Raw genomic sequence first — 72,089 nt, forward strand, 5'->3', positions numbered from 1 at the left:
ATTTGGTATCACCAAAAGGTCTATTGGTTTATGTAGAATACTAGATTTATCAGTTTTAATCTAGGTGAATTCTTAGAATCGCTTATCAGGTTTTTAATCAATCCTTTTAAATGTATGCAAAGTGAAGTATGTGCATTCGTTTTAATTGTGCTATGAATATGAGATATACAAATTTACATAAAACACTAAAATGAACACTTAAATTATAAGCCTTCACTTTGCTTTTTTTTTTTATATTTTGGACTTCTTGATTGATTTCTTCGTGAAATTTTTCATGCTTATTGATTTGATCTTTGTATAAAACCTGTTTAATATTTATTCTCAACCAAACATATTATTAGTCTGATTTTTATTTTATTGTTATCATAAAAATATATAAAAACATAAATGTGTGGCTTAAAGGTCAACAAATCTTACTAAGATAAAACAAATAAATTTATATGATTTTCATAGAACCCAACAAAATTTGGAACCTTTCCACAATAAATTCTATTTTTTACCATTTTGTTAATATTTTTTATTTAAGAAAAAATAAAAAATGCTTCTTAATCTAAAAAAAATTTGAATGTAAATTGAAATTTTGATAGCATATATTAATTAGCTCAAAATATTAAAAATTGATTTTTTTTCTAAAGAAGGTTTCATCAAATAACATGTTAGATAATTTGTGGTGTCTCCTGGAGGTTATACTATTATTAATTAATTTAATCAGTTTTATTCTTGAATCATTATATTTTAGATAATTGTTATTTGGTTTTGACCATTAAAATTAATAATAAAAAAACTCTTTTAACATAATTCATATTTTGGTATTTGTCATTGAAATCTTTTATAAATATTAATGAAAATTCAATCCATTGTCATAAATAATTTGAATTTTTTTGAAGTTGAAAAATATAAATTAAAAAAAAAACAATTTAACAAATTATGAAAATAGAAAACAAGCCAAATTATCTCAAATTGTTCTTGAGTCCCAATGATTTCATATGAATTTATACAAGTAATTTCAGTGTGATTTTCAAAACTTTGAAGTTTAAATAATTAACCTATTTTTCAAATGTTTGCAAATATTTTAATTTGGACCCTAATAAAATTTGGGACAATTCCAAAATATCTTAATATTTTTTTTAAATTTTGTTATTAAAAAAAAAACTTAAAAAGCTTCTTAATCTCAATTTTTTTTAAAGTAAATTGATTTTTTTTAGCATATATAAAAAATGTGAGCTCAAAATTGATTTTTTTTTTTAAAAAAGAAGGTTTAATCAAAGGACAACGGAAGGACAATATTTACCCAAAACATACGACAACCCAGGCAAAAATTGGCATTAAACCGAGTACTATTTGGTTCAACTTGCTTCTCTCTTCACAACTTCAAGACACAATTGCCTAAAGTTCTAACCAAAAAGTGTGGAAAAGATGATAAAATTTGCAGCCAACTGTGACATTGCAATTTGACAAAACTTTGTTGCCATCGCTAAATTACCAAAAATCCCTACAAGAACACTGGCCATCTCTAAAACAATGGAAACGGTTTCTGTCACGTACAATTATCTCTCGACTGACAATACCTGATATGATTTTCAAGGCAGCATGGCAGTCCTCACAAACACGGAGATTTTTCATAATCCTGATGGGTGTTCCCTCTGGCGTGGTCATTAACCCAAAAACCACAGCTAATTTCTCACTGTGACGATACAAAAACTTCTCCTTCTCTTTCTCTTCCATGTCCAACAGAACTACAGATGTCTTAGGTGCATATCCTCTACGCTTCATTTTGACCAGTAGTTTGTCCCATATCTTGCATATATCCTCAGCCTGAGGGTGTGTCTGATCTCCAGCAACAAACTCATGAACCACTCCATTAACAGTGATTGAACTCCACCCACTTGTCTTCTTCACCCCTCGATCTTTCATCAACTTCCTCACCCTTGCTGCGTCTTCCCATCGTTCTGCTTCTGCATAAATGTTTGATATAACCACATAGTACCCATCATTAAGAGGATCCAATTCAGAAAGGTGTTTTATTGCTTCCTCAGCCAAATCAATGTTTTTGTGAACTTTGCACCCACCAAGGAGAGCCCCCCACACCACTCCATTTGGCTTAATAGGCATGCTCAAGATAAACTCGTGAGCCTCTTCAAGAAGCCCTGCCCTACTAAAAAGGTCAACCACGCAACCATAATGCTCAATCTGTGGAATTACACCATAATCCGCAGTCATGCTAGCAAAAAACCTACGACCCTCATCAATCAATCCCATGTGGCTACATGCATGCAAGAGCCCAATAAAAGTAACCCCATTAGGCTTCACACCTAGTTTGATCATCTCAGAGAAAAGACACAGAGCTTCCTCTGCTTGTCCATGCATTGCAAGCCCAGCAATCATTGCTGACCATGACACCACAGTCCGTTCTTCCATTTCATAAAAAACTCTTCTGGCATTCTCCAAGCATCCACATTTGACATACATATCAATCAAGGTATTACAAACATGAACATTTCTCTTAAACCCACTTTTTGTCGAGTATTCATGAACAATCCTCCCAAGATCTAGATCACCTAGATCAGCACAAGCTGCAAGAACAGAAACAACAGTCACCTCATTCGGCCTCACCGCTTCATCTTCCAACTTCATAAACAAATCAATAGCCTCATTAGGTTTGCCACACTGAACAAAACCCGAAATCATCGAAGTCCATGACCTAACATTCTTGTTAGGCATCCGCAAGAAAAAGCCATAAGCACCATCAATATCTCCCCTCTTGGCCAACTGGGCTATCACTATATTCCAAGTAACAGCATCTCGTTGCGGCATTTTCTCAAACAACAACATAGCATCACCCATCTCCCCACACAGACCATACAAATTCAAGATCATATTTTGCAAGAACAAATTTGAGCCAAACCCAAGCTTCTGAAAAAGCCCATGAATGGTTTTACCATTCACAACATCAGATAGTTTCAGACACGCTTTTAGGACAAAAGAACAAGTGAAAGTATCAGGCAAGACATCAAACAAACGCATTTGATAAAACAACAAAAGGGCATTAGAAGGGCAATCACCCTCAGCAAAACGTATTAAACAAGAATTCCAAATGGAAGTTTGAGGTATTTCAAGGAGATGAGAAAAGATTTGGTGGGCATAAGAGAAGGAAGGGGAGAGAGCACAAACAAAAGCAACTTTGGTTAAAGGGAGGATAGAGAGAGGAGTGTTGGTTTTGATAAGGCGGGCATGGAGTTGTTTTAGCTCAAGTGGAGTGTTGAAATTGTGGATCAGGCGATCATTATTTTTGAGGTTTTGGAAAGTAGGGGAAGGTGGTGGGAAACAGTGAAGGGAAGAAGATAGAGAGGAAGAGGACATCATTTCCTTTTCCACTTTCAGTTAATATTTACATGTTATTCTTCTTGAAACCTTCCTTTGGTCTGTGAGGGTGCTTTATATATATTTTTTTCTCTCTCATGTTAAGATTAAAAAATTCCTTAAAAACAAGAAGAACAAAATACTTAGTAATGTTTTATTTTTTATAAATTATCAATTCAAGTTTTAAAAATTTTAAAGTTATTAAATATTTATATAATTATTAACTTTAAAATATTTATATAATTATTAATTTTAAGACTCGTGAAATATATTATATTCCACCATTAATTAAAAAAAAAATTAAGCCTCCCAACTCTTAATTTGATTGATTGTGTTCCACATCAGGCAATACTATCTCCTATTCATTCTCCATTACCAACTGTTGAAATGATTTCGTCAAAGCTGTCCACAGCAAGGCTTTGGCAATAGCCACGTCAAATAGTATTTCCTGAGGCTTGCCTTTCTCAAGTTAAAGGTTGTTAAAAATGTTCCTTTTACGGGATATGAAATATATAATATAAATTTAAATTACAAAATTATAAGTAAAATATTTTAATTAATTATATATTAACAATTTTAATCAGATAATAATTAACAATATAACACAATAAAAATAAAATAAACAATAAAAAAATCCAAATACCTTTATTTTATTCACTGATTCCTCTACTTCCAAAAAAAACATATAATTGAGATGAGGTGGTGGGAGACACTACCCCACATCGACTACTAGCATACTAAATGGCCCTTTTTCTAGCCTTACCTCTCCAATACAAGTATTCCTTTTGAATTAAATTGTATGAAGGCTAATGCTTTGCCCTCAAGATCGCACAACGAGCTTCAATTAAAAGAACAGATCGCATGATATAGCATCAATACAAGAACTCTAAGGGAAACACCTAGCAAACTACATATCCAGTCTATTTGACGAGGAAAATTAGAGATTAAACAGATAGTAGTGATGTATTTATGGAGAGCGGCTGCCATTCCACTTTTAAAACTCTGAACTTCAACACAGTAATACTTCTCAGAAGAAAATATCATGTTCCTTATCTGGGAAACTTCACAATTTAACACAGATATATCACTGCAAAATTTTCTTATTAATGGCAACCACGAGCCCAATGCTCATCCAAATCCTTAACATTTAAATTTCGTCTGGTCTACATGCACGGCTGGGGCCAACCTTACTTGAAGAGTTCTGGATTCAGCCAGTCCCTGCAAATACAAAAACAAATTGCTGATATGATTTCTATGAATAAATAAGGTGCAAAGCAGTGCCTGATGCTAAACTTGTCGGCACGTATATGAAAACAGAAGACACCATTCACTCACACTCACACTCACACTCACACTCACACTCACACATGCATATGATGCTTACTTCGTAATGTCATCAAGGTGGTCATCAAAGTCTACCACATCCTCCCACTTCTTGGATGAAATATAATCCAATAGAACAGCATTTGCAGCTGGTTCCTTAGTTGTCAATCGGCAGCCTACATCTGATCCAGCTAGCTTCCAGTTCTTGGATGCATCCCTTGTATAAAGCTAGTACAAGAAGGGAACAAATGTACTTAGACGCTTGACTGAAAATTCATTAAATGGGGGGTAAATTGGGCAATTAGCAAAGTAAACATAAAAAATTGACGGAATGACACCATTTGAAAATGTTATGGCGAAACAACGTACTTTCACCTTGTCGCGTTTCAAAAGCGCGGCATTTACTTTTACTAAATGTGTCTATTCTTAAGCGTGACAAGATAGTTGTCAAGCTTCCAAATAACAACATTTAGTAAATGTAGCGCTTTTGAAGCACGACAAGGTGAAAACCGATCAACCAGTTCGTAATAGTCAGTAAAACCGATCGACTAATTCCGAAAATAATAAGAAAAATCTCAAAATTGCCAAAAACAGGAGGCCTCAGCGAGATTTTTTATATCTAGAGATATAGCGACACAATGATTGCTATAGAGAAAACAACTTCTCGAAACTCCTATAAAAATTTGAGTGCAATCCAATGGTCGAATCAAATGCTATGGTTTTTTTGAGCCGTTATTCTGGTCTAACGCGACCAGACCTCCTCTTGGGCCTAGAACTGTCCCACTGATCATAAATGCATCTGCTAGGTCATCCACGTAATCTGATTGAGGCAGATCCTCATTTAGTTATGACAAACCCACACTTGACTGCTTAGAATCACCCGTTATCACAAGCTCGACTACATCATTGACATTGAAAAATAAAGGAGAACTACTGTATGAATAATAACTTTCTGTTATTTTAGTTGGAGTCTATTTTTTAGTTTACAAGACAAAGATGTATATTTTGACTCAAAAAACATATTTGAAAAAAAAAGTTCATTAAATAATGGTTTTTATGTGGAAAGGTCGACCTGTTAATACAACTAGATCCAACGGGGCGACCGGTTGAGTCAAATGATTGGACTTTTACCTTGTCACACTTTAGAAGCGCGACAAGGTGAAAGTGTGTTATTTCACCAAATCCTTTTCAAATAGTGTCATTCTGCCAATATTTAACATTTATTGTGCTAATTTGACAAAAAACCTTAAATGGGACCATCATACTAGGGTTCATCTATCAATTAGTGAGTGGTATGAGTTAATGGTTGGCGCTATGGCAGGGGAGCGAGATTGTTTAATTTTTTAACACAGCAGTGAACTATTACAGAATAATCACAAAAGTAACTGTCGGAATGCTAACAAAGGAGAAACCAAGAAATTAATGAAATCTCAAAAGAAAAGTTCATACAGATAACTACACCAAAAACATGTCATGTTGCTGATGGCATGAAAAAGACCTTAGATCAGTAAACACAGACAAGTTACTTGTTGCATATCTGTAAAAGGTAACTTAACAGATGATCATTGATATTTCAACATATATATAAATCACTAAATATGGATAAACAATTAATTCTGGCATGTAAGTAGAGTTATAGTTATTATCAATAGAGCCATTAACTTCCTATCAGACCATAGAGCAGCAATGGAGAGATCACATGAGAGTTTAAAAGATAGTTGAAGAGAAGTATCGATGCCCCCAACACAAGGTAATTTCAAGCTTCACACAGATGCTGCTATCTGCTCTGATGCTCAGAAAACAGGAATGGTGCGCAATTCATGAGCACAGGGAAATTCTTAAGCTAGTCACAACCAGAGGAGCGCAAGCAAGATGATTCCAGAAATAGGAGAAGCAATGGCAATTGCATTTTGGAATCCATACAGTAAGAAATGCAGATTACACAAGCCTCCTGGTGGGAAATGATTTTGTAATAGTTGATGCACAACAAGGAATAACTGTCAATTGAATTCACTCTATTGATAGAGTACATCGTGTGTTGCCTGCCTCCCTGGAACTTTTACAGGATTCTAATTGCAAATGGGAAGCCAATGGAGTGGCTCATGACTTTTTTGAGAATCAGCATGCACACCATTGAGATTCAGACAACACATTGTTTTTGTACCTCATGTAATGAAAGGTCTACTTTCCTGAAAAGAGTATATAAAAGTCACAAATGCTTAGGCACACAAGTTTATTTTGTTGACAGTTTTGGACCTAATTTTCCCACATGGATCTTTTTCGAACTGTTATTCACCAGAATTAAATGGAATCGGTTTTTTATTGCTCCTTGTCCTGGCAACAAGTAGTTCCTGTCAAAACCCATTAGAGGTATAACTCCCTCCCTATCAAACACAGGTGCGTGCAGCCACATTGAGAACTCAATATACCTCTATTGGACAGGAACTCTCCACTAAATCAAGTCCCAACTCCATACAGTTTCTGAAAACAAGTCGGAGACCTCACAAATCAAAGATCAGATTCTCAGCTGCTTTAGATGAACAAGGATTGATGCATGCAGCTATATGGTGGGTTAGCACTGCATTACAAAATGATGATTAAATTCTCAAATGTAGGTGATACAAGAACTAAGATGTTATGAATCATGACATCCTGCTACTGCAACTGACTAAGCAACATTATTCATGCTCATCTCTTGACATGCCTGCTCTTTCGCACCAAGTATCATGTTTATATTACTCAAACTTCACTATGATTACATATACAGCCCTCTAGCCATTTCCCCAGTACTTCTTTCCCTAAACCATCACGTTCTCCTTTCCCTCTTTATGACTGATCTGTCTAGCTGATAATAAACAATATGTTCCTTCAATTCCTATTCTTGGCATGTATTCTATCAAGCACATCAAAGCCAGTGTAACAACCATTTCCCTTCTTACCAGAACAATCCAGCACAGTCCCTTCTCACAGATGTTGCTTCCTTAATCTAACTAACTATCCCCATAGGATCTTCTTTCATGCAATTAACTACACTCAATTCTGCCAACAATTCAAATGCAATTGCCTACTACAGTTCCCAATTTGTTTAACTCTAACCAGACCATTTCTAAGCTCATTAGTGAATTAACACCCCAATTGTTATTGGACCAAATTTTCCTTAGATCCTTTTGTGATTACAAACTAGTAAAATTAGATACAAATGCAAACTGAGAGCTTCATATTCAAGTAATAGCTAATACTAGAAACAATGTCCAAATACTAACATATCAAGGACCCAAGTTGTCCATAAACCATAACACAGAACAAATTCTCACACAGCACAACCCTCTCTTTTATCTTGATGGTTGTGTAGTGATGCCAAGTCAAGCGGCTCATGAATGTGTTAGACTAGGCTTTAGCTCTCAGGATAAGAAACTGTTCTTAGAGACTATGCCTGGGGTTATCAACACTGATGTAAATCATTTGAATTTGAAATGGAAGCCTATGTTTCTATTTGAGATTGAGAGAGAGAGAGAGAGAGTTCTTGGGGAAAATTAAATTCAGGCAAGGTTATGTATACATTGAAATTGGAGAGCAAAAAGCATCAGACATCAAGTATAGTAGACTGGTAGGCTTACAGAAAACTTCACGTTGATTTGCATTTCTTTCATTGTCACAATGTGCAACAGCATTTTTAGACACCCCTCAGTGCTCTTCAATTAGTCTTACAGCAACCATCAAAATCAAATATTTTTTGAGACTCATAAAGACTAATAAATTATTATTCCCCTAGAGTTCATGCCACTAGATGTCCTGTCAACTCGAAGATGTTTGAACCTACATTGCCAGATGAGTAACATTGTACAACCAATTCCATGCTAGATTTGTTTCTTCCCCCTCTTTCCCTCCCAAACAGCCCAAATCAGTAGATAAAACACCATGAAAAACAACATAAATTGGATTAATTCATTCGTTGCAGAATAAATCATAGGCATGCCATTGACCCTTGGCAAAGTGGCCATAAACTATAGTCCTATCTGTGGATATATCAAAAGCAGTGGTTCTAAAGCCACTCAAAAGGTTTTAGTAGAATAATGTAATATTTGGTGCATAATTTATCTTCTCAGTCACTGCATAGCCAACCAAAGGCTCTTTTATGATGGAACCACCACTTGCTAAATGTTCCCAGCAAACATTAGATGTTTCAGTTCATAAATGTCTTCCAAATAACACAACCGGGATAAGACAAAGCTACTAACCTGCATAACAGGGAGCCCATCTTTCCCCTTTGGCAAAGCTTCAAGCTTTTTGTTATCTAACTGCATAGAAAAGGTTCAAAATGAAAGCCAGCAAGAAACAACAGACAAGAGCATCATCATCTACAACAGAAAGAATACATACCAAAAGAATGGCAGCTTGGGGAAAGTAGCGATAGATGTGATCGCCAATATTCTTTGCAACATTACCAAGCTCCACATCATCAGACCTCTCATTTGCGTGAAAGTAACCCACTATACCCAAACCTCGAGCGCTATAATACTCCTCTATCTATTCACAAACAATTCAAGAAACCCATTTTTTTTTTAGAAAAAAAAATTCAACATTGTCATCTCATAAGTATAAATCAATCCCTGAACTTTTGAAATTATATCTAATAAGTATATGTTAATTACATTGAATTAACAAAGGATCTTACTTTTATTAACCAAAAGTGAAAAAGAAAATATTGATTACTAGTTGTTTACCATGATGAGAGAGATCTCGAGAGGAGGAAGGAGACCTAGGTGGTTGTGGAACAGAGGGACAGAGTCGATGATCTGGACACCATCGTCACAGGAACTGCCAACGAAAACCCCGTTGACGGCGGAGGTTTTGTGCTTGAGAGAGTGGAGTACTAGTTTTATGTAGGCGTTTTGTGAAATCTCGTATCTCAATTCACCACCACTACCACCCATCGTATTTTTTCCTTCTCAATTCGAGAAAATTGCCTCGTATCTTGGCTGGGTTTGTCTGTCTATCGCTCAGTCTCAATTCTCCAACTCTTTAGCATTCCGTAATCAGTCTTGGCTTAATTCTTCGTAATAGGTGTTTTTTCACAACATGTAGCAACTATATATTTCTTTATTTTTTATTTTTTTAACTTTAAAATATATATTTTTATATGATTTTAATGATCTAATATCCATAAAAAAAATAAAAAAAATATTATTTTAAAGAATAAAAAATAAATTTGAAAAGCAAAACCTCCTACCTCCTTAAATAAATACATAATATCTCCTTAAACTATACAATTTGGATCGAGATCAAAACCCAATACCTTGAATTTATTCCTGATCCAAATCCCAACATTAGTCCCAACCTAAACCATACCCTACACCAAACTTAGCCCGAACTTCAAACGTCTCAAATCAACTTTCATATATATCTTGATGTAGATCATAAATCTCGAGCATCCTTGACTTGAACATGGTGCATCTCAAACCCTAATAATGGCCTAGCTATAACTAGAAGCACCTCAGACTTTGTCTTACACCAACTCGAACCCTAATTGTTATAAACCTGACCCTTACCCAACTTTTGAGCGCTTTAGACTAGGTCCCAAAGAAACCTTGATTGCTCAAGTTGACTCTTTAACCTCCTAAACCAAACCTTGATTTCTATGACAAACTCTTAAGCATCCTGGTTCGGGGTCCCAACTTGAATCCTAAGCACTCTGGTTTGGGTCTTAACCTGAACTTTATGCACCCCAAACAAGGTCTTGGCCTAAATCTCGATTGCTCTGAACCTAGTTCGAACCAACTTTTGGTCACCCCGAACCAAGTGTCAGTCTAGATCCTGGACACCTTAGACATGGTTTAGAACCAAATCTTAAGCCTTCTAACCCAATTCTTGACCCAAACCCAAAACTTGGTCCTAACTAAATCTCGAGACCCCAAACCTAGTAATAGCCTAAATGCTTGAGCGCACTGAACATGCTCTTGAATTGAACCCGAGGCACCCTGCACCAAGTCTTAGCCATAACTCGAGATATAATCCACTAAAAATTTTAAAACCATTTTTTTTTAAAATTTCATATTTTCTTTCCAAATATTTGAAAAATAAAAACAAAAAAAAATACCAAATATCTTCATTTTTAATACTAGATTCTCTTGAAAGTCTAAAATAACACCTAAGAGAGGGTGAATTAGGTTTTAATTGAATATTTGATACTTTAAGAAATTTAATCATTTTAAACCTTCAAATTTTTGGTAACAAATATCAAATATGAAATGCACAAATAAAATGAGATAAAGATCAAGGGAGACCTACCAAGTTTATAATGGTTTGGACAATCACCTACTCTACTCGTTGAATCATCATTCAAATATTCACTATTAACTTATGATTTTCTTAACAGGTGTGACCTTACCAATACACTACTTTTTTTTATGGGAACAAGATTAGAAAACCTTTCACTCATAATCTTTTTTCAAGATCAAGATCTTAACTTTTCAATGGCTCACAACCAAATATTTTTTTAAATGGTTTAAGTGCTACTTACACTTTCACAATAAATTTTCACTCTTAAAGATTTTTCACACCTTACAATAAAAGGAAATAAATATAATAGATTGAACTCAGGTCTTTATGGAATGTAATCTATCTCAAGAATGTGGAAGGGATGATTGATGCAAATAAAGTTTAAAATTTTGAGAGAATTATGAAAATAATAAAAGCTTTTAGATTAAAGAGTTTATAAGCATAAAGTGTTGTAAGGTAATTTACACGAGGTGAACAAGTGGTATTTTTAGGTGAAAATCATCGCATAGCCATTACTCTCACTAAGAAAGATGGAGTAAAATATTTTGAATTTTTAATGTATTCTTCCATCTATTAAAAAAGACTATAACACATTTTTTAGAGAAAATGAGTTTTCACAAGAGCTTTTGAGTGTAAAACAAATTAACTCTTGAGAGTAAAATAAATTAAGTATAACTCTTTTAAATTATAAGTTTACCACTTAGTTAAAAATAAAACAGTGTGATCAAAGTGTAAGAGATCATTTATTAAGTTTATGTAATCTATTTAAAAATAATTTGAGTGATAACATCAAAATATATGATAAAAGATTTTTTTCATGAGGTATTTTTCACAATGTATTGATTTCGATAATGATAAAATTTTTGGATAATAAACTTGGCAATGAAACTATATTTTGTGATGTCAAATTAAATTATATAAAGACTTGATTACATGAATTTAAGTTTAAACATCTTCAAATCAAGATTGCGTTCAAGGAGTTCATTTTGATTCTATATGATAAGGAGAAATTCCTATAACATTAAAACTTTTGATACACACACTAGTTAAAATATCATGTATTACTACAAAGAGCAACTTATCAGAAAATATGTGTAAGTGTGAGAAAATGTTTTTTTAATCATAATTACTTGGAATTTTAAAATTCTATGTTTTAATAACAATTTAATTTTATAGAAATGTTTTTTTTATATATAATTCAGCAACAATTATATGAATAAACACAAACATACAAATATAAAATACTCACTTAATGAACAAAATAAAGATTGTTTTGAATTATATATGTTAAAATCCATAACTATATCTAAAAGAACTAACTTTTTATTGAAACATTTGATTAGAAAACACTTTAAATTTTTAAATATCATCTCATGTATTAAAATGATTTTATTGGTAGAGACTAAATATATTATCTTATTTAAGAAAATTACATGAAAAAAATTCTACTCCATATATAGAAATGTTTTTTTTTTTGTGTCTTTGAGAAAAGCTTAACTCCATTTAAGGAAATGATTGATTTATTTAAATGACATAGCCTAACTATGTTTTACATACATATAATACTATTATATTTATAGCTAACTATTTATTATATACATATTTATGTATCTCATAAATCCTTAAATAATATAAAGGGATAATTATTAATAAATAAAAATCAGTTCAATTAAGAAACCCTAGAATTCTCTCTTTCTCCTCTTTATAAACCTCTTTATATATTATTTTTTTGGGCTATCATCAATGACTATTTCATCAAGGACAACCCCTTCCTTTTTTCTCTTATAATTTGTTTTTATTTTTCTAATAATTCCAGATCGAGTTTTTGAATCTAATATTTCCAATAATTATAGATTTAGGTCTATATGATTTAAAATATATGATTTTATTTGGTTTGTTGTTCTTAATATGTGAGGTTTTTGTTGTTGATTTGTGTCAAGTAAAGGTTTGTTCAAATATCTATAATGATTAAGAGCATGAATTTATAGTCTTAGAGCTCATTTGTAGTGTTATAGTTGTTATTTTTTAAAATACTTTTTACTTAGAAATGTATCAAAATAATTTTTTTTTATTTTCAGTTTTGATATCAACATGTTAAAACGATTTAAAAACAACAAAAAAAAAAGTTAATTTGGAGCAAAGAAAAAAATAAAATTTTTAAAGTTTTTTCAAAAACATTTTTAAAATGCAAAAACAAACGAGCTTTTAAGAAGATTTCAAGTGATGTGATTGAATAAGATGTTGATGAAAAGAGGTTTTAATAGCCTATCGTGTTCTTGTTGCATCAATCAAATAAAGCATTGTAGTGTGACTTGTTTCTCATAAGTGGTGGAAGTAGAAAATGAGAACTTGAGGGCTCATTTGAATGTTTGTGAAATACAAAGGATGAGACGTTACTTGGAAGGTCAATGGTTTATACTATAGCGAGAAAGTCTTTTTTCACTTGATTATAATCGATTACCATGCTTGCAATCTCTATGTGAGTCTTGGGGAAATTATAATTTCTATGTTCTATTTTCAATATTAATAAAAATATTTTTTACAAAAAGAAATTATAAATAAAACCCGGACCTATGAAATTTTTCACAAGTTAATCCCCGACTTTTGAAATTTTGCAACAAGTAGTACATCATATTACAATTATATATTGACATTGTTTAAATATGAAGAATTATATATATAAAAGAAACAATTGAGGAAAATATTGATGTAAATAGGGATGAAAATCCATTTTAAGAGAGGATAAATCATAAAATATTATTATTACCTAGTGTATTTACAACAAGCATTTAAGCATCTCTAGTAGTGCAGCGGGTGTGTATATATATGCCTTGTTAAAATTGCATTTAAGTGTGTTTGGCTTGAAAAAATATTAAATTAATTTTTTTAATACTTTCTGATTGTTTTGATGTGTTGATGTAGAAGATCACCCCACACAACTAGTCTTAACAATTCGAACATGGATTCTTGGATTGGCAGTGCATCCTTCTTTCCTTTGTGAATCAATTCTTTCATTATCATTTTAATCAACTATCTATCGGTTCAGTTACAATACAAATTCTTGTTCTTCTTATAGGAAAGTTCATGGTTGCAAAACTTCCAAAGAAACAAATTTCGAACCCGTTTACAAAATGATCATTTTCAATGAATGCAAGGCTTTTTAGTATGGAAGAACATGTATTGATCACCATATTTCCAACTATGGAGCCGGTGGTGTATATACAATGTATATGATTACAATAATTAAAGCCTTCTACCACAAAGGACTTCATCCTGTTGAAAATTAAACTCGATTTCTGGTTTGTTCTGAAGAACAGAGGAACCGGTCAACCGGTTGGATTAAATAAATCGTTCAACCGGTTGAGAAATGGTCAATCGGTTCGGTCGGCATCATACAATTCCTGTTTAAATTATGATTTTCTTATATTAGTTTAATTGTTTAATTATCTATGACTTTATGCTTATAAAAGGCTTGCAATTCAACATTATTAAGCAGCACAAAAGAGAGAGAATAACTAAGAGAGTTTAAAGAGAAACACTTAATAAAAGTATACCTTCCTCTCAATATTCTTTTTGTTCTTAAGTTTTTGACTTTGCATTACTGTTTTTGATCTTATGTCACACTTATCTTTCTTCCAATAAGTGGTATTAGAGCTTGTTTTAGTTGTTTATCATGGCCAATCCAAACTTCCCACTTCAATATCCTTGTTTGATAGAAGATAACTACGAAACTTGGTGTATTAGAGTAAAAGCTTGGCTAGGTTTCTAAGATGTATGGGAAATGGTTGAGAAAGGCTTTAAGGATCCTATAGAAAGAGCAATGTGAACTTTTACTTAAAGGGAAGCTGTGCAAAAGGCACGAAAGAAGGATAAAAAAAGCACTCACAATCATTCGCTAATGTTTGGATGATGCCACTTTTGAGATAAGACAAACACAACCACCGCCAAGCAAGCATAAGAAGTTTTGCAACAATCAAACCCAGGTTTGACAAAACAAAGGTTAAATGCTATATTTTAAAAGGTAAGTCATTATGCTAGGGATTGCTAGAATCCAACTAGAAGAGTTGAGGAGAATGCCAATTTTGTTGTAGAAAAGGAGAAAGAAGTCCCCCTATTACCAGTCCATTATGAACAAATGCAAGCTAATAGAATATGTAGTATCTAAACAATGGTACCATCAATCACATGTATGGAGATAAAGACAAGTTTATGGAGCTTGATGAATCAATTAAAGGTAATGTCACCTTTACAAATCATTTAAAAGTTTTCATCAAAGAAAAAAGTATGATTCTCATAAAATTGAAAAAATAAAAGTCATTAATTTATTGGTGATGTCTATTATATCCCCATTGTAAAGAGAAATATATTGAGTTTGAGACAATTATTGGAGAAGAGTTATGAGATTAAGATGAAAGATTGTATATTGACATTACTTGATACTTATGGAGCTATGATTACAAAGGTAATCATGACAAAAAAAAAAACATAATGTTTTTGCTAAACATAGAGATGGATGTGCCTCATTGCTTAAAGGCATGTGTGAAAGATGAGACTTGGCTTTGACATATGAGACTCAGGCATGTAAACTTTGATATCTTAAAGATGATGGCACAAAAAGAGATGTTGAAGGGTCTACAACCCATTATACATCCAAATCAGTTGTGTGAAGGATGTTTACTAGGCAAACAATTTTGCAAGAGCTTTCCAAATGAGTTTACATCTAGAGCAAGTCAACCTCTACTAGAGATACATGCAGATGTTTGTGGTCTTATCAAACCATGTTTGTTTGGTAAAAATCTGTATTTTCCATTTTTTTATTGATAATTATAGTAGAAAAAGTTTTAAAAGAAAAATCTAATATGTTTAATTGTTTTAAGAAGTTTAAGACATTATAGTTGAAAAAAAAAGTGATTAGTCTATAAAATCACTTAGGACGGATATGGGGTGGATTTCATTCTAATAATTTTAATGAGTCTTGTGAAGATCATGGTATAAAGAGACTCTTAATGATGCCTAGATCCCCACAACAAAATGGTGTGGTGAAGAGAAATAATAGAAGTATCCTTAACATGGTAAGAAACATGCTCAAAACCAAGAAGATGCCTAAAGAATTTTGGGTTAAAGTTATAGATTATGCTATCTATTTGTCAAATAGGTGTCTTACTACAGGTTTGAATGACATAACTCTATAAGAGGCATGAAATGGAAGAAAGCCAAGTGCTACTCACTTGAAAGAATTTGGAAGCATTAACTATATGCATATAGATGATCAAGTAAGGACTAAGCTAGATGACAAGATCAAAAGGATGATGTTTGTGGGCTATAACCAAAAGTCTAAATGATAAAACCTCTACAACCCCAATGAAGGAAAGATGGTGATTAAAGAGATGTTGAGTTTGATGGAGAAAAAACATGAGATTGGAAAGTAGATGATGGTGATAAATATAATTTTCTATCGGTTCTTGATAAAGGAGAAAAGAGATATGAAGATCATTAATAATGAGCTACACCTTTACAATCACCAATGGTGTCATCTTCACCTTTATCTTCTTTTTTTAGCAGAAGTTCAAGTAGTGGTAACCCATCAAGTTCACCAAGAAGGATAAAGATTTTTAATGAGCTATACGAGGTAACTACTTTTATTGATTATGATGTGATACTATATTGTTTCCTTGCTATATATGATCCTATAGTATTTAAAGAAGCAATACAGAATGCAAAATGAAGAATTACTATGAACGAAGAGATTGCATCAATTGAGAAGAATGACACATAAAAATTAGTTCCTAGATCAACTAGAAAGAAGCTAATGGGTGTCAAATAGATCTATAAAGAAAAGAAAAATGCCTAAGGATAAGTGGAGAGGTATAAGGCAAGGTTAGTGGTAAAAAAAACTATAGTCAAAAGCATGAGATTAACTATGTTGAAGTGTTTGCTCTAGTTGCTAGATTGAAGACCATTCAACTAATCATTGTCATAATTGTCTAACATAAATGGAGAATATATCAAATGGATGTAAAATCAGCCTTTCTCAATGGTTTTCTCAATTAATCATTGAGCAACCCATGAGTTATAAAGTGAAGGGATATGAAGACAAGATATTAAAGTTGAACAAAGCCTTATATGGATTGAAGCAAGCCCCAAGAGCTTGGTATAGTCGCATTGATGATTATTTCTTAAAGAAAGGATTTGTAGAATGCACTCATGAACATTCTATCTATATGAAGATAAAAAAAAATGATGATACTCTTATTGTATGTTGTATGTAGATGACTTGATCTTTACAGGAAATAATCTAAAAATGTTTGGAGACTTCAAACAAGCAATGGTCAAGGAGTTTGAGATGACAGACAATGGTCATATGGCATACTACTTAGGGATTGAGATCAAACAATGAGAGGATGAAATTTTTGTAAGCTAAAACAAGTTTGTAAAAGAGATTCTTCATATTCAAGATAGAGGATTGTGGAAAAGTGAATACTCTAATTGAGTGTGGAGTGAAGATGTCAAAGAATGATAAAGGGGAGAAGATAAACTCTACAACATTCAAAAGCCTAGTTAGGAGTTTGAGAAATTTGACATGCACTCGTCCAAATATTCTTTTTGGAGTATAACTTGTGAATAGATTTATGAAGACACCAACCATGACACAATTCAAAGTTTTGAATCGAATTCTTTGATATATCAAAGATCCTATTTATTTTGGCTTATTTTATGAATATTATAATAGATTTGATCTTGTGGGTTATAATGATAGTGATTGGGCTAGAAATATGGATGATAGAAAGAGCACTACTGATTTTGTTTTTTATATGGGAGACACAACATTCACATGGAGTTCCAAAAAAAAAAACAATCTATAATCACTTTATCAACATGTGAAGATGAATATGTAGCTATTACATGATGTGTTTGTCATTCCATATGGCTAAGAAGATTATTGAAAGAATTGTGAATGTCATAAGAGAAGCCTACAAAGATTTATATGGATAACTCATCAGTCATTGCCTTAGTTAAAAATCCAGTTTTTTATGACAAAAGTAAGCACATTGACACAAGGTTTCATTACCTAAGAGATTACATTACAGATAAGGAAGTTGAAGTCAAGTATATGAAGATACAATATCAAATTACAAATATCTTCACAAAGCCACTGAAAAATAAGAGGTATGTTAGGAGTTATAAAAAAATCAAGTTTAAGAGGGGGTGTTGAAAATTAAACTCAATTTCTTGTTTTTCTGAATAACAGAGAAACCAGTGCACCGATTGAATTAAATAAATCAGTCATCCAGTTGAGAAACATTCGATCAGTTCAATCGACAAATAGAATTCCTAAACAATATATATACCTTCCTTTAAATCTTCTTTTCGTTCTTAAGTCTTTGACTTTACATTATTATTTTTAATCTTATACTATTTATTTTTAATCTTATAGCACACCTATCTTTCTTCCAACACATCCTATATCTGCTATGTTGCTAGCACAAAACACTCAGGTATTGTTTCTATGTATATTATAATGTTTCCTGGCACTTGATGCCATTCAGTTGCTTGGTTATGGATGGGCTGGTACGTTCAGAAAAATTCTCGAGGATTCGCCTTACATGTGGTGGCCTGCAACCCTTATCCAATCTCTCTATTCAGGCATGTACTACTGCGATCTCTCTAGATCTTTCTTCCCTTGTGTAATGGTGCATGCATATTTATGCAAACTGCGGGGCATTGCATGAGAAGGAAAAGAGAAAAAAAGGAGAACGTACAAGGCTGCAATTCTTTGCCATTGTCTTCGTTGCAAGCTTTGCTTACTATATTGTTCCTGGCCACTTTTTCCCTTCACTATCAGCTCTCTCCTTAATTTGTTTGCTGGATATGGAAGCGCTCGGTCACCGCTCAACAGATTGGTGCAGGGTTAAATGGTCTTGGAATTGGCTTTTTGTTTTTTTCAATTTCAAGACGCAACAACAAGAGAAGACAAAGAATTATTACAGAGAGTAAGGCAAATCTAAGAGGGTGAGATCCTCTCTTGGGATCGAGACCGAAAAGAGAAGGAATTATTGCAGAGAGCTTGGGCATGACTTTGAGAAGGGAAGGCTTCTTGTTCTACTTCGGTTTTCGAAGAGGGAATTAACGGCTGTTTTGGTTTTGACTTTGGCTTTTTTCATAGATACGTAGGAATAGCATTTTAGTAAAAGAAAAGGAATTTTAGTTATTGTTTTGGTTGTCCTCTTGGAGTTGTTAAAACAAAGAATGAAGTGAGATTTTTTTTTCTTCTTGGCTTCAGGCATTGGAGATGCCCTTACCTCGTGTATTTATAGCATATACATCATTAGACTAGAATCCTTCAAAGTAGGTAAATCCTGGCTGGCCCCATTGGCCTAGTTTTTTGTCAGAAAATGATGCAGGATTCATTTCTTTTTCATATGAATCATCAGATGCATGTTTACTAAGTTGGCGGACAACCAAATTTAGGCAAGGGCTTCCTTGACTGTGAATGAATGGCTATTACATAATAGAATTTGTCTTTTTATTGCAAACTGTCAGTCAATGCTAGAATATAGAAGGCATGTTCCAAATAAGGACAACGTAGGATCTGTATATATAGGTTTGATAATGTTTGTGTTGCTTTGAAGGACTATCGATCCTCATCCTCTCTCTCCCTGGGAAAACAAATTAGGAGACATAGAGAGGGAAGCTAAGAAACATGGCAAATTTAGTCGACGAAGCAGCGCCCCAATTCAAGTTGCCTGATCATGAGAAGCATCATTTTGAAATTGACGAAGCAGGTAATCAACCATATGCATCTCCTCTTCTCTCTCATATATATATATATATGGTTTTTGTTCAGAAAAAGTTGTTTTGTTAAATACTGCTATACAATATTTTTTCACAGACAAATATTAAAGTTGAAGATGCTTGCTTTGTAAACATTTAATATTTTTAGCATGCATGGTTAAGTCGGGTACAGTTTGTAATGAATAATATTTTATGGCTTGCTTATGTAGAGGCTGAAGAAGTGAACGATAATCCAATTGAGCAAGTCAGGCTTACAGTTCCAATCACCGATGACCCTACACAGGCAGTCTTAACATTTCGAACATGGGTTCTTGGGTTGGCAGCGTGCATCCTTCTTTCCTTTGTGAATCAATTCTTCCAGTATCGTTCTAATCAGCTATCTATCGGTTCAGTTACAATACAGATTCTTGTTCTCCCCATAGGAAAGTTCATGGCTGCAAAACTCCCAAAGAAACAAATCTCGATCCCATTTACAAAATGCTCATTTTCATTGAATCCAGGGCCTTTCAACATGAAAGAACATGTATTGATCACCATATTTGCCAACTGTGGAGCCGGTGGTGTATATGCAGTGTACATTATTACAATTATCAAAGCCTTCTACCACAGAGGGCTCCATCCTGTCGCTGCTATGTTGCTAGCACAAACCACTCAGGTATAAAACACACACACACACATGTCAAATGTTTCTATGTATCTTATAATGTTTCCTGGCACTTGATGCAATTCAGTTGCTTGGTTATGGATGGGCTGGTACGTTCAGAAACATTCTTGTGGATTCGCCTTACATGTGGTGGCCTGCAACCCTTATCCAAGTCTCTCTATTCAGGTAAGTACTGCTTCGATCTCTCTAGATCTTTCTTCCCTTATCTTGAAAAAACCTCTATGGAAAGTCTGTTAATTAAACACTTGTGTAATGGTGCGTGTAATGGTGCATGTATATTTATGCAAACTGCAGGGCATTGCATGAGAAGGAAAAGAGAAAAAAGGGAGAACGTACAAGGCTGCAATTCTTTGCCGTTGTCTTCGTTGCAAGCTTTGCTTACTATATTGTTCCTGGCCACTTTTTCCCTTCACTATCAGCTCTCTCCTTTGTTTGCTGGATATGGAAGCGCTCGATCACCGCTCAACAGATCGGTGCAGGGTTAAATGGTCTTGGAATTGGCTCCTTTGGTCTTGACTGGGCGACTGTTGCCTCTTTCTTGGGAACTCCTCTAGCTTACCCTTTCTTTGCCATTGTCAATACTATGGTTGGTTTCATCTTGGTTATGTATGTCCTTGTCCCCATAGCATACTGGTCTAACTTTCGTGAAGCCAAGCGATTTCCCATATTTACCTCTCACACTTTTGATGAAGATGGTCAGATATTCAACATTACCCGTGTTCTTAATGAGAAAACATTCGACCTTAATCTAGTGGAATACGAGAACTATAGCAAACTCTATTTAAGTATCTTCTTCGCCTTCTTATATGGATTGAGTTTTGCATCTCTAACAGCTACCCTTACTCATGTTGCTCTTTTTGACGGAAAGTAAGTCATCTTCCTCAACATTAATTTTATTTAATTCCAGCCTAATTAATTATTTTTTGTTTGTTTGTTTTGATATAGAATTTTCTTTTGAGCAGAAATATCATAAACATGTGGAAGAAGACGACAACTGCAGTGAAAGACGAGTTTAGTGATGTGCACACAAGAATTATGAAGAAGAACTATGCAGTAGTCCCTCAATGGTGGTTTACTGCCATCTTGGTTATATCACTGGCTCTTTCGCTTCTGGCTGTGGAAGGTTTTGACCATCAGCTTCAGCTTCCTTGGTGGGGACTTCTCCTAGCCTGTTTCATTGCTCTAATATTCACCTTACCCGTTGGAGTCGTTCAGGCGACAACAAACATGGTATGATCTTGTCTTTTGGGAAGCAATAGACACACACACACTCCATCACTCATGAACTGTGTAAACATCTATGCAGCAAATCGGACTGAATGTGATCACAGAATTGGTTATTGGGTACATGTACCCAGGGAAGCCTCTTGCTAATGTGGCTTTCAAGACGTATGGCTACATTAGCATGACACAAGCGCTCAGTTTTCTCGGTGACTTCAAAATAGGGCACTATATGAAGATCCCCCCCAAATCTATGTTCATTGTACAGGTAAATCTTTATGCTCATCACCCTCTAACTAGTCTATTTCATTTAAATATAGGATACTAATTTGGTTTTATTGTGTCTACAGCTAGTTGGAACAGTAGTTTCTTCCTTTGTTTACTTTGCCACAGCATGGTGGCTTCTCTCATCTGTTGAAAACATCTGCAATCCAGACTTGCTTCCTGATGGGAGTCCTTGGACCTGTCCTGGAAGCGATGTCTTCTACAATGCTTCAATCATCTGGGGAGTAGTAGGACCTCTCAGAATGTTCACAGACAAGGGAGTCTACCCGGAGCAGAACTGGTGGTTCCTCATTGGTTTCCTTGCCCCATTTCCAATGTGGTTTCTCCAGCGCAAATTCCCTGAGAAAAAATGGATCAAGTTGATTCACATTCCCCTTATCCTTAGTGCCTCATCAGCCATGCCATCAGCGAAAACTGTGCACTACTGGTCTTGGGCATTTGTTGGATTTATCTTCAACTACATTATTTACAGGAGGTACAAGGGATGGTGGGCTAAGCACACCTACATCTTATCAGCTGCTTTGGATGCTGGTGTTGCCTTCTTGGGAGTTATCCTTTATTTTACCCTTCAATCCAAGGATATTTATGGCCCAGCTTGGTGGGGTGCTGACGTTTCTGACCATTGTCCATTGGCAAAATGTCCTACAGCAGCAGGGATTAAGGTCAAGGGATGCCCTGTTCTCTAAGAAAGATTGAGAAATTCTACATCTTTTAAACTATAGGAATTTGCGCAAGGAAACTATATGAAAAATTTGGTCGGTGACGTTGATAGAGACTGCTTAAGGGAAATAAAGAAGACAAAGCAGTGAAGTTCATTAATTCAGAAGATGTTTAGTCAAACACGCACAGCAGTTGTACATAACAATTAACATGTTGTCTTCATTCTATATTCCTATTATTGGTTTTCTTTTTTCTTTTTCAATTTATCGTATGATCTCAATGATACCAGTCTCTGCTTCTACAAATGCTAGAATGCATCTAAAAAGTTCTGCAACTTTTCCATGATCGTTGATGATATCCTTTGGCAAAGGAATATTCAATATTTTTTTATCGAAAAAACGAAGGAATTGAAGAGGACCTTAATAATGCAATATTTCAAGGGTAAATTCTTTGATTTTTCAGAAACGAAACATCAAGCCATCAAATGCAATCAATTAATAATAGAAAATTTTCCTATCTTCATCATCAAGAAAAAAAAGAAAAGAAAAAGAAAAGAAAAAGAGATTTTTACCTTCAGAATTGCCTTCATAGTCTCTCAATTTCACCCAAATTCTTTTCTCCCCAAATTCTTTTCTCCCATTTCTCTATCTCACCACCCTTGTTTTTGTAATCTTTTAATTACATTCTCTTTTTGATGTAGATGAGCTTGTGAAAATCAAAAGTTATGAACATTTGGGTAAGAATATGACATAATGAGATGGAAATCTAACACTGACATGCTATATGAATAGTCTAACATATCCTTGAATAGCACGTGTAGAGGTTTCTATATAAGTGAACCTTCAGCCATATACAGAAGGGTTCTTTCCTTTCGACTGTGAAAATCTTCACTGGACGGGGAAAGAAAGAGAGGAAAAAGAAAAACATAGCAGAGGAGTAAAGAGAGAGAGGAGAAAGAAAACAGAGTGAGGCGAGAAGATAATAAAAAAGAAAGAAAACAGAGGGAATAAGAAGAAGGCTGAGAATAAAAAACTAAGAGAACAAAAGAGGAAGTCTTTCTTTGGTTATCAGAGGCAAAAGGCAGAAGTTTTTCCATCGGTTTGTGTCTCATCTTCTACATTCAAAATGTGTAAGATCCGCAGGTATGAGTCGATTTCCTTTCTCTTTGACATATTTAAAGCTATTTGTTTGGTTTTGTTTCTTTTCAAAAACTTGTTTCTACTTTTGTTTCGGGCGTTTTTTTTTTCTATTTTGACAACAAAGTTGTGTTGCTTGTCTATTGTTTTTTTCTTCCATGGTTTAAAGCTTAGAAGGAAGGTTTGTGTATTCTTTGTTTTTACTTCTCGTTGTGAGGAACCATGAGCCTCATAGGTCTTCATCATCCCTGCACTCCTTGCTCGGCTGTCTTGATGTCCTAGAATATTGCATAGGAGAGTTTTCTTCTAAACATAACTTCGTCCAGAGGAGAACATAAAAGCGCGAGAGCATTTCCTTTGTAGGGTTTGGTCTTTTTAGGCAGGCACTTTTGGTTATGTTTTTTCCTTCCTATTCTTTCAAGGTGGTTTAGTCGGCCATTTGATTTTTTGTTTATCTAGTTTAGTCTTTAATATACGGGGTATAGAGGCATGTTTTCCAGGTTTCTTTCCTCTTGCATGAAACTAGCATGGTAGTGTCAGAGATTAGGAAAAAAGGATAGGCGTGAGACACGGTTTCTGTTTCTGTTATAAGGCTTTGAGTTCAACTTTTTTTTTATGCATGAGGACTTGTGCTTTTCTTTTGAGAATAATAGGCAGACTTATATTCAGGCTTCAAGTTTAAGTTCCTATGTTAGGTCTCAATTGTTTGATTTGAATTGTTTTAAGCTTCCTACAAATTTTGGAATATATATGTGTACGGTTTGTTTCTTTAATTGTGATACTTGGTTTAATTGTGTTGTTTGTGTTTCGACAAAACATAAAAATTTTCTTGTATGTTGCATACGGTCAATACTCTAACATATTTTGAACATTTCTTTTAAAAAAAAATATTCAAAGTTTAAAAGAAAATGTGTTTTAGCATGGATTTCTTAAATACAAAAATTATTTTCTTGTATTTTGGATTTTACAATATGTTTGTAAACTCTAAAGGGTGTTGGCCAATATTACAAAAATATAAAAATCTTATTTTTAGAGAATTGATCTTCATTCACCATTAATATTTGGATAGAAAAATCTAAAAGGGTTAATATCTAAAATATTATTGGGAATAATTTGCTATTATTCACTGTTAATATCTGGATAAAGAAACCTCAAGTGGTTAATATCCAAAATATTTTTCTAGAAATAACAAGTCATTATCCCTTAATAATATAAGGGCAAAGAGTTCTATGAAAGGTAAATGTCCAAAATATTGTTGAGAGTAATACAACTTGTTCATTTTTAACATAAGGGCAGATTTATGCCTAAAATATTCTTTAGAACAATTTAATTGCACATCCTTGAAAGAAGTCTCAATTATAATTGGGGACATTTCAAATTTTGATTCCACGGTTTATGAGTTGTGAAAGTGTGAAATACTAAGGGAAAATTGACAATTTAATTGCACATCCTTGAAAGAAGCCTCAATTATAATTGGGGACATTTCAAATTTTGATTCCCCAGTTTATGAGTCGTGAAAGTAAGAAATACTAAGGCAAAAATAGGCTTTTAAAACACCTTGAATTTTCTTAGATTTCTAACTTAGTTTTTTTTTTGTTTCTTTTTCTTGCGATTTACGAGTCGCGAACACTTAAAATATTAAAGTGGAAAATGAGCTTTTAAGCACATTGAATCTCCTTAGATTTCCATCTTAGCTATCTCTTAATTCATAGGTTGTAAATTTATTTCAAATCAAACACAGATTCAAGAGATATGTATCAGTTCTCCTTGACACTATATAAACATATCTAAAGGTATGATTCATATTGGCCAAGAATTCTTTCTTTTAGACTTTGAACCCAAGTCCATTCATCATAGCAAACTCATCTTAGGAAAATTGATTAGAGAACACCAACACCATAGCAATTATAAGGCAAACCAAACACCAAGCAAATTACCTTAGGTAGGGCGTACTAGTGGTGCTAAAACTTTCCATTTACGCAACCAGTTCCTTGCCTTAGAATCTCTAAAGACCAGTTGGGGTTCCTAGTGACCATAATACTAGGTGACGACTTCTTTTTTCATAAAATAAAGACCCTGAAATCAATTCCCCTGCTCCGGGAAGGGTCGCCGCGACGCCGCACTCTCGCGAAGGTGCAACAGACACGATGATTAACCAAGACTATTAAAATGATCAAAACATCCTCGTGTGGAAAAGTTACTCCCTCAATGTCTTCTAGGGTAAACATAATAATTTCATGACATGCATTTGGAAGGCGAGCAGTAGTAAGGACTTACTTTTTATATTTCCTTTTTCCACTTCCACTATCACCTCTTGTCGAGATTCCACCTAAAATAACATTAATCTCCAACAATACTTGGTTGGGTTGGTTGGACTCTTCTCCGTCTAGGTCAGCACGGGTATCCCTCCTTACAAACTGTTGGACATAGCCCTTGGCTATTGCTTGACCGCTTTTTATGTTCGGCTTGTTTTAACTCGCAAGTGCACGAGTGTGCGATGTAGCAATTAACTCGGTAAGATCGAGGTCATATCCACAGAGAGCTAGATCTGGAAATTAAGCTAGGTAACAAAAGAAACTCAAGAGAAATTAAATTAACAATAACTTGGTTGAAAATGATTGATGGATTTGTTTTCAAAGATGAAAAGGTGTAAATAGATTTTAAATGACAAGAAAAAGTAAGTCTTGGTCCAAATCAATTCTAATGGTGATGTATTGGTGATTCCTTCAACATATAAAAGATAACTCAACCTAATATCAACGATGGTGATATTAGATCGGAAGATATTACAATGAAGTTTAAAAAGATGAAGATTGATTATTGCTTAAGAATGAACAAGTACTTTCATATTAAGTAAGACATTGAATCAAGCAATCTCTATACCAAAACTAAGGTTTGTGCATAAAAATTCAAGATTATAACATTACCTAAATGATTTCTAAAATTTCTTTGCAATAATAAAACATTCATGAAGAAAATAAGAAGATAAACATTAAGATTCATTCATATATTAAAGAACTCACCTCAATCACCATCATCCTTGATTTGGATCCAAGAAGGAGATTAGCCAACCATGATTATATATAAGAACTCTTCAATAAACATGAAATAACTTGAATCACACTGAAATAATAAGTTTTACAAGCTAAAGAACCGAAATCTATAAAGAAGAATACAACACAATTTCAGTAAATATTCGGACACAAATTTGACTCTAACTTTGGACAGCAATTCGACCCTTTTAGAAGCCTCTTTTGAAGATGGCTATTAAAGACATATTTATAGGCCATTCGGTTAGCTTTCCAGATCATTAAAGAACAGATCATTTGGACATCTGAGTCAAAAGTTATGTGCAAAACACCAAAAGGTATTCTGGAAAATCAAATCAGGCCAGCTTGGAGAACACTTTGGTGCACGTTTTTCTTCCTCCTTTGTGAGCTGTCTCTTTCTTCTTTTTGACCAAAAATAATGTGACAATGTCCCCTCCAGCTTTCCATCCATGTGCTTGCCCTCTTGGATCAATGAATTATCCAAAATAAATCAAATGTTATTTGTTGTGTGGACATGTAAGATCATGGATTGTGCTTGGGCAGATTTGGAGGCTGATTTGAGGCTGATTTGGGGCTGATTTGGGGCTGAATTTAAGCATCAAATAAGGATACAAATGTACCTATTATTTGGGCTAATATTGACATTAAAACCTTGAGTGTTTGATGGTTGAAGTTTGCACACAACATAAGGCAAGTTTGGGCTTGAAATGGATCATATGATATTCTTTTCTAGAATTGGAATAGAATTGATTTTTGGGGCAAATTTGGAGCACTTATTTGAACCAAGATTTTCTTCAATCTTCAACTAAATTTCTCTTCAATTCTTTGTTCTGAATTCCGACGTTGAATTTTCTGAAATAATTCATTTAAGCTCCAAAAACCTATCGAAACATTAAAAGAAACTTCATTACTAAAAAGCACATCAATTATTATAAAAAAACCCAAATAAAAACAATAAATACATATGTACAATAAGAGACTTAATGATACTTTTGATGCACAATCAGCTATCAACCGCTCAATCTCATTCTTCAAGGTATAGCATTGTTCGATTTCATGCCCCTTATCCCAGGAGAACATGCAATACTTATTAGAGGTTCGTGTATACGGAGTGGTTTTCATTGGCAGCGGATATTGGACAAATTCATTACCTATAATTATGGTATAGACTTGAATGATAATGGTGTTCAATGAAGTGAAAAACCTATCAGGATATGGCAATTGATTATGGGATGACCTTAAAGATCGAGTTCTGAATAGGGGAACGATTCTACCTAGAAGGTCCTTCAGGTTGACTATCCTTATAAAAACAGGGAGGTTCGTATCGCAACACACTTGCCTCTTCCACCTGTATATGATTCTTCATGACTTGTTTCACCTTAAGCAAATATTTTTTAGGTAAGGCATAAAGGTCTCTATTGATTATAGCCTTTAAGCCCCTGGCTTAATCAACTCTTCCACTTTAAGAATCTCCTCATTAAACCTCTTCAAATATACCCTTATGGATTCACCATCTGATTGGGTAACCCCAAAAACCTTTATAGAACTCTTCTTTATAGGTATATTTGTATTGAAATACGCTACCAGTTTAGGTCATAGATCTCTGAATTCTTCAAAAGAATCTAGTTCCAAGTTGTTACACTAGGCACATGCAGACTCTCTAAAGGTTATATGGAGTATTTCACATTGCGTCACTATCTTGAATTACCAACTCCAAGCTACTAAGCATATTTTGCACACGTTCTCTTGGATCGACAAGACCATCATAGTTATCCAAGCTCATAGTTATAGAGATATAGTCTTGAGGAATCCGATTATTCAATACTTTTCTAGACAAAGGGAAGCCCTGCACATGATGGAGTTGTAGGTAGCTTCTTGGATATGCTCAAAGGTTGATCATCTTTCGATTTTTTATCTGCTGGGTTCCAGGGTGCAAAAGTACTGTGGTGTGGAATAGAAGGAGTGGTGATTGTTATCTGTCTCATAATAATGACAAGTAGCACGCCTTGAATACCTGTTTTATGTAAAGGTATCACAATGATAAGAGTGATCCCTCTTGGGACTTGAGCCCACAGGTGATGGATATGATCTGAGTAATTAGGCCCATGACTATTATGGGCTTGTGCTAAAAGTGATCTTTCTATGTAGTATTAAAAAATACTAATAAATCTTGATCCATCACAAGGGATGAGAAAATATTTGTTGGGTACAAGAGAATGAGAGGGAGAGAGCACAAACAAAAGCAACTTTGGTTAAAGGGAGGATAGAGAGATGAGTGTTGGATTTGATAAAACAGGCATGAAGTTGTTTTACCTCAAATATAGTGTTGGAATTGTGGATAAAGAGATCATTATTTTTTAGGTTTTGAGAAGTGAGGGATGATGGTGGGAAATAGATAAGGGAATAAGATAGAGAGGAAGAGGACATAATTTCCTTATCCATTTTTAGTTCATATTTACATATTATTCTTGGACAAACTGGGCAGCATACAAAATGAAAAGAAATGGTGAATCAACGCAGCAGCAAAAAGTTTAGATGAAATAGCACATTTTTTATGTCGTGGTTCTAAATTTTGATATTTAATTAATGTCGTGATTCAAAAATGCAAAATTTGATTAAATGTTGTGTTTCTGAACAGTGAAATCAATTAAAATTTTATCACGATTTAGAACCGTGACATTTAATCAAATGTCTCATTTTAAATCACGATAAAATTTTAATTGATATGATACTATTATTTACATCAGGAACAATAGTGCCAGCATAATAATATAACATAAATATGTTATAAGAGAAACAAATCAGATTCTAGTCAATTAGACGTAATTTTAACTAAATTACATTACTCCAACCCTAATTGACAAAATTCATAGCAAATTCAATTAAATTCTCAAAATTTAACATAAAAGCAAACTTCACCAAAATTAAATATAATTCATGATATGAAATCTAATGGATATTTTCATAATTAATTGTATTAAATCAAACCCACATTCATAGAAAATTAAAATAATTCAAAGAAAATATCAAATTCATCAACTTATCATTAATCCTATACAACGTGTAATTTGTCATAATCTTACTGTATTCATGTTCTATTGCTTGAAATTGTCAAGCATAGTTAATTATATTATTAGCTGATTCTAACAATCCACCCAAAATCTCTAATTTAGCAACTTATCCAAAATTAAATGCAACACATAATTAATTTAATATTAATATAACTTATTTTCATATTCTACTACATCCTATCAACTCTAATTGATGATATTTTAAACTAATTTATCATTACTTCAACAAACCCTAAATTCTTCGTTCTTCTCATATCCACACAAAATCTGAGTTTTTTTTTCAATTTCATCCCTTAGAATTTGATTTTTATACCAACTACGATCCTTATTTTATTGATTGTTATTTGTTCTTCTCTTATCCTTTTCTTAATTGAAATTTTTTATTTATCAAATTTTATACATATTCTTTTAATTGCTATTTATTTTATATGAAATAATTTATAAAATTGATTTTTTAAAATTTTATCCTCTTTTGATTTTTTTTTATTTGTTAGATTTAGTCTCTATTCTTTTGATTGCTATTTGTTTTATTTGAAATAATTTATGCAATTGGATTTTTTTTCCAATTTCATCCTCCTTTAATTTTTTTATGTATGTCACATTTGGTCCTTGTTCTTTTAATAAACTTGAAAAAAAATAAAAAATTAAAAAGTTATTTTTCAGTTCATTTTCAATGACATAGCCAAATACCGAAAAGTGTTTTCCAACTTATTTTCCATGACACTACCAAACATCAAAAAATAATTTGATTTCTAAGAACTCATTTTCCATTACAACCACTTTTCAAAAGAAAACTACTTTCCAGCAAATAAACGGGGACTAACTGTTGAATTGATTTCGTCAAAGTTGTCCACAACAAGGCTTTGGCAATGGCTACGTTAAATGTCATTCGACTATTTAAGTGGGTCATGTTACGCCGTGTGCCTAGTCAAATTTTTTCAATGTAAAAAAAAAATGTCTAGGTGGTGATAACCTTAAGCAACTTGGGATAATTTGATTAACTCGCTACCCGAGATATGAGATCGGGATAACCATGTAAAAAGAAAAGAGGAATAAACCATAAATCTCAATGCTCAATAATCTAATGTCAAAGGATGACATTGAGGGAAAAAAACATCAAAGAAAAAAAAATCCAAGTCAATTCAGATTAACTTGACTAACCTACTACACGTGAAACAAGAGTGGGATAAGAAATTTAAATTAAAAAAAAGACATAGAATAAAAGACCGAAGTTAAATCAATACAAAAATTTTGAAAAAGAAACATAAGTCTACCTGGGTTAACTTTACTAACTCAAACCTGAGATAACCTAATAGAAAGGAAAGTGGAAAAATCACAAAGCTGAAGAGCCTATAATTTAATGTCATAGGATAAAGGTAAAAAAAAAATCAATTTAAAAAAATATCAAGAAAAAAAATTCAAAGAAAAATCAATTTGTAAAAAAGAAACTAAAAAAAAAAGATTGAACTTAAACGGGGCTAAAATTCAAAACCAATGACTCGAGTAATGAGACTAGGATTAACACATAGAAGGCAAACACGAAAAAATAATGAAGCAAAATTTCCAATCTTAAAATAAATTAAAAAAAAAACAAACAAACAAATAACAATCAAAATAATGAGAACCAAATCTAATACAAAAACTAAATGAAAGAAAATAATTATGGAACAAACTCAAAAACAAAATAAAATAACCAAATAATAAAGAAAATAGCAATCAAGAGAATGAAGACCAAGACTGTAAACAAAAATTAAATAAAATAAAATGTTAAAATTGAAAAAAAAAACAAAAACAAACAAAAAAACAATAATAAAAAAAAAAGTCAACCACTACGAATTAAACGCACACTCCACTTTCATCGGCTGAACCACCATGAATTGAACACACGCTCCACATCCATCAATTATGCCTCCACCAGAGCTTTTGAGTGATTAGTGGTTCGCCTTTTTTTTTTCTCGTCAAACGTCATCACACATGTTACCCAAAAAACACGGGTAGCATTATTATACACACGCACCAATAACTTTTTTATTTTTATGAGATTTATTATTTATTAAAATACTAATTTGCCCCTCATGCAAATTGAAAATGAAAAAAAAATCATAATAAAAAGATATAAATACCCTGATAGCAAGTTTTGCATTTTTTTTTTTAAGTATTTTAATCTTTTAGCTATTTTGATTAAAAAAAAAAACTGAAATCCTTGTTAGCCAAACAATTGTTTTTTATTCCAAAGGTAAATAGTAACTGCACTATACAACAACAATGTAAAAATGTGAGGAATTTAATTCATCTCATTGAATTTGAAAATACCAATTAAACTCAATGAAAAAATCATTTTACCTCTTAATCCACTCTTTTCTTGCTATAATTTGAACAAGAAAAATATCATTACACTATAATCCACAATATAGCAATGCCATGTGTCTTCCTATAGCAGAGCCCCTTTATTTATTTATTTATTTTTATTTTTTTTCCTGAGGCTTGCCTTTCTCGAGTTATTGGACTGCTAGCATACTAGCATATTCTTATTGAGATGAGGTAGTGGGAGGCACTACCCCACATCGACTACCAGCATACTAGTTGGCCCTTTTTTCTAGCCTTACCTCTCCAGTACAAATATTCTTTTTGAATTCAATTGTATGAGGGCTAATGCTTTGCCCTCAAGATCGCACAACGAGCTTCCAATGAAGAACAGATCACATGATATAGCATCAATACAAGAACTCTTAGGAAATCACCTACCAAACTACATATCCAGTAAATTTGATGAGGAAAATAGGACATTAAACAGATAGTAGTGATGATGTATTTATGGAGAGGGGCAGCCATTCCACTTTTAAACTCTTAACTCCAACACTGTACTACTTCTCAGAAGAAAATATCGGGTTCCTTATCTGGGAAACTTCACAATTTAACACATATATCACTGCAAGATTTTCTTAGTCATGGCAACCACGAGGCCAATGATCATCCATATCATTAACATTTAAATTTCGTCTGGTCCATATGCATGTCTGGGGCCAACCTTACTTGAAGAGTTCTGGATTCAGCCAGTCCCTGCAAATACAAATACAAATTGCTGATGTGATTTCTATGAATAAATAAGGTGCAAAGCAGTGCCTGATGCTAAACTTGTCTGCATGTATATGAAAACAGAAGACACCATTCACTCACACTCACACTCACACATGCATATGATGCTTACTTGGTAATGTCATCAAGGTGGTCATCAAAGTCTACCACATCCTCCCACTTCTTGGATGAAATATAATCCAATAGAACAGCATTTGCTGCTGGTTCCTTAGTTGTCAATTGGCAGCCTCCATCAGATCCAGCTAGCTTCCAGTTCTTGGATGCATCCCTTGTATAAAGCTAGTACAAGGGAACAAATGTATTTAGCCGCTTGACTGAAAATTCATTAAATGGGACCATCATACTAGTGTTCATCTATCAATTAGTAAGTGGTATGAATTAATGGTGGTGAGATGGCAGGGGGACGAGATTGTTTAATTTTTGCACACAGCAGTGAACTATAACAGAATAATCACAAAAGTAACTGTCAAGATGCTAACATAGGAGAAACCAAGAAATTAATGAAGTCTCGAAAGAAAAGTTCAAACAGATAACTACACCAAAAACATATCATGTTGCTGATATTATGAAAAAGACCTCAGATCAGTAAACACGTAGGCACGTAGCAAGTTGCATGTCTGTAAAAGGTAACTTGACAGATGATCACTGATATTCCAACATATCTATAAATCACGAGATATGGATAAACAATTAAATCTGGCATCTAAGTAGAGTTATAGTTATCATCAATAGAGCCATTAACTTCCTATCAGACTACAGAGCAGCAACAGAGAGATCACATGAGAGTTTAAAAGCTAGTTGAAGAGAAGTATGGATGCCCCCAGCACAAGGTAATGTCAAGCTTCATACAGATGCTACTATCTGCCCTGATGCTCAGAAAACAGGATTGGTATGCACAATTCGTGAGCACAAGGGAAATTCTTAAGCTACTCACAACCAGAAATAGGAGAGGCAATGCCAATTGCATTATGGAATCCATACAGTAACAAATGCAGATTACAGAAGCCTCCTGGTGGAAAATGATAGTGTAATAGTTGATGCACAAGGAACAACCATCAATTGAACTCACTCTATTGATAGAGTACATCGCGTGTTGCCTACCTCCTGAAACTTTTACAGGATTCTAATTGCAAATGGGAAGCCAATGGCGTGATTACAAACTAGTAAAATTAGACCCAAACGCAAACTGAGAGCTTCCTGTTCAAGTAATAGATAATGCAGGGTCATAGTAACATGAATTATTAAAATCAATGGATTCGTTAAAATCTCATAAATAAATCAATCTCTCCACATAGAACACCATGGCTCTTCCTTTTGTGATATCACTCCATCCCAGCACAGAATTCAATGCATGTGCATTATTCATCCATACAATGGAGACCCAAACAGACATGAAATTTTCACACAAATCAAGACAGGGCTGCACACCAGTTCCAAATACAAATGGAAACCCAAACTTAAAACACAAAATGAACTCACTCAATTCCGCCCAGATCCAACTGGAGAATAAATTGAGACCCAACTTGATTTGCTAGCAACAACATAATGGAGGCAGTGAATCAATATGGATTGATCCGATTTCAGACAAATTACACATCATACAATTCCTCGTAGGAAAAATACTAGAAACAATGGCCAAATACTAACATATCATGGACCCACGTTGTCCATAAACCATAACACAGAACGAATTCTCACACAGCACAACCCTCTCTTTTAAAAAAGAGATGGTGATGCCAAGTCAAGCAGCTCATGAATGTGTTAGACTAGCTTTAGCTCTCGGGATAAGCAACTGTTCTTAGAGACTATGCCTGGGGCTATCAACTCTAATGTAAATCATTTGAATTTGGAATGGAAGCCTGTGTTTCTATTCGAGATCAAGAGAGAGAGTTCTTGTGGAAAATTAAATTTATGCAAGATTATTCAGACATTGAAATTGGAGAGCAAAAAGCGCCAGACATCAAGTATAGCAGACTGGTAGGCTTACAGAAAACTTCATGTTGATTTGCATATCTTTCATTGTCACAATGTGCAACAGCATTTTTAGACACCCCTCAGTGCTCTTCAATTAGTCTTACAGCAACCATCAAAATCAAATATTTTTTGTTTCTCATAAAGACTAATAAATTATTTTTACAAATTGGAAAAAGGAAAAAGACTTTCATTTTTCCATGATAAAGCTTGGGGTTGGGAAACATCTAGAAGAAGTTATCCAAATTTTTCCACCCACTAAAAGCATAATGGAAAAGGCGCTTCTCCTTGTTCTTTTTTTATAATGACAATTGTATCCTACACACACACACCTCTTATCCCTGCCATATCAGTAACAACAACGAAAAATGCCAGATTTGCACCCCCTTTTTTTCCCTCCCAAGCAGCCCAAATCAGTAGATAAAACACCATGAAAAACAACATAAATTGGATTGATTCATTCTCTGTGGAATAAATCATAGGCATGCCATTGACCCCAGGCAAACTGGTCATAAACTATAGTCCAATCTGTGGATATATCAAAAGCAGTGATTGTGACGCCACTCAGAAAAGGTTATAGAAGGATAATGTAATATTTATCTTCTTAGTCACTGCATAGGCAACCAAAGGCTCTTTTATGATGGCACCAACACTTGCTAAATGTTCCCAGCAAACATTAGATGTTTCAGTTCATAAATGTCTTCCAAATAATACAACCGGGATAAGACAAAGCTACTAACCTGCATAACAGGGAGCCGATCTTTCCCCTTTGGCAAAGCTTCAAGCTTTTTGTTATCTAACTAAAGAGAAATTAAAAAAACAAAAAAAACAAAAGGGTTCAAAATGAAAGCCAGCAAGAAACAACAAACAAGAGTAACATCATCTACAACAGAAAGAATACATACCAAAAGAATGGCAGCTTGGGGAAAGTAGCGATAGATGTGATCGCCAATATTCTTTGCAACATTACCAAGCTCCACATCATCAGACCTCTCATTTGCATGAAAGTAACCCACTATACCCAAATCTCGAGCGCCATAATACTCCTCTATCTATTCACAAACAATTCAAGAAAACCATTTAAAAAAAAAAAAAAAAACCCATCAGTCTCATCTCGTAACAAGTATAAATCAATCCCAGAACTTTTCAAATTATAACTAACAAGTATATATTAAATTGAATTAACAAAGGATCTTACTTTTATTTATCAAAAGTGAAAAAGAAAATCTTGAGAGCTAGTTGTTTACCATGATGAGAGAGATCTCGAGAGGAGGCAGGAGACCTAGGTGGTTGTGGAACAGAGGAACAGAGTCGATGATCTGGACACCATCGTCACAGGAACTGCCAACGAAAACCCCGTTGACGGCGGAAGTTTTGTGCTTGAGAGAGTGGAGTACTAGTTTTATGTAGGCATTTTGTGAAATCTCGTATCTCAATTCACCACCACCACCACCCATCGTGTTTTTTACTTTTCAATTCGAGAAAATTGCCTCGTCTCTTGGCTTCCTCTGTCTGTCTATCGCTCTCTCTTCCTTTATCAAAATCAAATCGAAAGAGTGTGCATCAGTGTGCATTATAGTACCAGTTTAATCCCTCAATAAATTATCATTATCCAATAGATCTTTGTATCCTTTGGTTCATCGGAAACGAAGTTAAAAGTGACGTGAGTTGCACATGATATATTTTGATTTCATAAATCTGATACGTTAAATACCTCGATTTATCCTCGTATTCAAGAGTTGTCTCTCATAAATCCTTTCGTATTTATGAGATATTATATTATATTATATTATATTATAACTTATTTGGTTCACGAGCTTTTCCTTCTTCTTTTTTTTCAAAAAATGCATTTGATTTTAATTAAGAAAAACTAAGTTAGATAGTAAAGTTAAATTTTAAGATATAATTTACTATTATTAAAATATTTTATTTTTGACCATTAAATCTTTTAACTTAGTATTGGGATAACATGGTCTTTTCACCATGACATAAATGTTTTTTTGTTGAATGTATAGTGTTATATTAATAATTTTATTTTTAAACGCACATTCAAATTATTTATTTAGCTCTTAAATAAAATAATCAATTGCCTTCTACTCGAGTATTTGTGTATCTTTATATTTTTATAAAATAGTGGAATTACTTTGAAACCCTTAAAAATAAAACCAATTAAACTCATCCAATGACTTTTTTGTTATTTTATTTTATTTTTATTGTAAATTTTAAAGATACTCAGAGGCATTGTTGTAAATTATATTTATTGAATATAATTAAAAAAGTGTGTGGGTGGCCACCAAACACCGCCTTCTGGGCACTGTTTGAAATATCTCGGCGTCCCCGACTTGATAAGGCAACACATGTGCCTCCATTCATGGCGGTTAGACCCTAGCAGACATATCTTTTTCTCTTTTCTTCTCTCTCTCTCCACCTAGATTTTTGCGCCAACCTTTTAAAAATTCAAGAACAACCCTTTAATTTGTTGGTTCTTGAGATTTGATCCCTTTTTATTATGATTTTTTTAATCTTGGATAATCTATAAAATTGGTATACCTTTTATAATTTTACCCCTCTCGAATTTTTTTATTTTTCAAATTTCATCATTATTTTTTTATTGCTATTTTTTTTAGTCATTTTTTAAATTGATTTTATTTTGTGATTTCCCCCTCTTTTACTTTTTTTTTTCTTATCAAATTTAATCATTATTCTTTTTATTACTAATTTTTTGGGATTGAAAAGTTTTTATTTGGGATCATTTTTTAAATTAATTTTGTTTTGTGATTTCACCCTTTATTTTTTCCTATCAAATTTAATGCATGTTCTTTTAATTGCCAATTTTTTTGCTTTGACAAGTTTTTAAAAGTGATTTTTTTAAATTGACTCATAATAAACTTCTTGATTGGACCCGGATACAAGGTTTCATGGGTTGAAAGTTTTTAAAATTTGACCAGGTTTAAAATGTTTTCTCGGGTTTGTTTGGTTCTTACAGATATTTTTTAATTTCACCACCTATGATTATTTTAATCTTTAAAATTTGGTTCTTATTCTTTTAATTGATGATTATTTTATTTGGGATTATTTTTTATTTTTTTTCATTAAATTGCATCCCTCTTGGGTTTTTTCTATCAAAATTTTTTTTCATTTTTATTGTTGCTTTTGCAGGGTTTTTTATTAATAAGTTTTTACTGATATCATCCTTCAAAAATAAATTGGTTGGAATTAGGCTTCTTAATTGAATTTAAGTCAAAGATTTCATGAGATACGACTTTTAGATATTAGACCAAGTTTAAGAGGTTTGTCAGGCTTGCTTTGTTTTTTTCCCCTTTTCTAAACTGATATTTTCTTCTTTTTCTATCCTTTTTTTTAGTTTTATTTTATTATTTTTTTCAGTTTGATTCTATTATGTTAGCTCTTTATAATTTTTTACTATTTCACCCCTACTATTTTTTAATCTATAAATAATCTATTATATTACAAATGATTTTTAATTTTACCCCCTATGATTTTTTAATCTTACTTGGATCAATTTAAATTATTTTTTTAAAATTTCATCCCCATTGGGTTTTTTTTAAAAAAAATTATCCCTATTTTTTTTCTTTTGCAAGTTTTTTTATTAATATTTTTTCATTGATTTTATCCTTCAAAAATAAATTTATTGAGAGTTAAGTATCTTGATTAAACTCAGATACAAGATCTCACAAGTTGCGGGTTTTAGATATTAGATCAAGTTTAAGAGGTTCTCACAGGTTTGTTTTGTTTCTCTTCTTTTTTTTTCTTTTTTTTTTTTTTGAGCTTATGTTATCTTATTTTTTTTATCCTTTATTTTTTTGGTTTAGTTTTTTTTTTTTTTGTTCTATTAGCTTAGCTCTCTATGATTATTTTTTTCAATTTCAACCCCTATCATTTTTTTAATCTATCAGATTACAAATGTTTTGTAGTTTCACCCACTATGATTTTTTTAATTTTTAAAATTTGATACTTATTTTTTTAATTACTATTTAGTTTGTTTGGGATCATTCCCCTTTTTTTTTAGACTTCATCCTCTTTAGGCATTTTTCTCTCAAATTTTATATTCATTCTTTTTGTTGTTTTTTTATTAATACTTTTTCAACAATTCCATCTTTCAAAATCAAATTGGATGACATTTAAGTTTATTAATTGAACTCGAGTACATGATTTAATGAGTTGCGAGTTTTTAGATTAGACTAGGTTTAGAAGGTTTGCATAGGTTTTCTTAGTTTTTTTGCCTTTTTTTTTAGCTCATGTTTTTGCTTCTTTTTTTTTTGGCGGTTTTCCATCAATCAAGTTAGCATTGAATTGTTTGATAATCCAAATAGGCTCATGTGTGATTCTTCTTATCTTTTTTTTCGTTGTTGTTTTTGTATAAATTTATTTATTGTTGTTGTTGTTTTATACTATTTAAATTACCACTTGAACCAATGACTCGGGGTTTGAATTATTGTTAGCATAACACCTTTTTTACATAAAAGCAAAATTAGCACGTTCCACGGCGAAGTGCGAGCAACATATCTAGTTGGATACTAAAGTTATTGGGACTAACTCTTAGACTTTTAGAACTAGAAACTCAATTTCTTCAAACGTGATCCCGATGCACCATGAACTTGACCTAAAGCCAACTCTTTAGCATCTTGTACTTAGTCCTGGCTCAATACTTGATCCTAATCTCTCTTTGAACCATATGATCCTATCTCAAACCTTAGTGCCACAAACTTATTACTAGTCTAAACACTGACACTAGTCTATTTGGTAATACGGCGTGTGGACACGCTTTTGAGAAAATTCAAAAAACAATTTCTTTAAATTATTTTTATATGTTTTTGAATCGTTTTGATGTGCTGATGTAAAAAATAAATTTTAAAAATAAAAAAACATTATTTTAATGCATTTCTAAGCGAAAAGCACTTTGAAAAGCAATTGCTACCACAATATTAAACACGCTTTTATCCTGAATTTTAAACGTCTCAATTCCACTCCTCGGTGCATTTCTAATCACGGGCATCCTAGACTAGGTCTTAACTTGAACTTAATGCATCCCTAACCTTAAACAATGGCCCAACTTGAACCAAAAGCACCTCAGACCCCTAATTGCCTTGGACCAAATCCTAACCTGAACCTCGATCATCTCGAACCTAGTCCTAGACCAACTCTTAAACTCCTTGGACTAGGTCCGAGTTTAAACCCTAATTATTACAAACCTGGTCCCCGCTCAACGCTTAAGCACCATGGACTAGGTCTCAACTGAACCTCGATCGACTCTTTAACCTTAGGCCAAACCTCAGTTGTTAGATCAAACTCTCAGACACCCTAGTCTAGGTCCTAACCCGAACTCTAGGTGCCCTAAACAAGGTCCTGGCCTAAACCTTGATCGTTCTGAACCTAGTCTAAACTGACTCTCGGTCACCTCGAACCAAGTGTTTTCCTCAACCCGATATGGTCTAGAACCAAATCTCGAGCCTTCTAATCCAATTCTTAACCCAAACCCTAAAATTGGCCCTAATAGAATCTCGAGCACCCTAAAACTAGTCCTAGCCCAAATCCTCAAGCTCCTTAAACCTGGTATTGGATTGAATCTGAGGCATCATGCACCAAATCCCAACCAAAACTCGAGACATAACCCATTAGATCTGACATTCAAAACATATCTTAATTATGTAAAAAATAATTTTAAAAACAACTTTTTTTATTTTCCTATTTTTTCCCAAATATTTAAAGAATATAAATAGAGAAAATACCAAACAACTTAGTTTTTAATACTAGGTTCTCCTTCTAGTATTTTATAAAAACAAAAATGTTCGTAGTTTGTCTCTCTCTTCGTATGTGTTTATTAAACACATGATAAACGATCATATTCAATCCAAATAACTCATTAATCATAATATTATATATCTATATCATATGTCTTTAACATGATAGTTAAAATTAAACTAAAATGAGATCCGTAATTTAAATCCATTAGAATTGTTTGTGATATGTCATCCAAAGTAATTAAACTTCTGTAAATTTATTACAAGTAACTTATAAGTTTAATATTTTAATAAAAAAAATGCCCTCTTTTCCAGGTCTAATAAAAATTATAAATATAATGGGTATTTATAATATATAAGGATTTTCTAAAAACAAACCTCAAAGTATAAAGATAGCTTGTTTATTTTTAGAATCAAAACATGTGATGTGTGATCACTTAACTTTAGAAATGTCTTTTACTCAAAGGTTAAATTGACATCACTAGAGATGTAAGAGCTAATTGGAAACTTAAGCTGTTATATAAAGATATATTTAGCCATATTTTAAAAAGAAATTAATTAGTGATGGACTTAGATTTAATGAAAAAGTAGTATATTAAAATACTTTCATTTCTATGAAAGTTTATATAAATAAAAATATATTATTCATTTTACATCTCCAATCTTCCTTTTTGTCTTTATTCTTTTACAGAAAAATTAGAAAATATGTTCATTTCTTATCATTAAAAAAATCAAATTAGAAAATAAAAAAATATCTTCTAATTATTTTTTTCTATCTTCAACAATAGGACTAAGTTGAATAATATTAAAGCTCAAGGACGTAACTATAAACATGTCACCTCCAACCTCTACGTGCTTATGGTACCTTGCAATAAGATTTTTGGTCATCTTATCCCATTTTGTAACCTAAATATGATCTTCATTGCCATCATCGTTTCATTAAATCTCCACTTAATCAAATTAATAAAACATAATCCATATCTAAATCTTTAAAACCTAATATATTTTGTGTTAAGAAACTCACAAACAAAATAAAATTAAAGTTCAAACATAAACAAAAAAAAAAGAGTTAAAATGGATTCTTAAACCAATATTTACTTGTCGGGTACCATATACATCAAAATCTCAAGATTAACAATCCATTTCGAGTTGATCCAATATAATTTACTTAAAGAATAAACCATTTTTTTCTTCAAAATCAAGCCTAACAACAAAGGTCATGACAAGCCATCTCTCAAGCTTAAAACCCAACCTGATTTCAAAAGTTTTTGTTTTGTTCAAGTTATGGAAATTGAGCTTTAAATTATTTATTATTGCATAATGTTGATCTTAACCAATGTTAGGTTTAATATGCTGGATTCCCTTTTTTATTATGTATTTATAAACTTTGCTATTAATATTGGCAATTAAGTTATTGTCTATATTATCTATCTTTTTTTAATGTTCTTAATAAAGTAATAAAACAACAAATAAAATATGTTGGTAAGAAATAAGATGGGTTTTCTTCTCATTCCAAGCTATTTTGAACTTGATGACCAAGTAAGATCTATTTTAGTTGTTAAACTTGTAAGGTGTTTTAAAATATACTTATTAAAGCACATAATATAATGGAATGATAGAAATAAAAATAAATATAGAGATTTAAGCAAAATTGAAAAAAAAAATTAAATTGTAGAAAAAGAACCTTATTAAAAAAAGAAATAATATAAAAATCTTCCATTGTCATTAATTTTTTATATTTTGACAAAAATCCAACAATATAAATAAATCATAAAAAAAAAGCTACACGTGAGGACTATGAAGAAGAAAAAAAAAGGATTGGACACAAGAAAAACTAGGAAAGGCATATATACAAAAAAAGGGAGAAATTGAATCAAATTGTCTCTTGTCGTAAACCATATCAAGCAATAATAGCCACAACTGTCATGCATCACATATCAGACTATCTTTATTAACAAAACCCAAAGACCCACAACACGCCAAATATCTCTTTTTTTTCAATTCGAAATCCATCAAACAAAGTCGGTCCAAAACAATAAGCTTTTCTTGCCAATCCCAGTCAAAATCCACCCAAAATTTTAGCAAAGATCATACTTTAAAACAAAAGGAATTTTAGCAAAATTCATACTCTAAATATTGATAAAGGAATTTTGATTATATTTTTTACGGGTTAGCATTGACATGTGAAATTCACCCACCATTGTTTTATAGTTGAGTTACACGCATCGATGTTTTAAACCATATGCCAACACTATTTAAACATATTTCTAACAATTTCTAATCAATATTTGTATCTCTAGAAGGTCATTTTCAAACCCCTGAGTAAATCATTGCCTATTTCGAATAACTTTTGATGTATTATTAGGTTTTTAAATGTATCATAATGAATATTTAAAGTGTTATGATTACGTATCATTGTGTGGCAATCTTGTGGATGAAGTCATCAATGATTTATTTTTTTAGGTGTTATAAGATTGGAATTAATACCCTGTAAAGAGATTAGAAAGCTGGATTGCAGGGTTGCAATTGGATCATTTAAGATATAATTATCTGACTTCGGTGTGAAATTTTATATGTGGATATATTTGTTTGCTTATTGTAAAGATATGTTTTTATTTTAATTGTGTGATTATATGCATTTTTTGTTCCCCCTTAATGGTTGGATGTTAATCATTTTCATTTCTAGATAATCAACTTAATGATTATACATTCCTTTTAATGATCATGTCCTCGAGAAGTTAAAACTTTCTCTTGTTTTTTTTAAATAAAAATAAAGAAATTTAATTTTGTTTTTATCAAATAATCGACCTAATGATGGTACATTCCTTATAAGGATCCTTTTCTCGAAAAGTTAAAACTCCTTCATTAAAAAAAATGTAAATCAAAGGTACATTTTGTTGGGTTCAATTTTAATTGGTACTTACACAATCTAAAGAGTTTTTTTAAGATCATGACGTGATCATCTTCCTCATTTGACTTGGTGATCATGTCATTCATGTACACCTCGATCTCTTTATGCATCTTATCATGGAATAACATGACCATTTCTTTTTAATAGGTTACCTGCTTTCTTTAATTTGAAAGGCATGACTTTATAGAAATATATCTCTTATGGTGTGATAAATGTGGTTTTCTCTTTGTCTTCCCATGTCATTTTAATATGGCTATATATGGAAAAGTCATCCATGAAAGAGTAAGTTGTATTCTTAGTAGTCTTATCAGTTAATATGTTCATATAGGGTAAAAAGTCATCTTTAGAGCTTGTCATGTTTAGATCCTTAAGTCTACACATATTTGGACCTTTTTATTTTTTTTAGGATTGCCACAATGTTAGATACCCACCAAGGATACTTAATGACTTCTAGAAATATCATTTCAAATTGCTCCTTTACTTTCTTTTTGTCTTAATCAACATATCACGTCTCATCCAAATTAACTTCTATTTCATAAGTCTACATCTATCTATCAATAAAAATCTCATGATGTCTATATCTAGATTAAACATGTTGGCATAAGATTATCCAAAAAAATCATCATCCTTTCTTAGTAGTTTGATCAAATTACCTTTCTTCTCTGAGAAATTAGTGTTCCTACCTTCAATTCCCCTCTATTCTTATTGATTCCTATATCAACTAATCTCAGCTCTTCATTATTTGATTTAATTGTATTTTTTAACAATTCTACTAGATTAGTAAACTCTTCGACATTACTCTCCTCCCATTATTTCTCATCGATTTGGATTAATTTTTTACCAAAATTAGACCAATTGATCTCAATGCAATGATTTTGGGTTTTTTTTGATGTCTTGCTTTCAGGATTTCTAAAAGTATAAGGTGTTTTGTATGAGTGTGTGAATTTTAATGGAGCAAAAATAAGCATGAAAAGAAAAGGCATGATTGAATGGCAAATGTATGATCTCGTTTTTTTTTTTTAAAAAAAAAAGGTTTATCAATTCTTGTTTTAGCATCCTAAGCCAAAATACAAAATTGGAAAAATTTAAGAGGATCCAAAATTAGGTTATGATAAATATATTGTTATCAAACTCTAATTTTATGATAAAGAAAAGCCACTAACAGTACCTAAAAGCTTGACACAACATAAACTCTCTTAAAAAAAGAGAACACAATCTCCCAATCCTCCACATAAACAACTTGTTACACAACTTTACATCTTTTCCATGAAAACCCACCATCCAAAACTCAAAACACAGCCACATTCACTCTTTTCATGTGGTTTTTTTCTTCAATTTACAAAAAATACTCTAAGTACAACCACTCCAACTCACCTTCTCTTTCTATCTTTAATGGCAAGCCCAACAACTTGAGCTCCCCCAATAATTTTCTTTTTTAGAAATCAACCCTTTTCTTAATGAGGTTTGAGATTGTTACCAACGTTATGATTGGAAAAATCACTAAAAATAAATTCCTTAAAAATTCAATTCTTAGATAAATCATAAAATTCAAGCAAGATATTTACAAAATTATCAGTGAAAAATAAATCAAATCAAGGCTTGCATAATCCTAACCAAGAATTTGTAATTTCTAATTCAGTCAAAACTGCTGAAAACTTCACACACGCTCTCTCTCACCACACCCGAATTCCAAAATAAAAATTGAAAATCATTAAAACAAAACAGAAATTCAATTTGAAACTCTAATTTGAAAAGAAAAAAAATAGAAAATCACCCTTGATTTTTATGGACTTCTCTCTACAGCTTCTTCTTTTTTGGTACAGCCTCGCCTCTTTTTCTTTAGTCTGGTCGCCTTACTTGTACCTTTCTTTTTCTCTCTCTTCTATCATTTTGGTTTAGAAAATGCAGAGGTGAATAGATATGATTTTCAATGTTAAAAAAAAAAAAAAAAGAAGGAAAGTTGCAATGAAGGATAAATGTGAATTTGGTAATGATGAGCAAGTTACTTATGCAAAAGTACCTTTCAATTGAAAATGCCATTAAAATGATATTTTTTTAGACTTTATTTTATTTTTGATATCAACACATGAAAACTATCAAAAAAAACTTTAAAAGCATTAATTTGATGTTTTTTTCAAACGAAAAGTAGTTTGAAAATCACTTTGAAAAGTTGCTTGAAATGAAAAAACAAATGGACCTTTAAGCTAAATCTCCTAGGAAAAATTAAGAGATAGATATGATTGTAGATATTTGATCTCGAAAGACAAGTCATAGACTTAATTATATTTAATAACATTATTTCTTGTAACCGATACTTCATTTATAAAATGATAATTAAAAAACAAATGCATAGGTATGCGATTAAATAAAATTAAAGCGAGAAATATATATATATAAAAAAAAAATTGTGGATTGCTGAAAAACCCATCCATTTTAATTTCTCTCTAATTGAAGAAAGAAGGCGGCATAGTGAATCCACGGGTACTTTCTCCTAACGTCCATGGTGAAATTTAGATATTCCAGATCCTAGTAGAATTGGAAAGCTTCTTTTGGCCCTCACAATCTAACTTAAATATGCGTGCAAAGATTGAGCAGTTATGAGAATAAAGTGACTCCTTATAATAATACATTACCTACAAGCATAATCTGGTGAAAGACCCTCAGCCTGGTTTTTCAAACTTGTTTTTTTTTTTTTGTAAGTTAATAACTTTATTCTCATAATGCGAGCATTTTTTCTCATGCTTCATAAAAAAAGTATATAATTGCATGCACAGATTTGAAATTTGGACTTTGTTTTGGAATATAGTTTGTTATTTAAGTTTAGAATTTACTTTTATAAAATTAATTAAAAAAGCATTTAGTCGGACGGAACGCCTACACATACCAAGAAAATATGCAGTTGTGTTTTGACTGCCACACTTCAAAGAAAGAGGAAGGGAATACAGTGAATGAACAATGCCAATTCCTTACATAACTCAAGCCAATTATGGTCAAATAAATATGATCAAGCGTGCCATACTGCTCAAAGACAAGTGAACAACAAACCACCTTCATACAGGAAGCATAGCATACTCTGGTTCTTATCGGTGATCTATTTTGAGATTTTTTTTTGACACTAGTAATGCTTCTGAGATCTCTTCTTATTTTTATTTTTTTAGTTTAACGTGGTTATCCGGACCAGCTTGCGCACACTTCGACTAATCCCACGGGCCCTGAAGTTAACGACCATATAAGCCTCCAGTGGCCATCATATAAACAACCACATAGCTCGAACCTGAGACCACAGAAAGAGCAAACATCTTGGTCCCAAGCTCTTACCACTAGGCCACCACCTAGATGATTATCTCTTCTTATTTCTTTCTCTCCTCTTATGCGCAGTGCGGTCCACTTCATAACTTTTCATAATATTTTTTAAAATATTGTGACTTTGAATAGCAACCACATTTCTCCATCACAATATATACAAACTATGCTATTTTATTAATTTTAAAAAAATACTACTGAGCAAAACTTGCCTTGTTTAGGAACGTAGGCTATTTTGATGGGGAATATGAATTGCACCAAAGCAACGTCTGTGTTCCCACTTCCCAGACAAGCACTATACGTTTGCCTATATGACGCAATTATCACTCATAGCTGAATTGACAGACCCAATGAATAGGTTAATGCATAACAAGCAGATGTTCTTAATCCATGGTTTGGTTTTCGTATTGTATCATTTCGCAGGTGTGGGTAAAATCATGAGTTCACTGTAAAATCATTTAGTTTTTTAAGTCAAAATATATTTATTATGTAAAATCACGTAAAATATCAAAAAATAATAAAATCAAACTAAAATCATGTAAAATTAGTAAAATCATGATTTTATAACTGATATTACAATTTTATAGTAATTCTAAATTCTTATCTTCCTCATTACATACCCTTATATTTTCTCACTAACAAAAAAGTCTCCCCAAGCACTTGTATCCATGAATTCTCTCTTCAGTTAATGATGCAAGTATGAGAGAAACATAATCTTGCTTCTTAACACGTAAAACATTATTTAGTATGCGAAAAGACTTTAAAAATTCTCATTCTATAACATTATCTTCACGAACAAGCGACAAGCTATACTTTAAAGTCTGATCCATCATGTCCTTGTGCCTAAATACCAATCTTTTCAACAAGTTTACAACATTGTATGTTCTTTAAAGAAAATCTCATAATGTTCTAATAAGAAACTATTAGATAAGTTAAAACTATCACTACAAATAGTCATGCATTTAGAGGAAACATTGAAGTTGATGTTAGCCAATAAAAAAGCATAATTGTGAAGACATTTTGTTATAAATGTTTGTCATTGGACATGGAGTCTTCCGAACTACATGTGAAGACATTTTGTTATAAATGTTTGTCATTGGACATGGAGTCTTCCGAACTACATCCAACTTTTTTCCTTAGATCTTACATGGTATGACTTTATCATACAAAAACAAGTATACCACATCTTTGTCGATGAAACTACTTATTACTTGCATAAACCATGTATGAAAACAAAAGGTTATTTACAAATTCATAATCTTACAATCCGAGTTTACATTATAATTGTATTTTTCATGTCGTGTCAAACAAACATTATTGACAACCTTGGCATTTCACATTGTAACAAGTTAATATACTGCATCCTCCTTTCCCTTTACATCATCACATGCTCGAGGGGCTCAAAGCTTAAACAAGTGGAAGGGGGGCAAAAGAACAATTATTTTCATAATTTTGTTTGAAACAATTCTGGCTACAAAATAGGTTTAGCCTCTCCACGACAACTGCTTCGGATCTTAGAACATTAAAAAAGTCCACCACACTAACAACTGCTGCAGAAATACAGCTGTATAACAGTTAACAATTATATAAAGCAACGATATGTCTTCCACAGCCACGGCCATTAAAAAAAAAAAAGACAATGAAAAACTAATCAACACGGGGCGCCTCCCTTTTAGAGGATAATAAAACTAGACTTCATCTAAAGCTGAACTAAACCATTGTCAAAGACTAGATGTTTTACCAAAAGATCAAATAGCCGGACCGCATCCACAAGCATGTTTATTTTCTCACATAATTTAAAATATAGGAACCTATGGCCTCACATTTACCACCACTTGGCAAAAAAGTAATTTGGATTCTTGTGAGCTTTTACCTCAACCAAGTTGGTCCCAAGTTGCTTCATAATTAAACCAGGACAAAACTCTCACATTTTTAGGCAGAAACCTATGGTCAATTCTTGATAGATAAGAGTTGAACATCTATTATGTTTCCTCATTGGCATATCAACATAGATCACCTAGTCCGACAACACCTTGTGCGAAACAGGTACTAACCATAGAGGTATCTCTAGAAACAAGCTAAGAATAAATGTTAAAGTTAGAAGTCTGGCTGCTAATCAGATGCAAAGAGAGAGCCAATAAAATATAAATACATCTAATCTAGATCAAACTTAAAGACATGGCAACATACTCCGAACCAAGATGCTATAGTCTATAACACAATCTGAAACAACTACAATAAGTAACCGAGACAACCAATAACTTAAGTGAAGCAAAAACTAAAGTCTGCTAGCCACCATACAATAGAAGAAATAGTCTAATTAAATAGGTCTTCTGATCCTTAAAAGCTTTCCTCACTTGATGTGATAGTAGACTTCTAGTACATGTGGAAAGTGCCTATCCATTCACAAGGCTTTAAACTAGAGTACCCTGTTTGAAACTTCTAGGCAAAGCTTAAGGAACAACTGCATGAAAGTGCTCTTTCTACCTTGCATAAGGATGGTAACGACTACTGCCAGTATAGCCTCCCCTTCCATACAGCCCACCTGCTCCTCCATAACTAGTACCTGGACCAGATTCATAAGCACTGGTATAACCAGAAGCTCCATAATTTCCATATCCCTCACCTCCTCGACCATATCCTCCTAAGCCACTAGCACCATAACCCCCACCGAAACCACCTCCATAAGGCGGATAGCGACCAGAATAACCAAGGGAGGCTTCAGCTCTGTAACCTCCTAGGCTAGTCCCTCCAAAATTTCCATAGCCACCACCAAAGTCCCCACCACCACTACCATAGCCATATGCACTACTGAGTCTACTAGACAGGCCAGGTGTCCTATAAGGGCCAGGCCCAAACCCGCCATCAAACCCCCCATACGGACCATTGAACCCACCATAATTATCACTATTGAAAGAACGACCCCTAGTATTGCTACCGTATGAAGGAGCAGATGGTGGGTTTGAGGCTTTCTTTGGTTCAGCTTTCTTGATCTCCACCTACAACAAAGCAACTTAGTTAACCTAGGTTCTGCAGCAGACAAACTAATGTGAGCCCTTTCCTGAGATCTATACCTGTAACGATCTCCAATGCTATATTAGAACAAGAAATGCTAAAACTTAACTACATACATGAGGAAAAATAACCATTGTATGACAAGAAAAAAGAAAACAAATGCAATAATGCATGTTGCAACATAACAAGGATCTTTTTACATTCTTCTTTCTTGGAAACACTATAAACAAGCTTACCTGGGTACCAGCCATATCAATCATATTTCCGTTGGATAACATTTCATCAACAACTTCTTCACTGTCAAAAATTATAAATCCAAATCCACGTGAACGGTTGGTTTCATGATCACGTATAATCTGGTGTTCAACTACTTTCCCATGTTTGGAAAAAAAATTCTGAAACTCATCTGAAAAAAACAAACATCCTAAATTAGCAAAGGTCTAAAGAAGTGCTACATGAACTAAATAGGGAACACAGCTAGCAAACCATCACCCTGTCAACAAAATACATCAGCAGAACTTAGCAGTACTTACCTTCAGTCACAGAAGATGGAATCCCACCAACAAAAATCTTCTTTGTTTTAAAATCCTTTGACTGCCCAGAACCTTTAGGAATAGTCCTTTTAATCTCAACCTGCTCCATTGTCCTTTGTTAGTCTCAAGGTGAATTTGAATTTATGATATCAAACTACTCTATCACAATAACTGAAGTTGAACAATCAGACCAAATTATATTACTCTGATCACATCATAATGCATTGATCAAAAGTACAAATAGGTGCATCCAGACAGGAAATCGCTAACATCAGAATGCTGTTTTTAAAGTACTCTTTAAGGAACACGGTGATGTGGAACCTTTAAGAGGGATAATATACCTGTTTTCCATTGATCACATGAGTGTCTTCAATAACCTTGTCAACAACAGAAGGATCAGCATAGGTTATAAATCCAAAACCCCTAGGTTGACCAGTGTACCGATCCTTCATAATAACAGAATCAGTAATCTCCCCATATTTCCCAAAGTGCTTGTTAAATGTAGCTGCAATTAAATCAATACAATGTTAGGGAAAAACCCAAAACAACAAACCAGCACCCAACAAAACCTCAATTCCGTGAAATATGCACTAACCAATTCCATAGTTTCAACTTTCAACAATCACACAGAATTAATTTTTTAAAAAAAAGTTATATTGCAATAATCCTTTCAAATAATATTCATCCATTATTCAATTACAGACTACGTAGTTATAATAAGCAATAAACCATAAACTCAACAACAAAGTAATACCCACCACAAAATCTCAGTCCCGTCAATCTATTTCAACCAGCTTCAGAATTTCAACAACCCAATAAAAATAAAAGATTTACAGCAATCAACCCCTTAAAACATCACAAACTAATCAATTCAATTTTGAATAATAAAAGCAATGATAACTCACCATAAGTGGTGTCTTTCGCCAATCCTCCAATAAAAATCTTCCTGCACACCAAATCAAACGCAATTAGGATATGAAAGATTCAAATCAATTTGATTCACCAATTTTCTCAGAAACGAAATCAATAGAAATACGAACCCGGGGCTGGCTCCATCGCCAGTGTGGGGATTGTCGATCTTTGATCTGGAACCCATTATCAGGCCGTTTGCTTGTATGCTTTTTTCGAGAAAAATTGGATCGATTGATTGAAGAGAATGAGAAGAGAAGCCTAGGGTTTGTATATATATTGAAACCCAAGGAGATCTGCTGTGTGTGGTGCCTTGATTGCTTTTTATATGAAAAGACGATTTTGACATTCGTTGAACTATAAATTGACCGATGTGTCCAACCGACTTCACCTAGCGGACAAGGACCGGAAAATTGACCCGCTGAGTCGGTTGGTAAATGGACCGTGCTCAGCCTGGGCATTTATCCATCTGGCCAGCTCGGCCCGTCCAGTTGCTTTTTTTATTTTATTTATTTACATGTCCATAACTATATATTATCATTGTGCCCGAGTTTTATTAGAATATTTAGTCCAACAAAAATATTATTAAATATAATAATAACCACACAGTTAAAAGGACTTTGTAGATAACTACTAAATTTATAGGTTTTACTTAAAAATAATTTACATGTCAAAATTATAAAGACAAAAGCGATCTACTTTATATAAGAAAAATAATTAATTTTTAAAATTAAAAAATATATATCAATAATAATAGTAATATGTAAATTCAACTTTATTTTTCATTAATAAATATACTAAAACATTAATATAACTTCTAAGAAATAGGTTAATCTCATTTGTTTTCCATTATATGCGTTTTAATCTCATTTGTTTTCCATTATATGCGTGTTTATATACCACATGGAACATTAAATAATATAAATTAAACTTTTAAATCACCATTAACTTATATATTACTTTATTGGCTTTTTATATTGAACATCAAAACTCTAAGAATACTTTAAAATAGATCAATAAAAGCTAATGATTAAAATTTTAAAAATAATAAAATCACATGAAAATATTATCGAGGTCCTTAACATAAAAATATAGTTATGAAAAATTATTTAAAAGAGTTTTCTTTTAATATCAGTGGTGATGGTAAAACATAATAACTTAATAAATCAAAGAGAAGATATATATAAATATATACACACACTAATGATTAAAAATTTTAAAATAATAACATCACATAAAAATATTATCATGATCCTTACTATAAAAATACAGTTATGAATAAAATCTTATAAATCATTTTATTTAAAAGAGTTTAGATTGTAAAAATAAGTTTTTTTTTTTACAATCTAAACTCTTTTAAATAAAATAATTCATAAGATTTTTATTCATAACTGTATTTTTATATCTATTCACCTCACCCCATGTATAGTTAATAATAAATTTACATTAAAATTCAACAAATTACTAAAATTGACATTAATTAATTTTTTTACATAATCCTTTTAGTTAATTTTTTATATTTTTTTTTACTAGAGAAAAATATGTATACCCTCTTGAAAAACTCTATCAATATTTAAAAAAAAAGTGAAACAATATCGTAATTTTTTATTCATATTTATATCTTTAATTTTTTTTCTTATATATATATATATATAATAAATAATCATTGTAAATGATTATAGTTTCTTATGAATCCTTTAATTTAAATAATTTATTTTTCTTATTATATATATATATATAACTCTTTTAAATAAAAATAATTTATAATAATAATTGTTGCACCTGACATCGCGGTAACCCACCTTCTTTTTTATAGAAAGGGTTTTTTATGTATGAGAAGGGAAAGATCTTAACTTCATGAAAATGAGTCATCACTTAGTATTATGATCATTAGAAAACCCTAACTGATTAACAAATATCTATGGTAAGGGACTAGTTATGCTATAAGAAAGATTATAACACCCTAAAACATCTTATTTAGGGTAAGTTGTATTGTTAATCTTGATTTTTATTCCTTACAGTTTGTTGTGCCTAATATACCAGTGATCTATCTACAAGGTAATAATAGGTCTACTGTTTTAAGTTAAATCTTGGGTTGAAAGTTAAATCTAGTCATTATATGGTATAATTTATTTTTGTCACTCCTAGTTATTATATTTGGATAACATTCAATGAATTGACAGTTCTAAGATTAGTTACTCATAATCACAACATATGGCTGATTATCGATCAAGTTATGTTAGTGAATAATTCACGAACCTATGTTAGGCTCAATACATTCAGCACAAATCCTATAAAAAATTCATGGAAGGTGTTTCGATAAGGTTCACCTATCCTATGGCACCTAGGCTTCACTCATAATATTTATTGAATGAAGACTTAATACTCCCGAATTATACTTATATGTAATTAGTGAATAGTAGATTAAATGTTTTGTTAATACTCTTGATTTTGTTATCGGTGAATATTAGATTGAAAATTCAATTCTCTCGATTTTGTTAATACTAGACTTAAAATTTAATAATCTCCATTTTGTTATCGAAGAATATTAGACTAACAGAGAATTTTGAAACAAAGCTATATTTTGAAACGAAGAAGCAGAGGCGTTACTCTCCGTTAATAGCTCGCTACAAGTCTATTATCTCAAATACCATGAGTAAATAACAAAATGTTTATTCATTGTGAGTTTGAAAAATGAAGAATTTTTGGAATGTTGACTTTTCAAAAGCCTTTTATTTGGGACAAACCTCGATGCGTTCTATAAACAATTTATCAAACCCAAAATGAATACATGCAATAAGAAAAATATTTTTGGCCTTTTCTTTTTTAAATGCAAACATAAAAATGCTAAAATAATATCAATAATTAGCAAAACATGTGTGAATTCAAAAAGGATGCAAGAATATTTTTTTTATTTTTTTTTTATACGAGAGGGTTAGCCATATGCAAGACTTAGTGGTGATAAAAAATATATATTTTTTGAATGATGAGGATTATGTAATTACTAATAATATGAATGAAAATCAAACAAGATTAATTGTCCACTGAAAGCGTTATAAAACACACAAGACCCTTGATTTTGCATGCATAAAATTACAATAAGTAATAAACACAAACACATGTACCAAGCTAAAATCACGTCTAAGCATGTTATTCCATATAAAATTAGGTTTATAGTCGAGCATTGGATTTTTTGGCTAGTATGATTTAGCTTTACTAGGATTTGGGTTTTTCAATATCAGAGATTAAACTTCACCTACAACTCTTCATAACCCTCAAAAGTCTCTAAAGCTAACGTAAATAGTGAGAACTAGTTAGATAGCCCACGCTTGGTCATGAGTTAGATAAAAATAAAATGCACAAAAATTGTGTAACCATTTTCAAAGTTTTTCTAGCAACAAGAAAAATTATAGTTATGAATTTAAATTTTGAAGCATATGTTTAATAAAATTGATCACGGCTTCTATGTCCCAATAAATGTTAAAAACAGAATTTAATACCAACTAAAGACCGAGTTAAAAATCTGAGAGACATAGATCAAGACACTCAATCTTATTCCATGGATAACTCTTAAATTTTTTATTTATTTATATGAAGAAGAGAAATAATTTAAATTTTATTGAAACAAATTTATTCGCTAGTATAACCTCTCCTCTTCTTATTAATAGTTAGTTGGCTCACTCTTCATCACAGACCAAAAAAAAAAAAAAATCTTAACGCAAAAAAAAGTGCAACTATTGTGAACATGTTTTCTAAAAGCAAGAAAAATTCTAATTCTCAATTTAAAATTTGAAGCGTACGTTTAATAAAGTCGATCGAGTCTTCTATGCACCAATAAATATTAAAAAGAGATGTTAACATCAACTAAAGACCAAGTTAGGAATATGAAAGATAGAATTAGATCAAGACATATGATCATGTTCCACAATGAGTCCTTAAAGTTTTTTTATTTGTTTATATAGCGAAACACTTTATATATAAGAAAAGCAATAATTTAAATTCATCGAAACAAAATAATTCGCTACTATAACCTTTCATTTTCTTATTAATATTTGTTACATGTACAATGTGTGTGTGTTGTTTTTCTATATCATTCATTTAATAGAAATCAAAAGTAACTAGAATAGACATTAAAAAAATCTTTGTCACTTTAAAACAAGGATAAAAAAAAGTATTCATCTAATTAAAACTTCTTTATCTTATTAACATGCTCAATTTGTTTTCCAATAATTTTGTCAAAGTAGAAAACATATTAACATAATCATAAAAGCAAGTTTTCATTAAAAAAATAATATTTTGATAATTCTAACATGAATGTATTATAAAACATGAGAATAATACATCGTTCGCATGTTGTCATTGAGAACGCTTTGGTAGCATTATTAAACCTGACTTGACTCGATGAGTCAACTTAGAGGCCCCTCGACCCAGGTCCTTGCTTGGCTAGGGTTTCAAATTAAATTATGTAGGGGTTATTCTAATAAGACTCAGTCTATTTGTGGGTTTGATTATGGCCAAGGCAAAACCTAATTTGATTAAATAAAAAAAAATCCAGATGCAGCCATTTTAATTCTTTTTTTTTATAAATATTAGTATGATGATATTTTAGGTTAACCCGGGTTTTCATGTGTGGCCTAACTAACTTGGTCAACTTGGCCAAAACCTGGTTTGCCTTTCAACAAAAATTAAAAAACAATGTTGACTAATGTTTTTTTATTAAAAAAATATATTAGGACAATGATATTTTGTATAGACCTGGGTCAAACTAAGTTAACACACTTAACTCATGACCTAAGTTATAGCTCTTATTGGGTTTAATAACCTTGCCTAATAATTTTTTTATTTAAATGAATGATTAATAATTTAGAAAAATAAGAGGAAGGGTATTAATTAAAATTTAAAGAAAAAATAAATTAAAAAAGGGTATTAGTTTAAAAAAAACAGAGAGAGTCTAGGAGTTGCTGCGTCTTGCAGGCCAGGCATGCGCATGTGGCAAGTAACTCAAAAGCCTTTGTGTACCTGGATTTATTTTATTTTTTTTTTCATGCATCATCCACTCATTTTATAAAAAAAAACGTGTCATCTTGAACTCTAATTTTTACCACCATAAAGGTGATAAAAATATCAAGATTCAAGTTTTTGGAATCTAAAAATCCATTTTATAACTTTGAAAATACCTCAAAACACATTAAGAACTTCAAAAAACTACTATTAACCCAAAAACACCCTAAAATCACTCTAAAAAGTGAAAATCAGTGGAAATAAAAGACATTAAATGGACTCAATCTATTTTTTCTAGAATGTTTATAGAAAGCTAATCAAAATAAATCGTGATAATCTAGCTATTTCAAATGATTTGTAATTCAAAAATCCCATTTAACCCAATTTGTAATGACATAATAGAAAAATTGGATAACAAAAATTGAAGGGCGAAAAAAAAAACAAATAATTGTTCCGGTGAATAATGATTTGTCATTTGTAAAGGAATCCATAGTGAATTCAACAAATCTTTTAGGTTTTTAGTAATATTCAGAAAAGAAGTTTTCAAATTAATGTGACTTGTCATAACCCATTTTTTACCCCCATTTTATGATATTTTCAAAACTATAAAAATTTTCAAAAAAAATATATTCTTGTACAATTCAATTAATTTATGATCATTTCATAATTTTTTAGACTTTCGCCTATGTTATTATTGTGTGATAATGTTTTTTAAATAATAAATTAAAAAAAGAACAGGGAGCAGAAAACACCCTAAAATCACTCTAAAAAGTCAAAAATCAACGAAAATAAAAGACACTAAATAGACCCAATTTGTTTTTTCCAACATGTTTATAGAAAACCATTCAAAATAAATTGTGAGATCCTTATATGAAGCTATTTAAAATGATTTGTATACCAAAAATCCCATTTAATTTGTAATGGCATAATATGGAAATTGGTTTCAAAAATTAAAGGGAAAAAAACAAATAATTGATCTAGTGAATTGTGATTTGTTAGGGAATCCATCGTGAATTCAACAAATCTTTTAGATTTTTTTTAATATTAACAAGAGAAGTTTTCAAATTAATGAGACTTGTCATAATCCATTTTTTACCCCCATTTTCTGGCAGTTTTTAGAATATAAAAGTTTTCAAAAAAAAATAATTTTTATTCAATTCAATTAATTTACAATAATTTCATAATTTTTAGCACTTTCACTTATGTTATTATTGCATAACAATTATTTTTAAAATAACAATAAAAATGATTATGGAGCGAAATGATAGGCAGGAAAGAAATGAAAGACCATGGTAAAGGAAAATCAAATAAAATAAGGAAATTCAAAGATTAAAAAACAAATAATGGTCATTTTTCATAAAGTGGAGATTAAACAAAACTGAAAAAATTGTAGATGACTTGTACTATATGGAAAGCTTTGATGAGAATAGGTAGAGAATGTAAAACTGAAAAGATTGTAGACTACTTGAATTACATGGAAAGCTTGAATAAGAATAGTTAGAGAATCACCAATTATAAATCTCATTAAAGCCAAGAAGAAAAGGAAGAGATCCTATATGGTTCGAGAATGGAAAAAAAAAACTGTAACCATAAAATTTATATATCTCATTCATGAAGGAAAAGCTAAAAGAGATCTTTCAATATTTAGTATTAATTGATTAATTTTAATTTTCTATTTTGAAAAGCTTCCTAATAGTATAAATTAGAACCTAGGGAAAAGAGGAAAACACATTAGAGAATCACATAGAAATAAAGACTAGGAAAGAGAAAAATAAAAAATAAAAAAAAATCAACTAGAGAATACAAAGAAAAAAGAATAAAAACACAACTCATTCTCTCTCCCCCTCCCCCTCCCATTTGAATTCCTACTTTCTTTGTTACTCCTCGATCATCAATCTTTCATCTCCTCTAATTTCACTCCTCATCTATTCTAGTTGAAACCACCTAATTTTCTTTATTAAACAATAGCCATATAGCCCACAATCACTACTAAACTATTGAAAACATCTTCTTCTCTATAACCAAGTAGCACAACAGCAGCCACACAATCCACGTAACCACCATAAACAAGCATAACACTAACACTCATATCTTCCATAATTTCAACCTAAAACAACCCTAACCTTTCCTTTGTATTTTCTAACCAATAAAACCTAATATTAACCAACAAACTAGCAACAACCACAACAACACTAACCCCAATTCAGTAAAAAATAAATAAATAAATCAATCAATCAAAATCACAAATAAGAAACCCTGAAATCAAACTAAAAAATCTTATCATTTCAACCTAAAATCCAACACTAAAATAACCTAAAAATCAAATTGGAAAATTAGAGAGAGAATAGGAATAGTACAAACATCTAAGGATGTAGTGTTTCGTATCTCGTACACATACCTCCATACCAACATGTGGTTTCACACACCACCACTACTAGAGTGATTTTCAGAGACCTTTTTAAGGTTAAAATGCCATTTCCTTCCCTTTGTTATTTAAACATATTTTTTTCATGATTTTCATGATATATTGAAGTGTTGGAGCTACATTGTTGTATGGCCACCCTGGGGGTATAAAGTCATTGAGGATTCTTTTTTAAGTGAGATAAGGTCGACGATCAATATCAACATCTAGGTTGGGATGACAAAAATGAAATGGCTTATCCGAGATGTAACTGTTTGGTCTTGGTGTGATGAGTATGTTTTTACTTATTTGTTTGATGTTATTTGAAATTTTATTGTTGTTCGACGATATCAATATGGTAATGTGTGTTTTTTCTAGTTGTATATTAACCATCTTTTTATCTATTAAGCGATCTAAGATGGTAAAACCCTTTTGTCGAGTTCTATTATTAGGATGTTGCCAAACAAGAAATAAAATAAATTAATACTTGACTAGATTTTCATATTTTTTTGTAGTCTAGTATGAATACCATTTTTTAAAGGAATTATTTTAAAAGTAATTTTTATTAATTTGTTCTTTTCATATAGTAAGACTTTAATTATGTTCTTTTTCTTAGATGTCATATTAAGAATAAACAAGTTGATTGTGTATGTAAAATATCCATGATTGTTAGGCATGAATATATATTTTTTTTGTTTTTTTGCTTTGAGATACCCCTTTTCGATACAACAAGTGATTTATATGTTTTTGGTCGTTTCACTCAAAATCAACCCACGAATGGTAAGACCTCAATTATATCATTTTCTATAAATTTCACTTTACGGGTAAATGAGTTGATTCTATGTATGAATATCCATGATTTGTGTGCGTAAATTTATTTTTGTGTTTTTGCTTTGGGATACTCTTTTCCAATATAACAAGTGAATTTGGTCTAAAATGACGTGATCCCATATAGGCCGATTGAGAGTGAGTGGTAACCTTTACGCCTATTTTAGATATGATCAAATGAAATGGGTTAAAGCCTAATTAACCATTATCATCCTCTTAGGTCCAATTCTCATATTCCAAAAATGAAGATTAGGCCTTGTTGCTGGGTCAAGGTCTTAAGTTTGTTTAGGTCTTAATAGTTTTTTCCTTCAATAATAAACACACACATATTAGTTTAGGCAATCTTTTAGTGTATAAGCTGTTGGTTTCTTGAAACATATAAATACAATAAAAACAGTAATTTAAAAGTTTTTTCATGAGTCGTATGAATTATATTAAACAATCTATGATTGTTTAAAGTTTGAGCGAATATTACTTAATGATTAGATGTTTTTTCTAGGTTTGATCAACTTCTTGAAGACTGGATTGTCACAAACCATAGGTCGTCTAAGTATCCAACCTCTAATAATAATCCACATAAACCACCAATAAAAAATCTCTTAAAATCCTTTTAAGATAAGGATTATTATGCCTTTTGAGTGCTAGCTATTTCTCTTTATGTTTTCACGTGTTTCTTTATCATATGTTCTATAACATAGCATGGTGTTTCTTTATTATATGTTCTATAACATAACTTTTAAAAAATATTAGTCATAGCATTCTACTTATAGAAAAAATATGATAACCCTATAGAATGTAAAATATTAATTTTCCTCTTAAAAAATATCACATATATTATTGTATGATAAACTTAGAAATACATTCAATCAAGTCCCTAATTGATTGTTTTAGGTATAGGATTGTAATTTCATGTATTAATCATAAAAATATGAGTCATAACATTCTATTTATAGGAAAAATCTGATAACCTTATAGAATGTAAAATATTAATTTCCCTCTTAAAAAATATCACATATATTATTGTAGGATAAACTTAGAAATACATTCAATCAAGTCCCTAATTGATTGTTTTAGGTATAGGATTGTAATTTCATGTATTAATCATAAAAATATGAGTCATAACATTCTATTTATAGGAAAAATCTGATAACCTTATAGAATGTAAAATATTAATTTCCCTCTTAAAAAATATCACATATATTATTGTAGGATAAACTTAGAAATACATTCAATCAAGTCCCTAATTGATTGTTTTAAGTATAGGATTGTAATTTCATGTATTAATCACATAACTAGTCCTCAATTTCTAAAACTTATTTACAATCAAATTACATTTGATCAATCATACCAGTTTGATTTTTGACTGATTGTTCTTAATGTATGTAACCCATTAGGCTCTCTAATATTTTGGCACAAATATAAATCACAATCTTAAATAAAATAACATTAAATAAAATTAAACAATTTAACTTATTATCAATTCAATAAATTGATTTATTTATATTTGAAGATCAAGTATAATGTCTAGCAATATGTTATGATCTTGTAAATATCAGGAAACATACATGATTAAGTCTTTCAATGACCAGATTCTTAGTGTAATTATTATCCCTTCATCAAGAATATTCTGATTTAGATATTATAGCATGTAATGTGTCCGTTCTACAAATCATGTTTGTTCTCGACACCATATTCATTGATTCTTTGAATAAAATTTGAAACTCTTTCAAATATCATTCCATTATACACAAGGATGTCACAATCAATACTATTTGAGAACATATGAAACATTTTTTCTAATTCACCTAGGTTAATAAATCCTTTATTAATCACTCAAATACCTTTATATAGTTCATGTTATACCCAATATCTGCTCATTTATTACCCTTGGTTGGGATAACATGTAATAAAGATCAAAGCATAACATTTTTTATATAAGATAACTTAGTGATCTTAAATATAAGGATCACTTGTATAACTATCACGTAAGCCTTTTCATAGACATAGTTAACCTCTCCATATGAGATTTTCATGCGAGTTATTTCAATGTACATGTCACCTAACAAACACTTATATATTAGTTTAGGGTATCCCTCATACCTCGGTTTTGTTAGCTCAAAAGTCTTTAATCACCTTTGATTTATTTTGTTTTGATGATAAAAATTAGTGGATTTAATATATTTGTCAAAGACTTTAATATTATAGGAATTTCTACACATCAATTTGAAGTTGTATAGACTTTTTGGATGCAATATGAACTTTAAGATGCCTAAGCTCATTTTTAATGAAATCAAGTGTTTACGAAATTTAATTTGACATTATAAACTAATTTTCATTCAAAAATACCTATATTGCTAAATTTAATCATCCAAAGTATTTTTACTACTATTTCCCTCTACCTAATGCTTCCTTTATGTGGGGAAGATGTGTTTAATAAAGAAGGTTATATGAATATGAATATGACCTTTTCATCAAATGAGTAGTATGGGATATTATTCGGTCATAACAATGAAACAATGTTTACAAGCTCTTGATCAACCAATCTTGTAAGTGTTTCGGATAGAGTCATTTTGCTTTATGGTAACCTAAACAATGAACTTGATGGGCTTACAATCCAAATTATGACTAGCTTGAAGACTTAATGGAAAATCAATCTTCCAGCTTTTATGCTCTTAAATATCCTAACCATTTTAAAATCTCTAAATTCACCTCTTATTTATGGTCACTTCCTTACGATGCTTTTTATAGTCAATCTTCAAGGACCTTTAGTTGAAGACCTCCTATATAACAACTATAACTTTTTTCTCAAACATTTGTTTAAATGGGATGATGGCATAAATAAGTTTATCTACAACATAACCACGCTCCTATCCTTTAGCTAACTATAACCTCCAATAATCAACGAATCGATGATCTTACATATATGGTTAGAGGGCAATACGAAAAAATTTAGGAATTATAAGCACAAATGTTTCATGCTTACCTAAGATCGGTTATTTGAGATTTTTCACTGGGAGTAGGTTTGAATGTGGCAAATGAAGAAAATGACAATGAGGTAAATCCAACCGGGCCAACTTAGAGCGATCCCATTGATCCTTTAACATAAACTTTTTTTCATTTTTTGCAATCATTACATGCATTTGGTTATGCATTTGTTTCTTGTGCTTTCATTAGTTTATGGATTAGTTTGCTTATATTTGAACTTATGCTTTTTATATTCGACTGTGTATATGTGAATTGTTTTTTAGCTATTATGGATATATTGTGAATCCTTATTTGCCTTTTTTTTTACGTGCCAAAAAGGGATAAGATTGTGATGTTATGATATATGGATATTGTGTATGTTATAATATACATGCATGCATGCATGCATATTTACATACATGCATGTATGTATACATACATAGGTATTTTTGTATGAAAATCATTTTTATAATGTCAAATTAAATTCCCTCAAGACATTATTATATTAACAATAATCTTAGGCATCTTTAAGTCCATATTGCATCCAAGGAGTCCATATAGCTTCAAATTGACGTGTAGAGATTCCTACAACATTAAAATATTTGACAAACATAATAAATCCACTAATTTTTATTATCATTGAAACAAATAATCCAAAGTTGATTAAAGACCTTTGAGCCAACAAAATCGAGGTACAAGAAATATCTTAAACTAATATATAGGTATTTGTCAGATGACATGTACATTAAATTGACTCGTATGAAAGTTTTATACGGAAAGATTATCAATGTTTATGAAAGGGCTCACGTGATAGTTATTTATGTGATTCTTAGATTTGAGATCACATGTACATTAAATTGACTCGTATGAAAATTCCATATGGAAAGATTACCAATGTCTATGAAAAGGCTCACGTGATAGTTATGTAAGTGATTCTTAGATTTGAGATCACAAAATTATCTTATATAAAAAATATCATGTTTTGATCTTGACTGCATGTTATCCTAATCAAAGGTAATAAATAGGCACATATTGGATATATCATGAACTATATAAAGGTCTTTAATCACCTTTGGTTTATTTGTTTTGATAATAATAAAAATTAGTGGATTTAATATATTTGTCAAATATTTTAATGTTGTAGGAATTTCTACACATCAATTTGAAGCTATATGAACTCCTTGGATGCAATATGGGCTTGAAGATGCCTAAAATCATTTTTAATATAATCATGTCTTTAGGGAATTTAATTTGACATCATAAAATGATTTTTCTTTCAAAAATACATATATTGCCGAATTTCATCATCCAAAGTATTTTTACTATCAAAACTTATACAATGATAAATACCTTATGAAAAATTATGTTAATTATAACATAATCGATAACAACCTAAATTTTTCAATTTTCTATATAAATAATATAATTCATCAACTCAATGATGTATTTCTGGCTAAAATAACATAACTTAAACCCAATTCAACAAAATCCTACTTAAACCCAATTCAACAAAATCCTAAATTAACTTAAAAGACCATAACATAATCGACAACAACCCAAATTCATCAATTTACTCCATAAATAGCAAAAATTATCAACTTAATTGATGTATTTTATAACTAATTAACATAATTTAAACCTTTTCACGAAAATCCTAAATTAACCTAAAAAACCATAAACTCTATAACAATAAAATAAGAAATTAGAACAAATACTATGAAATCAATAAATGAAAAGAGTGTAACATACCTTAAATTGTTAAAAATGAGTGGTGATGATGGTTGCCGAAATTGACAACGATCCACAGGTGAAAGGAGAGAGAAATTGTCATCTTGTAGTGAAATGAGAGAGAGAGAGAGAGAGAGAGAGAGGAGTGGTGGTGTCATAATGGTGAGATAGGTTTTCCATGGTTGAGGAAGAGAGAGAGAGAGAGAGCTGAATCTAGTGGTGGGGGCAATAATGGTGGAAGGGAAAGGGATGAAAGGAGAAATAAGGGAAGAAAAAGAGGAGGGGGTGATCTTTTAATCAACTAAAGTTACATATGATATATTTAATTCGTGAGTCGTAAATGCTGCATATTACCTACGAGTTGCAAATGCAACATATGACTTGCCAAGCTATATTATCACTTCAAAGAAGTTTTGAACTTTTTTTTAAGAGTTATAAAGTGTGATAAGGTTAAGAAATTAATTGATTTGAAGGACGCAAATCAAGTTCAGAACATTAGGGCTCAAAGGAATTTCTGTAATTAAAATGCAAAGGTGGATGGAAAACAAAAAAAAATTAATAATATTTGTCGCGGATAGTATTTTCAACAATGGCGAGCTTTTATTCTCTATTTCTATATTCGAGGAGTTAATAAAATACAAAGGCACAATTTTCTTACATGGTAAAAGCATGGCCAAGACGTACATCGAGGGGTGGACACTCCTGCAAGTGATCAATGTGGGAGAGGTCTCAATCATGCAATGTAGGCATAGTTTTTTTTTTAAAAAAACATGGTTGGGAACCACCCTATTAACAATTAATATTAAAAAAAAACTAAAAGGTATGGCTAATTTACTATAACCATACTCACAAAATACTATTCATTAAAATAGTATTTTGTGTTTTTTTAGTTTTAGTTTTTTAATTTCACCTTTTAATAACATAAATTTATTAATCTATTTATTCAATTGTACCTTTCAATATTAAGTTGTTTTAAGAATTATGCTTTGTAATTTTATTTTTATTTTTTTGTTAGGTTATATATAGGTCTCATTGATTTAGTTTTTTTTCCTCGATTTTAACCTTTAACATTAGATCTATTGAAAGCAGGGATTCATTTTTTTTTTTCGATTTCATTACTCAAGTCGCAGGTTTGACATGTTAGCCTGAGTTGACTTGAGATATTTTTTAATCTTTTTTAATTTAATATATTTTTTCAATTTCATTTTCAAACATTTGGTTGATTAAGAATTAACTTTCATAATTTATTTTGATTTTCTTTCTATAGATTTATCACGGTTTTATGACATTACTTTTTTTTTCTTCTCCCTTATATCTCTCTCTTTTTTAAATTCATTTTATTTTTAATTTTGACTTTCAACATTCAACTAGTTGAGAATTGGGTTTCGTGATTTTGTTTTTCAATTTTCTTTCTATTAAGTTATCCTAGTCTCATGACCCGAGTCACATATTTGTTAGGTTAATCCAAATTGACTTAGGTTTTTTTAATTTTATTTTTATTTTTTCCTTCAATAATTGGTAATCTTGCTCACATAACTCGGGTTGCAAGTTTAGTTGGTTGAGAATTGAGCTTCGTGATTCTTCTGATTTGCTTTTTATTAAGTTAGCCTGATCTCATGACCTCAGTTACAAGTTTGTCGGGTTAAACCAAACTGACTCGGATCATTTTTCTTTAATTTTTTTTCCCATTTTGTCCATTAAGAATGGATTGGTTTAGAGTGAGATTTGTAAATTTTTTCAATTTGCTTTTTATGAGGCAATCTCATTCTCATGACTCGGTTCGCAGGTTTTACAGGTTTGCCCGGGTTACTCCTGCTTTTATATCTTGTGTCACGAGTTTGGTTTTGTAAATTTTTTGTGTTTTTTAAATTGATTTTTTTCATCTTTTAACATTCTTGCTTATTGAGAATGAGTTTACTAATTTATTTTGCTTTGCTTTTTATGAGATTATCAAGCTCTCATGACCCGAATTACAGGTTTTGCAAGTTAGCTAGGGTTTGTCCGGTCGATTTGATATGTAGTTGTCTCAATTGTTTTTAAAATAGTGTTGTCTCATATGTCACCATCTCAATATTTAAAAAGAGTATCGCCTGATATGTATTAGATTCTTAATTTATTATTGATTTTTCTTATGTTAAGAAACACATTAGCAATGCTTTTACATTTTTTTCTTACAATTTTAAAAGAAAATAATCTGACCTATGGCAGAACGCATGCAAAAATCTAGTGAAATTGATACAAGAAACCACACTATACAATCAGGAGTACATTGGTATATTTCTTTGGTTGTTTTAATACAAACAAGCAAAAAATATTTACATTGGATGTCCATGATGTTTAGTAGATACTAGTTTATATGTTCATACTATGTTATGGGAGATCTAATTTTTTTAAATGTAAAAAAAATATTATAGTTCTCGGAAGATTCTTTGGCATTGTCATTAAATCTAAAAATATAGTTTTTTTGAATTTGTTTTTCATAAAAAGAATTTTTTCTATCAATGCATCTCTTGTTTATCTTAACTAACATAATATTTTAACTAAAAGCATTGTTTTTATTTTAAAAAAAATCATGATTCTTAAAGTAAGTTTTTAAAAAATATCAAACTAGAAAATCCATATTTTGTGTGATTAAAAACTTAAAAAATCATAAAACACCACTTTGAAATTTAGCAATGAACTAATTTATGTAATTAAAAATTTATAATTCTCCTAAAAAATACACATGAAAAATTGAAAAAAATGTAATGTAGATTTAGTAATTTTTGTGCAATTATTTGCTTTCTTTATTCAAAAAATTAATTTTTTTGTGAGATATAGTTTTACCCGCAGCAAAGCCTAATAATCTCAATAATAAATAACGTAAGCTTAACATGCTACTCCAATTTTATTTTATTTTATTATTGATAAAGGTGGGTTTAATATATTATTTGTAGACCAGGTCTCGAATTTAAGCAAAAAGGAAAAAAACATTGGGCTAGGCCCAAGGAAATAGGTTTCCCTTCTACTGATGGGCCATTGCCACCCTTTTATTTTCAGTTTTATTATATTTTCAAGAGCCAGATTAATATATAGCCCAACACAACCACTTGCGCTCCATTCTCTCGTCCTCTCTCTGCCCCCCCTCTCTCGCTCGCTCGCTCGCTCCCTTGAATTGTCGGTGAAGAAATCAAATTGGGAATTGAATCTAAAGGTAAAACCCTAATTTTCTGTATTCATCATATTTCGATTTTACATGTATAGTGAATACCAGACTTTGACCTTTTCTCTCGATTGGGGGTACTCAATCAAACCCTAACCTATTTTCTTTGAGCGTGTAATTAATTTTCTTTTTTGGTTTCCGAGAAAGTGAAGGAAATCGAGTTTTCTAATTTGAAGCTTCGAGAGGTCTCATTCTTTGGACTGGTTGATGATGCATATTCTTATTCGATTATGGAATATTCAGTTTCAGATTATTTTTTGTACTAATATTTGTTTTTTTTTTTTTTTGGGTAATTGAAAGGTTAGATAGTAATAATGACAACTGCAGCTAGACCTACATGGGCTCCTGCAAAAGGTGGTAATGAACAAGGTGGGACTCGTATTTTCGGCCCATCTCAGAAGTATTCGTCAAGGGATCTTGCTGCTCATACCACTCTAAAACCAAGGTAGGTCTTTCTCAGCTTCCCTTGATTAGGAAATTTTGATTCACTTGAACCTGCTTGTAATTGGGGTGTTGTTAGTCATTTATTTAGGTCTTAGCAACTTATGCAAAATTTTAAACTGTACTTGTTGCTGGATTAATCTGCTAGCTTATTTTGTCCACGTGATTGTTTCTTGCTATTGAATAATTGTAATTTCTGTAGTAGAAACATTCACCTAGGAGATTTCCCGTGAAATGGTATAAAAAGCCTTTAAATACATCCGTGTTTGAACATTTGACCAAATGAAATTACAAGATTCCTTACTGTGCTGTTTATAACTACTTTCTCCAAACAGAAGATTGTGGTACGGGGTTTTCTTGCCGTGCTTCCCTTTTTTGATCCCAAGAGAATCTGTTTGCTGTAAAGTAGTTGAAGATGATTTTAGGGGATGGGGACTTTTGCTCAGATCCAGAGAAAAGATTTGAGTCCTCTCACTCTCTCTCTATGAGAGAGAGGTGGAAGAAATGAAAGTAGTTTTCATTTCGTGTCTTCTTTTTTGTTTGGGGGTTGGGATATTGAATAAGTCCCTTTTATGTTAGATACATTATCTGCCTACTGTACAATAGTTCAAGATGCAATTTAGATACTTTTGTCCAGGTCTTGAGCAAAGTAAAGTACTGTGTTTGGGAGGAAAAGAGGGGGGGGGGGTGAAGAGCTGTTTTATGTTATACACATACCACTTCAGTGTTTCTCATGTTTTTCCCTTGTTTGCTTGCACATCTGTGTGTTAGTGGTTGTACACATGCACATCTTTCTGCTTTTGTATTGAATCTTCATCTGTATTTGATCGGCATGCATATGAAGTGATATTCTGTTAAGTATCATTCCATGTAGATCTTTATGCTGTCTCTCTCTTTTTTTTCCTTTGTAAATGCCCTTAGAATATTCCCTTTTCCACAGAAAATCATGACCTTATTTCTGATTACTGTGTGTGCATCACAGAAAGGAAGGGCAAGACACCAAGGAGGAATTGCTGAAGAGGAATCTCCGTGAGGAGTTGGAAGAGCGTGAGCGGAGGCATTTCTCATCAAAGGATAAGTCTTACAATGGTAATATACTTACCAGAGAAGCATTTTTTTTTTGTAGCTTTGTGAATTCACTTATACCCTTTGATGGTTAAAGCTTGCTAGTTCGCAATCTGAATATTCAGTCTATTATTGCAGATGACAGAGATCGTAGAAAGGGTAATCATCTTCTCTTGGAAGGTGAGTTCACCAGCTCTTCTAAACCATACTTCAAATTAATGATTTCTTGCATCACCTCACTAATTACATAAGCTATTGCAGGGACAAAGAGGGACACTGAAGATCGTATCATCCCACGAAGTGTGGATGCTGATGATTCTGATGTGGAAGTTAACAATGATGATGATAGGTCGCTACTTTTGGCATTTAAAAAATCAAAGTTTAATTTGATGATTGAATTTGGTGAACCCTTGTTCGATGGTTTACAATGTGTGATTTGTTATGTTACTGTGTGCATGACTGTTGCTGCTTGCTTAGTTTCCTGGAGTAGAGATCAATTGAACCTTAGTGCTACTTGCAGGCTGTGGAATATTTATTTTTATGCAGCTGTGTTTTCTTTTTTGTGCAAAAATATAAATAAATGCTTATTATGTGTCAATTTGTTGGTGTCCATTGCTTATCCACCACTTCTTTTTTCTTGCTTTTCATGATAGTTTAGAGGTTCTTTGAACCTGCATGCTTTAACTTGTAAGGTCCTCAGGCTTGAGTCCTTTTTTATGTATTTATATATAATTTGTTCATTTTGGAGCATGTAAGGTCTTTGGTTGCTCTTTTCTAAAGCTTTGGAACTATTTATAGGTTAGAACTTAGAAGAGTCAATCTTAACTGTGATAAAGGTGTCTGTATTTGTCTGTCAGTTGTTGCACTGTCACTAATGGTTTTACAAGTTGCAGTGATGTTGCTTTTTGGATATGTTGTGTCATAACACTGTCTTCTCTTTCCTTTAGTGATGACGACGACGACGACGACGAGGATGACACAGAAGCTCTCATGGCTGAGCTTGAACGAATAAAGAAGGAAAGAGCAGAGGAGAAGCTCCGGCAGGTAACTTCTTTTTTATTATTTGATTATTTGTTTTTATTAAACGAGGAAGAAAGAGCAAGGAGAACCTCCATTAGGTAACCTGGCAGTTGGCACCATTAATATTTCTTCTCATTAAAGCTTGGTGATTAATTCACTCGTGCTAATAATAATGCTGGCGTGGGTTTCATTAGCAAGGATTAATGTGCTTTATTTTTTTGCAGGATCAACTACAAGTAGCTGAAGAGCTTAAAGCCAAGGAAGAGCAGCTTCTTAGAGGAAATCCACTGTTGAATAATACAACCACCACCTTTAACGTGAAAAGAAGGTTGGTGGCTGGAAGATTTCAATCAAGACTCAATCTATATGCTATCTTTTTTCTATCCAATTGAACACCATTCTAATTCCTTGTATCACTGGCTCAGGTGGGATGATGATGTGGTCTTCAAGAACCAGGCTCGAGGTGAAACAAAGACTCCTAAGCGCTTCATCAATGACACCATTAGGAATGACTTCCACCGAAAATTCCTGCAGAAATACATGAAATAATTGTCAATCTCGTTAAATCTGAAACCCATTATGGACCAAGGTTCTGGTTTTGAATGATTGTATCTATTTGAAGTATTTTAACCTTTTGTGCTGATTTCTATGTTGGGTTCTGTCAGATATCAACATGAAAAGAAATATTGCTCAATATGAATCTTGAGCCGGATATTCGTCGTATGTCTTTTTTAAATATGCTCACATGTAGCAAAACCTTATAGATAGGTGTTTTTTGCCCCTTCTGCCATCGTTTTTCTGGATGGGAAGTTTAGTGATGTTTCGGCAAAACTTCCAGGGGCAAGCGGTTGACCTAAGAGCTCGATGTTGTGGACATGTGGTACTTACAGCTGTGCTATTTCTCCTGTTCTCTAGAACAAAACAACCTTTCTTGGAGAAGGCTTGAACCAGAGTTTGCTTGCGCTTTCATAACGAAGCTTTAAATGGAGTTTAGACCGAAACTAGATTTGAGGGCCTGCGGCGGAAACATTATTATTTCGTTTTTGTTTTTTAGGTAGTTTTTATGGTTATAATTTTAAAAAAATAAGTTTATAAAAAATAATTTTAGTTGGATTTAGATACGTGTTTAGTAGTTAAAATTTATGTATAACAAAAAACATGTACAAAATATTTAGATAAAATATTTTTCCTGTTTGTTTTTGTGTTTAAAAAGTATTTTTGAAAAAAATTGAATTTGAATTTTATTTTTTTCTTTACTTCAAATTAATATTTTTTGGTATTTTCAGATTATTTTGATACGCTGATATTAAAAATATTTTTTTAAAAATAAAAAAATATTATTTTGATGCATTTTCGAGTGAAAATCATTTTGAAAAGCAATCGCAACCACACTTCCAAACACCCATTGGGGGATTACTTACGAAACTCAGTTAAAAAAACATGTAAAAACTGCTGCATAAAACCTGCGTTTCAAACTTAATTTTTTAGTGGGTCATGTAGCATAAAACACAGTTTCTTTTGTTACCAAATATATTGTTGCGTTTGTTTCACCGGTAACGTGAAAGCTAGCGAAAAACAAACACATTCTTACCGGTAAAAAAAGACACGAGGGCTACGCAACCGTGTTTTAAAAGAGTGGTATAAAGACTTGACTGATGAGTAAATATTGGTATAATTTAATTACATAATAAAAAAATAGATAATGACAATAAATTAACCATCTTAAGCAAAAAAAAAAAAAAATCATGGTAATCTTAAATTTTTTTTTAAAAAAATTAAGCTAAGAATCCAGCTTATCAAATGTGAAAAAACTATTTTTATTTTTTAAAAAATATTAACGTAAGTCAACTTTAAGCAAGAATATCAAATATACAAGTCAGGTAATAAGATAGACATAAGTCATAGAAAGCAAAAAAAAAATAAAAATTGATGTCCAATTTCAAATAAATTTAATGTAAAATGATGAAATCTAAAGAAGATATATATATATATATATATATATATATATATATATATATATATATATATATATATATATAAAAGACTAAAAGAAATACCTAGCAAACTAAGAAAGGTAACAAAACTCTGCTACTCGGA

The 72,089-nt window shown here is 31.8% G+C and overlaps 6 protein-coding genes across 10 annotated transcripts; 2 read left to right on the top strand and 4 right to left on the bottom strand.

The window, feature by feature from the left end:
* Positions 1 to 1,299: 1,299 nt before the first annotated feature.
* LOC7485121 (pentatricopeptide repeat-containing protein At5g66520) lies at positions 1,300 to 3,424 on the bottom strand. The gene has a single exon (XM_024602757.2). The coding sequence runs from the start codon at positions 3,361 to 3,363 to the stop codon at positions 1,480 to 1,482; it is 1,884 nt and encodes a 627-aa protein (XP_024458525.1). The 5' UTR covers positions 3,364 to 3,424; the 3' UTR covers positions 1,300 to 1,479.
* An 873-nt stretch (positions 3,425 to 4,297) lies between these two features.
* Positions 4,298 to 9,760, bottom strand: LOC7485122 (ER membrane protein complex subunit 8/9 homolog). The gene is made up of 5 exons (XM_052452606.1): positions 9,408 to 9,760; positions 9,064 to 9,210; positions 8,922 to 8,981; positions 4,745 to 4,911; positions 4,298 to 4,578 (listed from the first exon to the last, which is right to left on the bottom strand). Exons 1-5 carry the CDS (start codon positions 9,615 to 9,617, stop codon positions 4,548 to 4,550), a joined length of 615 nt encoding a protein of 204 aa, XP_052308566.1. The 5' UTR covers positions 9,618 to 9,760; the 3' UTR covers positions 4,298 to 4,547.
* A 9,816-nt stretch (positions 9,761 to 19,576) lies between these two features.
* Positions 19,577 to 22,847, top strand: LOC7485123 (oligopeptide transporter 1). Its single transcript, XM_002298843.3, has 7 exons — positions 19,577 to 19,745; positions 19,965 to 20,410; positions 20,487 to 20,584; positions 20,714 to 21,286; positions 21,382 to 21,649; positions 21,726 to 21,908; positions 21,991 to 22,847. Exons 1-7 carry the CDS (start codon positions 19,664 to 19,666, stop codon positions 22,609 to 22,611), a joined length of 2,271 nt encoding a protein of 756 aa, XP_002298879.1. The 5' UTR covers positions 19,577 to 19,663; the 3' UTR covers positions 22,612 to 22,847.
* A 9,677-nt stretch (positions 22,848 to 32,524) lies between these two features.
* On the bottom strand, positions 32,525 to 36,606 carry LOC7487556 (ER membrane protein complex subunit 8/9 homolog). Of its 2 annotated transcripts, XM_002300354.4 has the most exons (5): positions 36,157 to 36,598; positions 35,815 to 35,961; positions 35,650 to 35,709; positions 33,051 to 33,217; positions 32,525 to 32,902 (listed from the first exon to the last, which is right to left on the bottom strand). In XM_002300354.4, exons 1-5 carry the CDS (start codon positions 36,364 to 36,366, stop codon positions 32,872 to 32,874), a joined length of 615 nt encoding a protein of 204 aa, XP_002300390.1. In that variant the 5' UTR covers positions 36,367 to 36,598; the 3' UTR covers positions 32,525 to 32,871. The 2 variants fall into 2 exon arrangements, with proteins under 2 accessions (XP_002300390.1, XP_024439117.1); XM_024583349.2 differs by lacking the exon at positions 35,650 to 35,709 and having other exon boundaries at positions 36,157 to 36,606.
* A 12,466-nt stretch (positions 36,607 to 49,072) lies between these two features.
* LOC7485125 (heterogeneous nuclear ribonucleoprotein 1) lies at positions 49,073 to 51,639 on the bottom strand. Its single transcript, XM_024588454.2, has 6 exons — positions 51,474 to 51,639; positions 51,339 to 51,379; positions 50,775 to 50,938; positions 50,434 to 50,533; positions 50,137 to 50,306; positions 49,073 to 49,884 (listed from the first exon to the last, which is right to left on the bottom strand). Exons 1-6 carry the CDS (start codon positions 51,527 to 51,529, stop codon positions 49,369 to 49,371), a joined length of 1,047 nt encoding a protein of 348 aa, XP_024444222.1. The 5' UTR covers positions 51,530 to 51,639; the 3' UTR covers positions 49,073 to 49,368.
* A 15,687-nt stretch (positions 51,640 to 67,326) lies between these two features.
* Positions 67,327 to 70,715, top strand: LOC7485126 (uncharacterized). 4 transcript variants are annotated; one of them, XM_024593459.2, is made up of 9 exons: positions 67,360 to 67,457; positions 67,619 to 67,651; positions 67,767 to 67,911; positions 68,890 to 68,996; positions 69,111 to 69,152; positions 69,234 to 69,321; positions 69,920 to 70,016; positions 70,217 to 70,320; positions 70,418 to 70,715. In XM_024593459.2, the coding sequence occupies exons 3-9, from the start codon at positions 67,781 to 67,783 to the stop codon at positions 70,539 to 70,541; spliced, it is 693 nt and encodes a 230-aa protein (XP_024449227.1). In that variant the 5' UTR covers positions 67,360 to 67,457; positions 67,619 to 67,651; positions 67,767 to 67,780; the 3' UTR covers positions 70,542 to 70,715. The 4 variants fall into 4 exon arrangements, with proteins under 4 accessions (XP_024449225.1, XP_024449226.1, XP_024449227.1 ...); XM_052449554.1 differs by having other exon boundaries at positions 67,394 to 67,457; positions 67,614 to 67,651; XM_024593457.2 differs by lacking the exon at positions 67,619 to 67,651 and having other exon boundaries at positions 67,327 to 67,457.
* Positions 70,716 to 72,089: the final 1,374 nt, after the last annotated feature.

This window comes from Populus trichocarpa, chromosome 1 (assembly GCF_000002775.5).
Source record: "Populus trichocarpa isolate Nisqually-1 chromosome 1, P.trichocarpa_v4.1, whole genome shotgun sequence".
Lineage (NCBI taxonomy): Eukaryota > Viridiplantae > Streptophyta > Magnoliopsida > Malpighiales > Salicaceae > Populus > Populus trichocarpa.

Bases quoted from the DNA above. Each gene is read 5' to 3' on its own strand.
- LOC7485121 (XM_024602757.2), bottom strand. From the start codon at position 3,363: ATGATGTCCTCTTCCTCTCTATCTTCTTCCCTTCACTGTTTCCCACCA.
- LOC7485122 (XM_052452606.1), bottom strand. From the start codon at position 9,617: ATGGGTGGTAGTGGTGGTGAATTGAGATACGAGATTTCACAAAACGCC. The intron at 8,982-9,063 runs GTATGTATTCTT...TTTTCTATGCAG, and splicing joins CCCAAGCTGCCATTCTTTTG to TTAGATAACAAAAAGCTTGA. The intron at 4,912-8,921 runs GTTAGTAGCTTT...TTCTTGTACTAG, and splicing joins ATGGGCTCCCTGTTATGCAG to CTTTATACAAGGGATGCATC.
- LOC7485123 (XM_002298843.3), top strand. From the start codon at position 19,664: ATGGCAAATTTAGTCGACGAAGCAGCGCCCCAATTCAAGTTGCCTGAT. The intron at 19,746-19,964 runs GTAATCAACCAT...TTGCTTATGTAG, and splicing joins TTTTGAAATTGACGAAGCAG to AGGCTGAAGAAGTGAACGAT. The intron at 20,411-20,486 runs GTATAAAACACA...GATGCAATTCAG, and splicing joins TGCTAGCACAAACCACTCAG to TTGCTTGGTTATGGATGGGC.
- LOC7487556 (XM_002300354.4), bottom strand. From the start codon at position 36,366: ATGGGTGGTGGTGGTGGTGAATTGAGATACGAGATTTCACAAAATGCC. The intron at 35,710-35,814 runs GTATGTATTCTT...ATTTCTCTTTAG, and splicing joins CCCAAGCTGCCATTCTTTTG to TTAGATAACAAAAAGCTTGA. The intron at 33,218-35,649 runs GTTAGTAGCTTT...CCCTTGTACTAG, and splicing joins ATCGGCTCCCTGTTATGCAG to CTTTATACAAGGGATGCATC.
- LOC7485125 (XM_024588454.2), bottom strand. From the start codon at position 51,529: ATGGGTTCCAGATCAAAGATCGACAATCCCCACACTGGCGATGGAGCC. The intron at 50,534-50,774 runs GTATATTATCCC...ACAATGGAGCAG, and splicing joins ATGTGATCAATGGAAAACAG to GTTGAGATTAAAAGGACTAT. The intron at 49,885-50,136 runs GTAAGCTTGTTT...GCTTTGTTGTAG, and splicing joins TTGATATGGCTGGTACCCAG to GTGGAGATCAAGAAAGCTGA.
- LOC7485126 (XM_024593457.2), top strand. From the start codon at position 67,781: ATGACAACTGCAGCTAGACCTACATGGGCTCCTGCAAAAGGTGGTAAT. The intron at 69,153-69,233 runs GTGAGTTCACCA...AAGCTATTGCAG, and splicing joins TAATCATCTTCTCTTGGAAG to GGACAAAGAGGGACACTGAA. The intron at 70,321-70,417 runs GTTGGTGGCTGG...TCACTGGCTCAG, and splicing joins ACCTTTAACGTGAAAAGAAG to GTGGGATGATGATGTGGTCT.